The following is a 72,089-nucleotide window of genomic DNA, read 5'->3' on the forward strand; positions in this document are numbered from 1 at the left end:
GCAGAAAACCAAACACCACATGCTTTCTCTCATAAGTGGGGGTTGAACAATGAGAACACATGGACACAGGGAGGGGAACATCACATACCGGGGCCTGTCGGGGGATGGGGGGCTAGGGGAAGGATAGCATTAGGAGAAATACCTAATGTAGATGATGGGTTGATGGGTGCCGCAAACCACCATGGCACGTGTATACCTATGTAACAAACCTGCACATATATCCCAGAACTTAAAGTATAATAAAAAAAAGAAAGAGTATTCTTCTCCTCCTATACATTCTATTAAGTACTCCTGTACACTAAGCGTTACCAATACTCCTGTACACTGAGTGCTGCCAAACACCAGGGGTTGGTCTAGGTCCTGCTCTTTGCCACACAAAAAAACAATCACTGAGAGAATGACAGGGAAGAAGGCTTTACTCGGGTGCTACAGCCAAGGAGAACAGGAAATAAAGTCTCAAATTTCCAACCAACTAGAATTGGAGGTTTAAATAGCAAGAAAGGCAGGAAAATAGGAATTAGGGAGGGCTAAGGAAGCAGCCATGATGAATGAGGGGTCTGGCATCTTATTGTCTGGATGTGGTGATCTGGTGAGTTTCAGTTCCTTGCCTGAGGGTCAGTTTCCTGAGGAAGTCTGTTAGTCCGTTTTCACATTGATATAAAGATACTGTCTGAGACTGGGTAATTTATAAAGGAAAGAGGTTTCATTGACTCACAGTTCCACATGGCTGGGGAGGCGGCATGAAACTTACAATTGGCAGAAGGCAAAGGGGAAGCAAGCACCTTCTTCACAAGGTAGCAGGAGAGAGAGAGAGTGAGGGGGGAAATGCCAAATGCTTTTAAACCATCAGATCTCGTGAGAACTCCCTCATTATCACAAGAAAAGCATGGGGGAAACTCCTCCTGTGATCCAATCACCTCCCACCAGGTCCTTCCCTCAACATGCAGGGATTACAATTCGAGATGAGACTTGGGTGGGGACACAGAGCCAACCCATATCAGGAAGGAACTCAGATGAGACAGATGTAAGTTCCAAGTTTTAAGACTGGGAAGGTCAACTTCTATGTTTATTCAAAAAACTTGTAAATGTCAGTTATATGGGACAATTGAACCAGTTTTGTGAGTACACTCCTGTCCTTTCTACTGAGTACTCTTGTATACTACTGAGGAATAGGAGTACTCTCCTGGAGTTTGGGTAGGGATAGGATGGCAGGACTGTGAAAATGCTTCGGGTAAAACAACCTGAATGAAAGTCCATAGCAAGAAGTTGGCAGAAAATTATTATTCACTGTTGAACACCAAATCCCAGGGCAGACCCATTTTGCTTGGTAGCTCCTCACTCTTTTCCACTTTATCCCATTTTTCCCTACTTTCTTGGGGCTAGGACTTCAAGATCTGATGAGCAAAAGGAAGGGACTAGGCATATTAAGAGTGCAGGGAAAGTGAGCCTTTCAGGGGAAATATGCCTAACTCTAATAATAAGAGAAGGAAGATGAGAGAAAAAGTTACTCCTGCCTCGCTGGGTGGGATGGCTCACATCTGTAATCCCAGCACTTTGGGAGGCCGAGGCGGGTGGATCATAAGGTCAGCGTTCGAGACCAGCCTGGCCAACATGATGAAACCCCGTCTCTACTAAAAATACAAAAATTAGCCAGGCATGGTGGTGGGCACCTGTAATCCCAGCTACTCGGGAGGCTGAGGCAAGAGAATCACTTGAAACTAAGAGGCGGAGGTTGTAGGGAGCCGAGATTGTGCCACTGCCCTCCACCCTGGGCGACACAGTGAGACTCCGTCTCAAAAAAAAAAAAAAAAAAAAAAAAGTGACTCCTGCCTAAAGCCCAACATCCAGGAGTAGACTGATGATGTCTGTACCACATGGGCAAAGGGGAGCAACTGGAGCTGAAACACTAGGTCCCCTGGAAAAAGGAAACATTTGGGAACTGAGGGGCTGGATGAAGGGCATTTCCTGACATCTGCTAGTGAAATGGGAAAAATTCCCTTGTCCCCCTCACAGGGCATGTGATGGGGATGTGGCTCTCTTCTCCAGTGCCTTGCGGCTCAAACCTCTAGGAGGAGTATGCAGACTGGCAGGTTGTGGGGCTCCGACTCCACAACAGCGTCTGGGGTGAATGTTTACAGCAGAAGCCCCAGTGAGTGTGTGCTACAGGGTGCTCTTTCAGTTTAGCCGTCTGTAGGCAACTTGTGTTTAAACAGCTCAATTAGATCCCCTGCCTTATCTCAAGGACAGAGGGCTTTCGGTATCCCAGGGTTTCTTGCCTTGGTGTACCGGAAGAATCAGATCACACTGGGCTTGGAAAATGAGTGCAAGGTTTTATTAAATGGAAGTAGCTCTCAGAAGACGGGAGAGCCAGAAGGGAGATGGAGTGGGAAGATGTTTTTTTCCTGGAGTCAGACTGCTCAGCAGCTGGACTCTCCTCCGACTGCCCAGGCCAAACTCCACATCGTTCTGCAGGTTGATGGCCTGCCGGCGTGCACCGGCGTGCCCCAGCGTGCCGTTGTCTGCTGGTGCCTGTCAGTGTGCTCTTCCGCCAGTGTGTTCCTCTTGACATCCAGCCACCTGTGAGTTCCTCCACCAATGTGTTCCTCTCGACGTCCAGCGGCTTGTGTCTCTGCCTGCGAGGGTCTCAGAGTTTTTATAGGCACAGTATGGGGGCATGATGGGCCAGGGTGGTCTTGAGAAATGCAACATTTGAGCAGGAAACCAGAAATGCCTGTCCTCACCTAGGTCCGTTGGGCACAGGTCCGGGGGTGGAACCCTAGCTAGGGACCATGCCCTTCCCTTCCCGGCACTTCCCTACCCCCCTCCCATATCACTAGCAAGGATTAGTTTTGTTTTTCTCTTCTTTTCTCTTCCCCTCCCCAACCCTGACTTTTTTTTTCCAGATAAAGAAAGGGACGAGAAAGGAAATATAGTGACCCCCAGAGGAAAAAAGCCAAGATATCTCCCCTCCCCTTAGCTCCCTCCATGGCTCACACTTTAAAGCCATAGTTTTCAAAATCACCTGCAGAGCATGTCAAAACTCGCTAGGCCCCAGTCCCCAGGGCTTCTGATTCTGTGGGGCTGGAGTGGAGCCCAGTAATTTGCATTTCTAACAAGTCCCTAGCTGCTGCTGCTGCTGCTCTAAGCCAAGCTTTAAAGAACAGCTACTCTAAAAGGGAGCTGGTGAAAACCACACCAAAGGTCCCCAGCACCAGAACGCGAGGATGGGAGGTCTTGAGCTTGGGTGAGTGAACCAGCACCCAGTGAAGTAAAGGAGAATTTGGCTGGATTTCAGCTTTCCTATATCATCACAAAGTAAATGTTTTAAATTGATGGATTGGATTTCTTTTTAGTTGAAGATGATAAACATTTCTTGAGCATCTGCTAAGTGTCAGTCACTGTTCTAAGTTCTCTATCTTAGTTCTTTTTTGTTTGTTTGTTTGTTTGTTTTGAGACAGAGTTTCACTCTTGTTGCCCAGGCTGGAGTGCAATGGTACAATCTGGGCTCACTCCAACCTCCACCTCCGAGGCTCAAGCGATTCTCCTGCCTCAGCCTCCCAGGTAGCTGGGATTACAGATGTGCACCACCATGCCCGGCTAATTTTGTAGTTTTAGTAGAGACAGGATTTCACGATGTTGGCCAGGCTGGTCTCAAACTCCTGACCTCAAGTGATCCACCCACCTCAGCCTCCCAAAGTGCTGGGATTACAGGAGTGAGCCACCAAGCCTGGCCTAATCTAATCTTAATTCTTATAGCAACAACTTTGTAAGGAAGTATTATTACCAGTTTTACAGAAGAAGAAATAGTTTAATTAACTGAGTTTTTTTTCTTCTTTTTTTTGAGACGGAGCCTCATTCTGTTGCCCAGGCTGGAGTGCGGTGACATGATCTCAGCTCACTGCAACCTCCACCTCCCAGGTTCGGGCGATTCTCCTGCCTCAGCCTCCCAAGTAGCTGGGACTACAGGCGCGTACCACCACACCAGGCTAATTTTTGTATTTTCAATAGAGATGGGGATTCACCATATTGGCCAGGCCGGTCTTGAACTCCTGACCTCGTGATCCACCCGCCTTGGCCTCCCAAAGTGCTGGGATTACAGGCATGAGCCACCCCACCTGGCCAACTAATTGAGATATTAATTAAACTAATTTACATTTACTAACAACAAACTACTACAACAAATCTTACTATTACTAACCATGTGATAAGAATCCTTACAGAAGATAAGTAGAGAATATTGGGTTACCCAGTATAGGGAACTTTAATTTTTTTAACTTTAAGTTTAAACATTAAAGTTTAATTTTTCCCCTGAAGTCTTGACAGTTTGAGTCTGTGAAACAAATTGATAACAGATTAACAAGGGGAAAGGCATACAAATCTTATTAATGTGCATATGGGCATAGGAGTCATACGAAATATAAAAACTCAGCCAGGTGTGATGGCTCATGCCTGTAATCCCAGTGCTTTGGGAGGCCAAAGTGGGAGCATTGCTTGAGCCCAGGAGTTAAACCAGCCTGGGCAACATAGCAAGACCCCCATCTCTACAAAAAAATTTAAAATTAGCTAGGTGTGGTGGCAGGCACTTGTAGTCCCAGCTACTCTGGATGCTGAGGTGGGAGGATTGCTCGAGGCCAGGAGTTCGAGGCTTCATTGAGCTATGATCTCACCACCATACTCCAGTCTGGGCAACACAGCGAGACCCTGTCTCAAAACAAACAAACAACAAAAAAACCCTCAAAGAAATGGCCAGATGGTGACACTTTTATACCATCTTGAGGTTACAGAAAGAACAGAGGCTTGGAAGGTGGGAAAACAGGTTATAGTGGCAAGACAGGTTACAGGAGGGAGAGAAGAGGATAGGCTTGGCTAACAAAGGCGGTCTTTTTTTTCCAGCATCCATTAACTAAAGCTCAGAGCAAAGACAGTCTTGATATGCAGATAAAACCTCAGAGGTAGCAACCCTCAGGAAGAATAGATGGGTGTCAGGCTCAGTTAATCTTTCCTGGACCCAAACAAGGGGGGGCTTCAGAGAAAGCCTGTTTGCATCTGTTGATTACCTCACTTTATTTCCTCTACAGATGTAAATCTCCCCAACAAAAGGCAGCTTTGCAGGGCTACTTGTGTTCACGGGTCCTCTGAACAGTCATCTCAAAGTACGTCAAGGAAGTATATTTTGGGGTGAAATATTTTTGTTTCCTTCACTAGCATAGTGAGCTATTTCCAGTGTGTTCTGTGGGGCTGGGTTCAAGTAAACTTTCTACAACAGAACCAAGTTTTCTACAACAGAACCAAGACCAGGATCACTAATGTGGCACCGGATGTCTTGCAGTTTGCATAACAAAGAGCCACAACCAGAGAAAGGTCAGTCTTCTGGGACATTGCAGAGAAGCTCTTGGGTACAGAGGCCGATGGCACCACTACCCAAGAACTGAATGCCTTCTCTGATTTCTATTTGGTGCAAATTTCATGAGGACGCAAGGAAAAGAGGGTCTTTCCTTAGTAGCATGTTGTTTGCTGAAAAAGATACACAATCCAAAGAATTCCATCCATCAGTGGCCTTTAGCTAAATCAATCCCAATAACATACCACGTGGCCTGTGCTGTGACAAACATGTGCATAAATTACAACTTTACCATGATCCTAAGGAAAAAAAGCAAAAGTCAACCATTCAAACTGTGATCTTCATTTTCCTGGTTATTCACTGACATGAATCAACTTAGAACTCAATCCTTAACAGATTAAAAGGTTACATTTGTTTCCCAACCAGCTAGTTTCTACATGCTCTATCAGAGCTGTTGAGTTTTTGTTTGGTTTGGTTTGGTTTCGTTACTGCTTTGATTTAAGTCATGCAATAACCATGCTCAGCCTAAGAGAAGGATGTGAGGAAATGCAAACCTTTCTAGACTGGGAAAGCACTGCCATAAAGAACATGAGAGGGGGGAATAAAAGAAAGAAATCAAAGCTTAGCATTTGCCCAAGCGAAGGAAATACTACAGGTTGAAAGTGCTCCTTAGTGTGTGCATATGGGCAATGTTTTGTAACTCTGATGAAGACACGGTTGTTTTGCATTTTTCAACCACAACAACCTGCTTTGACTTCATAGGGTTTTGTGAATCATTAGCGAAGCTGATGTTCCTCAGAGCCTGGCATATTTCCTCCCAACTCCAACCAGCATCTGCTTCTCAGGCTGAGGCTGGAGTCTAGGCATCTGCACGCAGGCTGCAGTGCCCACACCTGGGAACAGTGCTGGGGGCTGCTTTCCTCCAGCTTCACTGCCTCTCTTCCAAGAAGTAATGCTGTCTCCAGTTCTTATTCACTGTGATGTTCCTCTGTTTCTCAAAAGAAACTCTCTAACTAGATTAGGTGGAACCATCAGCCATTTCACATGGTTCAACCTAATAAAATGAAACAATCTGACACCAGTTTTATAAAGGATGGGCTTTTGAGAGGAGACAGCTGAAATAGGGGGGCAGATATTTAAATAAGAGGACTTTAGGGGATTTGGGGTTGGGAAGAAAGGCTTCACATCACTAATCACACTAGCCTAGAGCAATTTTGTCTTAAAGACAGAGGAAGTTTCCTGACTCAGCCATTTTACAGTTGCAGTTGCCCCTGTCCAAAAAGTAACTGCGACACCAAGGGTAAAATTCCTTTTAGTTTTTCTTTCTGTGGGTGGAGTGAGCAGCAGCAACCAACTGCTACAAAAATTCTTGAGCTGTCACATGCATTTTGGTCTCTGGCTTCTAGGAAGAAATGCAGTGAAGGCCCTGATGCTGTGTGTCTGCTGAGCCTGGAAATCAGTCTATAAAATGGTCACAGCCACAAGGAAAGAGTTACATCTTCCTGAAGGCTCTTCCACATCATCCCTTGGTAGTAGGACAAGTGTGGGGTTAAGGAGAATAGATAAAGGTAGCATCATGTCAGGGCTTTGACACCCAATCCACAATGATTAGACTGGTGTTGAGTGTTCGCCCCTGCACTCCTCCACGTGTCTAGTTTAGGCCTGCCTGGCTGAGACTCAATTCTTCTAGCTAACACTTTTTTCAAAAAGCTAGAAATTATAAAAGAAAACGCTCCAGCATAGTTCCAGGCTTCTAGCTTTAACATTTAAAAAGAAAGAAAGAAAAAACTGCAGTCTCAAAAATACATTGCTGCTCCACCACCAAGAAGTAAGTTTAAATAGCAGAAGATTCCACCCCGAGGATGCACGTACCTCTTGCAAGAAGCCAGTTTGTGACCCGAGCAGCACACTTTCAGGAAGTTGCTCTAGCAATTCTGGGAGGGGGAAGAAGGGGAGATGCTCAAGCCCTAACCCCATTACCACCCAAAGCCTCTGGATAAAATGACCAAGCCGTGGACTGACATGTGAGAAATGGTGCTGCTTCATAGCCTTAGAGCCACAAAATCATTGTGTCCTCAATATCAGAGCAGGCCCAGCAAACCCCATAGTCTCCCCTACATCCCCAGGTTTTTTTATATTGGAGACTTGAGTTAACTTGGCTACCTTTTCTGAGGTTGACTTTTTTCAAATTATTATTGTTATTATTATTACTATTTTTTTTTTTTTTTTAGTAGAGATGGGGTTTCACCGTGCTAGCCAGGATGGTCTCAATCTCCTGACCTTGTGATCCACCCGCCTCGGCCTCCCAAAGTGCTGGGATTACAGACATGAGCCACAGCGCCCAGCCTATTATTGTTATTATTAAGAGACAGGGTCTCTGTTGCCCAGGCTGGAGGCAGTGGCGCAATTATAGCTCACTGCAGGCTCCATTCAAGTGAGTTCAAGTGATCCTCCCACCTCAGCCACCCGAGTAGCTGGGACTACAAGCAGGCGTCACCACATCTGGCTAATTTTTTAATTTTTGTAGAGACAGGATCTCCACTTGTTGCACAGGATGGTCTCAAACTCCTGACTCAAGGGATCTTCCCACTTTGGCCTCTTAAAGGACTGGGAGTACAGGCCTGAGCCACTGTGCCCAGCCTTTTCAAATTATTATTCTGTTAGCAAACATAGTTTGGCAAATGTTTATTGAGAGGTTACTTACACTCTCTGAGCCTCAGTTTCCTCATCTGCAAAATGGAGATAATAATATTACACACCTTATAGGGTTGTTATAAAGATTAAGTGAGTTAATGAATATAAAGTGTTTAAAATAGTTCCTGGGCAATAGTTAGCACTTAATTTTAGATATTATTATTATTATACTTTAGTTATTACTATTATAAATACAATAGTCCTCCTTTAGCCACAGTTTTGCTTTCCAAGGTTTCAGCTACCCACAGTCAACATGGTCTGAAAATATTAAATGGAAAATTCCAGAAATAAATAATTCAGAAGTTTTAAGTTGGGTCCTATTCTGAGTAGTGTGATGAAATCTCATGCTGTTCCACTGGGTCCCACCTAGGACGTGAATCGTCCCTTTGTCCAGTGGATCCACGCTGTCTATTCGACAGCCTGATAGTCACTTAGTAGCCATCTTAATTATCAGACTGTTTTTGTATCACTGTGCTTGTGTTCAAGGAACACCTATTTTACTTAGTAATGGCCCCAAAACACAAGAGTGATGATGCTGGCAATTCAAATATGCAAAAGAGAAGCCACAGAGTGCTTCAAGTGAAAAGGAAAGAATAAGACTGAATTACTGGGATTGTAACATATATTGACATGTTATATATGACAGTAGAAGCCACAAAAGTTAGCCAACTATACAATTAGAGGGAGCAGTCCACAGAAGACTGCTCTGACTTCTGACATCAACTGCAAGTTTGAGAGTTTGCTAAAACCACCCCAAGGTTTGAAATTCACTAGAAGGACTCACTAAAGCTGTTCTACTTATGGTTACTGTTTATTACAAGGGAAAGGATACAGATCAAAATCAGCCATGGGAAGAAGCAAATGGGACAGAATCCAGGAAAAGTTCCAAATGCAGAGCTTCTGTGGTCTTCTCCCTGTAGAGTCATGGACCATGTTACTTTCCCTTCACTAATGTATGACAACACACACAAAGTATTACCAACGAGGGGAGCTCACCTGAGCCTTGGTGCCTGGAGTCCATCTTGGGACTCCATCACATAGGCACCATTGACTGTCCACATAGCTAATCTCAGTTTCCAGTACCTCAGGAGGTCTAGGTGATACTGCATGACCCAAAGCCCCCACCCTAAATCACATTGTTAGACTTTCTGGAATGGCCAGCCCCACCCTAAACAAAAAATAACCTCTCAAGCATGACATGCCAAGGGCTTAGAAATTACCTCCTAGAAGTCAAGGGCAAAGGCCAGACATTCTCTTTGGGCAAGGTTAAATTCTTTGCTACACAATAATACAAAGGAAGAGGAAAGGAGCTCCCTTGTAGAAAAATTATATATTTACTGGAATTTAGTATAAATCTGAAGTGCATTCTAATACATTAAGATGTATTCTAATCCCTAGACTAACCACTAAATTTTTTTAAAAACCCCAATGTAGCTTAAAAACCAGTAGAAGAATTAAAATGGTACATTAGAAAATATCCACTTACTACTAAAGAAGGCAGGAGAGAAAGAACAGAGGAATAAAAAACACATGAGACTTCCTGCTTCGTGAGTGGGCTTTTGAACAGGAAGATAAGCACTCTTTCTTCCAACATTGGGCCTTTTTGAGTATGCATGAACATTTTTTTTCTTTTTTTGAGATGGGGTTTCACTCTTGTTGCCCAGGCTGGAGTGCAATGGCATGATCTCAGCTCACCGCAACCTCCATCTCCCGGGTTCAAGTGATTCTCCTGCCTCAGCCTTCTGAGTAGCTGGGATTACAGGCATGCGCCACCACGCCCAGCTAATTTTGTATTTTTAGTAGAGATGGGGTTTCTCCATGTTGGTCAGGCTCATCTCGAACTCCCAACCTCAGGAGATCTGCCCACCTCGGCCTCCCAAAGTGCTGGGATTACAGGCATGAGCCGCTGCGCCTGGCCGCATGAACATTCTTGAACACATGACAGGTTTATATTCCTCTGAGGTCTTTTGCCTGCTCTGATTGCCTTCTAACACCGCTTACCCCAGAAATGTGTAGAGGCCCAGAGACCTTCCAGGTCCCCTGCCAGTCCAATCCTTGGCCTAAGCCTTCATAACTGGAAGATAAATTACATGCTCAGTTCTTAGCCAGTGGATCTCAGCATATTCTGTAGAAGTGCCCCCGTGAGTTATTAATTGAAGCCCAAGCAAAGAAAATAATGCATTAAAAAATTGTCTGCTATGTAGGCTGGCTACCATGGTAACCACCAATTTCTTCCAGATCTGGGCAATTTTAAATGCAAAGTGGGTTGAAAAAATCCATTTGTATTTACAGGACTCAAAGCTTCATGAAGGGTCATATGTGGTAGGTGCTACAGATGAACCACACAGCTAACACCGATGTCTCCATTTGTGAAACACCCTGCTCAATTGACTCCATCGTTCTTGGTATATCAGGCAGCCCTTGGTTCTTGCTCTTTCTGTAGACAATGGAGGCTGTTTCTCCACAAAAGCCTTTGTTCACATTCCAGGGCTCTGCCCCGTGCCAGACTCAGCTGTGTAGGCTCTGGCATGGGATTTGATGTCATCAACAAGTTGATGAACCTCATGAAAATGCTCCCTTATCAGGCTAATATCCTGCTACACCTTGGGAAGGGAAGGGGTACAAGAACAGGTCCTTTCAAACGTATTTGTATTTTTCTAAAGTACTTGTTATAAATGCACCAAAATTTCAGTGAATATAGCTGTCATAAAATATTCTTAAGACTCAGAGTAATAAATCATGGATATGTAGAAACAGAAGAAGTGCCTGTATAGGATCTTCAAATAATCAAGGCCAAAATCACATGTTTCCTTAAATACCACACACTTGATGTTTTACTTAGTTATTGGAACGGTACAAAGATTCTGGAGTCAGACTACCTAGTTCAGTCTACAGCTCTTCTGCAACTGCTTATGTGACCTTGGACAAGCTTCTTGGCTTTTTAGCTTTTTTTTTTGGAAACAGGGTCTTGCTCTGTCACCCAGGCTGGAGTGCAGTGGCTCAATCACAGCTCACTGCGGCCTCAAATTCCTAGGCTCAAGTTATCCTATCAACTCAGCCTCCTGAATAGCTTGGAACTACAGGCATATGGAACCATACTCGGCTAATTTTTTCAACTTTTTTTGTAGAAACACAGTCTCACTATGTTGTCCAGGTTGGCCTCAGACTACTGGGCTCTAGCCATCCTCCCGCCTCAGCCTCCCAAACTGCTGGGATTACAGGCATAAACCACTGCACCTGGCCCTTTTTCAGCTTCAGTCTCCTCATCTGCACTTACTTCATAGGGTTGTGAGGATTAAGCAGGGTTAAGCGCACAGCACCTGGCATATAGAGTAAGATGCAATACAATGTATCTTGGTAAATAAATATAAAGCCAGAGGGCTGTGAGAGCAAAGAGGAGTCTCAGACACTTCTGAAAGGTTTCCTACAAGACTTGCTGGAATCTCCGCGGTGGGGGGAAAAGAGAAACCTGGGACCAGAAGGGACCAATAAAAGAAAGGTACAGAGACAGCTAGGAAAAACATTATGGAAGCAGTTTCTCACTAGACGGTGAGCATCAGGAAGGTGGTGAGCATGAGGAAGGTGGTAAGCAGGCATGATTTATGTCTGTATCTCCTGAGCCCATCTGAGTGCCTAAGTACAGTGAAATTAAGTAGAAATCTATTGAACTAAAAGGATCTGGAAGCCTCCCAGAACTGGAATCAATGCAAAGGAAAACAGAACAATTCTCTTCCTGATCACCAGACTGAGGCTGGGAACAGTTAGTCACAATCACAGGTATTGTTAGGGTCATTTATGAGGTGAGTCATAAGTAATTTGTTAATAATAACAAAGCGTGGAAGTGTCTGAATGATGTGCTCCTTCACAGATTAGAGCAGATTCAAGGTGATCACTATAGCAATGATGTAGCCCAATATGCTTTGTTGAGTGAGTTTGCTCGTGAGAGTGTGTTGCACAGATTTGCATACTGATTGCGATGTAGATCAAGGCAAACAAGAAAAAATAAAAACAAATGAGAGTCAACTGATTCAGGCTAGAGAAGTATTGGACCTCTTCTGATTTTCACTGTGAGCGAGAAGTCAGTTCACTGGCTCCATCTTTCCTCCCATGACCCACAGTAGGAACAGATAGGGGGAGGAGGTCAATGCTGCTCTTATTTATAGGAAGCAGCAGAGAAATCATTTTTAAATGATTTATTTTAATAATGTAAAAAGTGAAACCATATAATTTGTATTTTCTTAGCACTTTGTGGATTATAAATATTCTCATATGCCTTATCACTTAGATGATCAATTTGGCTTACGTGAAAGACCTGCAGCTGAAGGCTCACTTAGCAAGGATGTCATCTAAATGGGATCTGAGAGTTGGAGTCTTTATCCATGAAATACAAACCAGCCTGTGTTAGGAATTATGTAATCCATACTTTCCCAAAAGCACACCTCACACCCAACGCATCTTTAAAAAGAAAAAGGTTGGAAGTGAAGGGGATCAGGATATGCCACCATAAAATACGCTATTTCAGCATAAGGATTATTTTGAGCTGAAAGCAATTGAGAATCAACTGGTGCTGCAAAAGTTCTCTGCCTCCCTTTTGTCTTCATAAAAGTAGGGCATAAATTTATCATGAAAAACGTGCCCTCCCTTTATCAGGAAGAGAAGCATAACTCTTATCACTGAAGATGGGGAATTGATGCTGAGATCAGTCTGCATAAACAGAATTTACTAAAATAATCCTTCTCTTCTATTAGTTCCCCCCATATATTTCCTAGTGACTTTCCCACAATTTATCACCCCTAGAAGCTCCAACTCTCTTTGCTTTTTCTAGCCACTTTTTCACAATTTATTGCCCTTCATAAAAATGATATATAAGCCCTCATTATAACCACTTCTTTGAGACTTACTTCTTTTCTGCGAACAGTCATCTACATAAAAATACTAAATAAAAACTGTACCTTTTCTCCCTCTAATTTGTCTTTTGTCAGTTTAATTTGCAAGTCCCAGGTATTGAACCTAAGAGGATAAAGGAAACGTTTTTTCTTCCACAACAGAAGGAAGGGATGGAGGAAGGAAAGGACTGAGGGAGAGAGGGAGGGAGCAAAGGAGGAAGGGAGCGAGGGAGGGAGGGAGAGAGGAAGGAAGGAAGGAAGGAAGGAAGGAAGGAAGGAAGGAAGGAAGGAAGGAAGGAAGGGAAGGAAGGAAGGAAGGAAAATGTTTTTCTTTTATTTGTCTGACACTCAAGCAACTTTGGGATTGTATCTCTTGGCTTCCAGTTTGTCCTCCAGTCTCACAAGGCAAGTAATAGCAGGAAGGCCTAGATGCTGACCATGGAAACCTGAAATACATAGTTGAGGGCATATCACTTTCTCTCCAGAACCAAAGCCTTTACCCTGTTCTCCCACAAAGCCTCCTAGAGTCCACATCAGCCCCACATCAGCACTCAGTAGAGACTGGCTCTAAGTCTCTCATCACCGTGGGTTGTCACACCTAGATAAGTCCTGTGATTTAAACAGTGACCTTTTCAAATGGCTTTGCCACTTAATTACACAGACTGTACACTTATGAGTAAAAAGAAACACACCTCTGCATACAATCACTGAGACAGACAAGGTAGAATTCTTTATTTATTATTATTTCAGGATTTTAATGTGATTGTTTGGTATCTGCTAGACTCAGTGGACATGTAACTTCACAACTGAAGACTTCTTTTACTTCATTTCCACACCCCGCAACATGCCAGTTATTTTTCTAAAATACAAATCTTTTTATGTCATTCACCAACTCAAAATTCTTCAGTGGTTAATTCCCCATTGTCTATAGAGAAAAATTATGATTCTTTAGCTTGACATATAAATCCCTTTCAATATTTGAATCCTGCCGAATTTGTAGCCACAACTACCAATATTCTACTCCTCCCCATCCCCCACGATAACATATTAACTCCAGTCATATCATATTAGTTCTGATTCCCTGAAAAACACCATGATTTTAAGGTAGAAGTCTTTATTCCCATTTTAGTGAATGTGATTCACTCCAATACCTTCATCCCCTAACAGGACTGTAAACATCTTGAGGCCATTGATCATGTCTTTTTACATTCTTTGCAATGCCTTGGCTAGAGCTAGACACATAATGACAAATGTTAAATGGTTATCTATAGAAACATTGGCCTCCTTTGGTTTTATTAAATTCTTGCTACCAAGTTTTTGGTGCTGTTATTGTTTTTTTGGGCTATTTCTCTGCCTGAGTGCTATCCTTCTATGAGGACACCCCAAATGGAAGTATACTATGGGTAGCTATTTTAAAAATAAACAAATCAGCAAAGTAAAACCCAGGCAGGCTGAAGCCAAATGTATCACTTCTTGCACATGCTAATGGGTGGCATGGGGCACTGTTTGCAAGAGACAGTTACAAAGTTCTAACTCACTTATCTAGTAATGTATTTACAATGAATCCTTTGTAGCAACAGATCAAAGAACAGCATTTATTAACCTATATCTGTATTTGATTGTACAGCAAATTAGCACAAACACACACCCAGAGATCAGCTTCAATTTCCTCATGCAACACTGGCTCTCTAAAGAGAAACAAATTTTCTGACCCAAAACAAAGTTTTGGAAAGACAAATTTTTGAAAAACAAGCATTTATAACGGCATTTATAATGTTAATGGGGTTCAACTTGAAAAATTACCCAATTGGCTCATGAGAAAACATACTTCTTTAATAAACTGCTATGAGTGGGAGTGGGCAGGAGTTGGGGAGAGAAACAGTGGAAGTAGTGAGAGCATGATGAGTGAAGCAAAGAAGAAGACGTGTGTGTGTGTGTGTGTAGACCTGTACACAAAACCTCCATTATTTTTATGCTTTCATTTCTACACAGCCAGATAATGTCAGGTAAAAGTATAACTTATGACTCAGTCAGAGCAATGCTTTTGCTTTGATATATCGTTGTTGGCTGAGTCAAGTAAGGGTGGAGATGGCAAGAGAAAGATAATAAGTAGCAAATATATGTGTTCAGCGGAAAGACAAAGCTCTCACTTTGAAGAGCTGAGTTCAGAGGTTTCAAAGGGCACACAGGAAATGCTCCAACAGCATAAACTGGGCCCCAAGCGCCATTCCAGCCAACTTTCAGCCCTCCGCATGGCTTTATCTGATCTCATGATTCTCTGTCTCCAGAACCAAAGTACCCACAAAGAAGAATGGCTTTGTGATAAAATCAGATCAGGGCTTCGATCACTTTTATGATCACTAGAGACCTGGAGGTATAGAGATGAGAAGGTAAAAAGCAGATAGTCAGACTATGGTGGGTTCCCCTGAGTTATGGGGAAAGTTATAAATTATTTACTTATGCACACACAGTGCCTGTTTTTATGACGAATATAATAGCCTGAATACCAAAAGAAAAACTAAATCGAGCTCTGAATCAGGTCTGAAAAACATTACAAACCCATCTCTATCTTTCAAAAAACTATATACAAGACAGCATTTTGGTAATTTGATGTGTGTAAACTGAGCCTCAGTTACCCACTTGGGCCAAAAAAAGAGAAAAACAGGCATTTAGGGCTTGCCATTTTCCTCTTTGAGGTTAAAAAAAAGTCACCAATATGAAGTAGTTATAAATTAAGTCCAGGAGACCAAATTATGAGTTCTACTATTTTCCCAACATAAAATGCCATCCACAGAGCAGAAAGATGAAATTTCATAGAAAGTCTTCAAAGAGGAAAAGCAATGGTCTTTTCCCTCTGCTACTCTGTAGTTTGTCCTCATCTTGTGGGAATTGGGGCCCATGGTTAGGAGAAAAGAGTGTGTACTTTCAGTATAATAGCAAAACAGTTACAGTCAAAGACATTGTGTGGGAGAAGAGTATATGCTAGATTTATATCAGATTTGAGAATCAGGTACCACTGGTTAACATGGAAGGTTTCACAGAAAATTGTTTATGTCAGAGGAGATGATGCCCAAGATTTCAAACATCTGGCTATATAAACATCCATGGAGAATCAGTATAGACATCACAGATAATTCATGGGAGGTAGTTTGTACTCATAATTGGATATTTTCACAAATGTTTTCTTAAGAAAAACCATAGAAAATGAAGCTGGCCTTAGAATAACTGAACACTCTGATAAGCAATATACCCCCAGAAATGTTCCAGAGTTTTGCCACTTTACTCCTATCTCTTTAACAAGTGGAAAAACTCTTCTTCTTTACAACCTATGTCTGTATCTGGTACTGCAAAACTCAAAATATCCACTTTATTGAGAGGCTACTGATCATAAAGAAAGAAATAAAAGGTAGATAGCAATGCTGTGGTTTATCACATGCTGCACAGAACCAATGTGAACTTCCCTTTTTTGATTCATAGAATCAAATTACCAACATAAAATTCAAACAAATATGGCTCCTCTAATGATTTCTGTCTCTGCTTGATTTCACTGGGAGACTAGCCTAGTTCCTCCCTCTGATAGCTCAGGAGCCCCTGGGACTCTGTTATCAGCCTTTGGACTTGGATTAGAGAAGTTATTTTCTTTAATTGATCATGAATTTATAGTCAGTGGTATATAGTCACTCTGTCTAAGCAGTTCTGTGCATGGAGGGCAGGAAAAATAAATTTTCAGAATAATGGGAATGTCTGAATCCAGGAAATTTTCCTGGACTGCTGGGACTCAGTAAGGCAGCAATGTAAAGGTAAAAAGCAGTGGCCCTCAAGGCAGCAAATCTTGGATGCATGGCCATGAGGGTCTTACCTGCTATCTCTCAGAAGAAGCAACATGCTAGAGGGGCCTCTAAGAAGAGCTCAAATCTCTGCTCTTCTAGCACAATGCTAAATCATGTGTTTCATAGAAATGGGGATGGGAGTGGGTGAGTGGGTGCAAATCCACTAACTTTTCTTGAGCAGTCAAAGTCAAGCAAGCACTGCTAACGGTGGTGATTGCATCTGGATCAACGTAGGGGAGGAAAAATATCCTTTTCTCTACCTATCCTAGGTTTATGGCCTGTAACAAAAAGCAGGTTAATCAGAAAACCATACAGGTTTATTTCAAATAAGTTTTCCGTGACATGAGAGCCTTCATAAGGAGATGAGGACCAAAGAAACAGGTAAATTTGAGTGTTTTTATTCTAGGTTTGATGAAGAATGAACAGTCATGGAGAAATATGATAGGACAAAGAATATTATCTAATGGTAATAAACGGGGCAGGGACTTAACAAGGCCTGTTTGTTTGAATTTTTCTCTGTGTTCCTCCATTTTCAGAGATAAGGATGCTTTTTCCTTCCCTGTAGGTCTAAGGAGGGCATCTCTCAGATGAGGGTCATATAACCTACTTTAGGGGAAGGTCAGTGTATTAGTTGGTTTTCATGCTCCTGATAAAGGCATACCTGGACTGGGCAATTTACAAAAGAAAGAGGTTTAATGGACTTACAGTTCCATGTGGCTGGGGAGGCCTCACAATCATGTTGGAAAACAAGGAGGAGCAAGTCACATCCTACGTGGATGGTGGCAGGCAAAGAGAGAGAATGAGAGCCAAGCAAAACGGGCTTCCCCTTATCAAACCATCAGATCTCATGAGACTCATTCACTATCACAAGAACAGTGCAGGAAAGACTCGCCCCCATAATTCAATCACCTCCCACCGGGTTCCTCCCATGACACGTGGGAATTGTGGGAGTTACAATTCGAGATGAGATTTGAGTGGAGACACAGCCAAACCATATCAGTCAGAGAGTCCTTCCTAGGTTTTATAATCCACTTCAGGGGAGAAGTATGGTGAAAGGTAAGACCAATGGCCCAGTTTCTGCTATTTTCTTCAATATGACAAGATGCCATCTTTTGGGGTAGTGTGTCCTGAACCCCATCGCCTATGTGGCAACAGATTTCATCTTTCCTTTGCAGAGGATACAGAACAACAGGACACAGAAACTATCAAGAAACTCCCAGGAACTCGAGGCACAGGGGCAGGTTCATGTCACAATACTCTTTTTCTCTATCTTTTCCTCTCCTTCAGCCATTTTTCGGGACCTAAGATGCTAAACTTAGGGTCCTTCTTTCTCAGGCCTTTCCAGGAGTTTTTCCTCATCCTTGGCTCCCATCTCCCCTTCTGACTCCTCTGGGCCCCTGAGTCCTCTACTCAGATGGGGGAAGTTGGCTTCATCTGCCATGGCCTCTGCATCTCTAGGCCATGCTTGAAGCCTACTATATAACCACCCAATAGGTTCTTCTTGCCTGCTTCCCAGATGAAGCTAATTTATCAAGACTGGGTTATTGCAATAGAAAAAGAGTTTAATACAAGAAGAGCCAGCTAAATGGGAGACCAGAGTTTTATTATTACTCAAACGAGCCTCTCTGAAAATGTGGAGGCTAGGTTTTTGTTTTTTTTTTTTTTCTTGAGACAGAGTCTTGCTCTGTCACCCAGGCTGGAGTGCAGTGGAGTGATCTCGGCCCACTGTAACCTCCGCCTCTGGGTTCAAGCAATTCTATGCCTCAACCTCCCAAGTAGCTGGGATTACAGGTGCCTGCCACCATGCCAGGCTAATTTTTTTTTGTGTTTTTAGTAGAGATAGAGTTTCACCATCTTAGCCAGGCTGGTCTTGAACTCCTGACCTCGTGATCCATCTGCCTCAGACTCCCAAAGTGCTGGGATTGCAGGCGTGAGCCACTGCGCCCAGCCAGGTTTTTTAAAAGATAGTTTGGTGGGCAAGGGGTTAGGAAAGGGTCCTGCTGATTGGTTGGGGATGCTATCATAGGAGTGTGGAAAATGGTCCTCATGCACTGAGTCCACTTCTGGGTGGAGGCCACAAGGCCAGCTGAGTCATGAGTTGGTGTCTCCAGTCTGGATGGGGCCATTGGATCATCAGAAATGCAAAAATCTGAAAAGACATCTCAAAAGGCCAGTGTTAGGTTCTACAATAGTGATGTTATTTACAGGAGTAATTGCGGAAGTTGCAAACCTTGTGGCCTCCAGAATAATGGCCGGTAATCATTTATGCCTACATCTTAATGGAATTCAGGCCCCAATCATCCTCCCAACCTGGTGTCCTTTCATTAGTTTTACAAAGACAGTTTAGTTTTGGGAAGGGCTATTATCATTTAAATTATAAATTTCTCCCAAAGTTAGCTTGGCCCATGCCTTGATCAAGGGCAGTTTGGAGGTTAAAGGCAAGATAGAGTTGGTTGGATCAGATCTCTTTCACTGTCATAATTTTCTCACTGTTATAATTTTTGCAAAGGCAGTTTCAACTTCAGTTGCTGAAGCTTGCAAATAAAACTGATAAAAGGCAGATTAACAGAAAAAAAAACAGATTTAAGTATGTGCATACGCACAGGAGTTCACAAAGAAATGTGACTCAAGGAAGCAGTTAGAATTTGGGCTTATATACTATCTTAGGCTAGACAAAAGCAAAGCGATCTGGGGCTTCTGGGGAGGAGATAAATTATAGGAAGGTGAATAGGAAATGTACAGGAAATAAGGGTCATTTAGTAAGGTTTGTTATGTGGATAAGGGACATCCTGGGTGCTAGGAGTTGCCTCCAGAGTAGTTTTCTTGCTGGTACAGGAGAGGGAGACAACTTTACAAATGGAAATTTGTAAATTTTCAAAGAGAAATTTATGTCCTACTTTTAGACAGAAAAGGGGAAGGCAGAGAGCTAATTGCTTTCAAATCAAAACAATCCTTATGCCAAAGTGGTATATTTTGGGGTGGCAGATTCTGGTCCCCTTCACTATCTCACTGTCTGTCTGGTGGATAAATATGTGTTGAGTGGCAGACTAACAGAAGAGTCTACATGTACCACAACCCCTCATAGGTAAGAGCTTTCAGCTCAGTGGCAGCTGTGCCATGTCCATTTAACCAAGCTTGGCAGCAAGTCTTAAGGACTAGTCACAAAAAGAAAGTGCAAAGGGGCACAGCTTCTCTTTGGAGAGTGCCAAGATACCATCAATCTCTGCCCCAGGCCAGGGAAGGCTGGAAAAAGTGCCTCAAGCACTAAGGGGGCGGGGAGCAGGGGCAAAGTGGGTAATGAGTCAGAAAGGAATGTCTGTGAACCCACACCCGCATACCTGAGTGCCAATGTGAAGAAAACCCGGAGTAAATTCCTTTACACAGACTAGGGTCTCACATGCACTTCTGAGGGTAGTTTTTCCGTATAAGAATCTGCCCTGTGCTTTACAGAACAGTGAGTCACTTACTTGCTTTTGGATGGAACGCTGCAGAGTGTGCTGTCATTGTGGTATCTTTTTTTCCCTCACGCATTCTCAGCATCGCCAGCCTTGGCTTTGTTCATTAGATAAATAATAGAGTAAAATTCATGCAGTGACCCCACAACCACTACTCCAGGGAAAAAATGGAGGCAGGGAGGGGAGATGGCGGTCCATAAAGACCTGGGCTAGTGAATTTGTTGTTTTTGTTTGTTGGTCTTTAAATAAATGAACTTAAAACAAGATTTTCCAAATTTGAAAATAGATGCTTTATAGAGTAGATTTCTTATGCAACAATATAAAAATAAGAAATTAAATCTGGGAATGAGACTTAATTCTCCAACATGATTTTGTTTTGAAGTTCAGCCTCTTCAATTAGATGCAGATATGGGGGAAGAGCTCCATCTAAAGAGCCCAAATTCCTATCTGTTACTTCAGATATCAGGTCAGATTAGTACTTTCAGAAAATTTAACAGACCCCTTTGATGCAACAGGAAAGAAAAACAAGCTCTCTAAGCAGGAAAATTCAGGACATCCTTTTTCTTAGTTTTACATGATGCAGTGAGTCACTTAGAGACTCTCAGGAAAATAAGCCCAGGATGGCCATCAAGATTAGGGAACATACTGGCCCAAACAGCTGCAGAGCAAGTAGCTTCTCTGTCCCCGGTTCCCATCCTCCTAGTGTTTTCTCTTTAGGGCCAAGTGCTGTAAGAGAGAAAGAACAAGATGACAAGGTCAAGACAGCCTGTTTGTAATCCTTCTCAAATCACCAAGAAACAAATCAACCACGATTGCATGCATTTTGATGTGACAGGGAAATAAAGTAAGGTAGAATATTGTGGAGGTTTGGGAGGCAACTTTGACCAAAGATTCTCAAGTTTATCTCACCCTCTTGTGTTAAAAAAGTATGTGTATGTTGGGGTTGGGGGTAAGAAGTGGGGGAATGGAGGGACACTTCCCTTAAGAAAGTATTTGGGGCCGGGCGCAGTGGCTCACGCCTATAATCCCAATACTTTGGGAGGCCGGCGGATCACCTGAAGCCAGAAGTTCGAGACCAGTCTGACCAACATGGAGAAACCCCATCTCTACTAAAAATACAAAAATTAGCCGGGCGTGGTGGCACAAGTCTGTAACCCCAGCTACTTGGGTGGCCAAGGCAAGAGAATTGCTTGAACCCGGGAGGCAGAGGTTGCAGTGAGCCGAGATCGCGCCACTGCACTCCAGCCTAGGTGACAGAGTGAAACACCGTCTCAAAAAAAAAAAAAATTCAGAAAGCAAAATTTCTTGCCCCTGTAAATTCACACTTCAATAGAAAACTATTGCCTGTAGTACATGCTTTCAGGCGTTATCTGATTCTGATTCTACTGGAGCTATTTGCCACTCCCTAAGTTGTAGGTCACTGATAGATATGCAAATCCTGTCCTGTCTGGTTCAATTGACTTCCTTCCCCCTGTGTGTGTGGTGGCGGGGGCGGGGTTGGGGGGCAATAAACAGTTTGCCTCCATTTGCAATTCATCTCTAAATTCCTTTACTCCATATAAATTGGGGCTGTTTCTTTTTTAAACCAGTTATAACATCTGCCTGGCTCCCTCAGTTATATAAGTAAACTAAAGTCTTTAACACATGTTCGTTTTTATATCTGTATAACGGTCACGATTTTACCTCTTTCTGGAAATTATCTTTTAACACCCTTGTGAGATTTCTTTCTTAGGTAGCAGCAGCAGGAGACCTGGTGGAGGACCTTCAGTCTAGAGAAGACCAGTACCAGGCCATTCGGTCTATAGGTAAAGATGCCTCCCACAGAGCTGTGCTCCACAGAAGAAACAAAGGGGCTCTTCGAAAGGGACATGTCCCTTCTCCCACCTGCCTCCCTTCCAACCTCCCAAATTAACACCACCATCTAAAACAAGAATTTGGTCACCTTTCGGAAGGCATCTTTCCCGTTTTAGAAGGGGTTACTTCTGGATCCTCTCTCAACTTGCTAGTTTCCCACGCTCTCGACTTGCAGTTTCACCCAGTGGGCAGGGCTGGGTTTCTGTTAGCCTGGCTGCAACCTCCTGCGCCCTGCCAACACACAATGATCAGTGGCATTCCTGGAATTCCTGACATAGCAGAGAAGCCAGGCTTGGCCCTGCAAATGCCCTTGAACTGCAGTTCTGACCCCAGTGGGGCATTTTATCTTTTATTCACAGCCAGAGGTTAGGACCTATTTATGTAAATCCTCTGCCAAGGGTCGATTCATCTTGACCCCCTGGTTTTCATTTCTCTAATTGTCCCAGGTATTTTTTAGACCCCTTGGAAACTCTTCATTCAGTGAAAAACTTTGGGGTCAGTAAGAATTCAGTAACAAAGGAAAGGGGGTGGGGGCCTGGAAGAGTTGAGGAGCTTCCTTTGAAGTGTTCTAAAGAAGCTTTCAGAGGCCACCCAGTTTACAAAGTAAAAACAGCAATGACCTCATGCACCCCATTTTATTCACGGAAAATAAGCTTTCTTGAAATGGTATCTTCACCTAAGAAGTTTCTTAGAGCATGCATTGTTCAATTTTGTTTCCTAAAGCACACATTGTCCAATCTCAGTGGTGGTAAGGGGTTGGGGAAGGAGCTGTTAGAATTGCGGGCCTTTGGGCAGGTGGTGGCTCCTCAGACAATTGTTCCCACTTAATGGGCCCAGGATCCCTCCCAGATTTGCATTTTAAAAGGGGGCACTGCCTCCCCAATAGTGAGAAAATACTTGATCCCTAAGAATTGACCCAGGTGACAGAAATTTCAGGCCACATGGAAAGCCAGCAGGGGAGATACTTGGAGGTCAGCAGGGCTTTTGGAGGCCTTCAAATAATTCTTGATTGAGGGCCTTGTGCTCTAACCTCCAACTCACAGTAATAAAGGGAAGGAATTGCTTGGAAAGCAGCCCAACTGTTTTACAACCCTAACAGCAAATTTTTCTTTTTCGCTAACTGAATTTTCATGTACGTTTTAAGCCAGTTGGATTTTTTTAATGCTCTATTTTCAATAGAAAGATGGGGGGAAAAATCTTCTCTTAAAAAACTATTTTTCTTCATTTTCTGTCAACTTTTTATTATGAAAAACTTCAAACATACAGAAAAGTTGAGAGAATAGCACAGTGAAAACCTCTATATCCACCATTGAAATTTGACAAATGTTAACGTTCTGGTATATTTGCTTTGTCTATATACACAGCTATATATACAGATTCGCTTCATGAATATATACTTTTTTTTTGTTGATCTATTTAAAAGTAAATTAAATTAAAAGTGACATCATGACACTTCATCCCAAATACTTCAGCTTGCATCATTCTAATATAAGTTAATTCTCTTATATAACTATTGTACAATGATTACCTCTAAGAAAATCAACAGTAATTGCCTAATACCACCTAACTCTCAGAATACCCAGTCCACATTCAAATCTCCTCAACCTGTACTATGTCTTATAGCAGTTTCTGAATTAAACCAAAATCCAATCACAATTCATGCATTTGGTTTTCTTAGTCTTTTTGGAATAGTCCCTCTACTTTTTAAAAATGACATTGTGTTTTTGAAGAGACTTTGTAGAAAGCCCAACATTCTAGATTTGTCTGATCAATTGTGTGTGGTGGTGTTCTTGTTCTTCCCCGCCAGATTTCCTGCAATGAGTTGAATTGTGTTTGTCCCCCAAAATTCATATGTTGAAGCCCTAACCGCCAGTACCTCAGAATGTGACCTTATTTGGAAATAGTCACTGTAGACATAATTGATTGAGGTGAGGTCATACCGGAGTAGGGTAATAGGGTGGGTCCCTAATCCAATATGACTGGTGTCCTTATAAAAAGGGGAAATTTGGAGATAGACATGCACACATAAGGGGAATGTCTTGTGAACATGAAGGAAGGGATCAGAGTGACACTTCTACATGCCAAGGAATGTGAAAGATTGCTAGCAAACTACCAGAAACTAGAAGCAAGTGAAGGGGGCCAGAATATGCCACCCCCAAACATGTCACTCAAAAAGGATGGTTTTGAGCTGAAGGCAATTAGCTCTCTGCCCTTCCTGCTTCTGACTAAAAGCAGGACATAAATTTCCAGTTGTAAGGTGTCTCCCTCTCCTGTACTAGGAAAACTCTTGGCACCTGAGATGTCTCCTATCTAAATAGCAAGACAATCCTTATTTACCATACATTTCCCATAACTTACCACCCTCCAAAAAGCCCAAAACCCCCTTTCCTTTTGTCTAGTTTAGGATGGTATGTAAGCCCCAAATTCTAACTGCCTCCTTGAGTCACCCTCATTTGTTAACTTCTGTGTGTATGTATATAATTAAATCTATCTTTTTCTCATGGTAACCTGTCTTCTTTTTTTTATTAAAAAAAAGTTTATATAGATGGGGTCTTGCTATTTTGCCTAGCCTGAGTAACCACCCAACTTTTTCATCTTGCCTGCTGCCCAGATGCAGTTGATTTATCAAGACAAGGGAATTGCAATAGAGAAAGAGTTTAATAGTTTAATACACAGAGAGCTGGCTAAACACGAGAGTAGAGTTTAATTATTACTCAAATCAGCCTCCCCGAAAACTCAGAGGCTAGGCTTTTTTAAAGATAGTTTGGCGGGCAAAAGGCTTGGAAATGGAGAATGCTGATTGGTCGGCTCATGGATGAAATCACAGGGAGTTGGAGCTTGTATTCTTGCACTGAGTCAGTTCCTGGGTGTGAGCCACAAGAGCAGAGGACCCAGTTTACCAGTCCGGGTGGCACCAGCTAATCCATCAGAATGCAGGGTCTGAAAAATACCTCAAACACCAATCTTCGGTTTTACAGTAGTGATGTTATCCATAGGAGCAATTGGGAAAGTTAGGAATCTTGTGGTCTCTGGCTACATGACTCTTGAGCCATAATTTCTAATCTTGTGGCTAAATTGTTAGTTTTATAAACATGATCTGGTCCCCAAGCAAGGAGGGAGTTTATTTCAGGGAGGGACTGTTATCATCTTTGTTTCAAAGTTAAACTATAAACTAAATTCCTCCCAAAGTTAGTTTGACTTATGCCCAGGAAGGAACAAGGACAGCTTGGAGGTTAAAGGGAAAATGGAGTCAGTTTGGTCAGATCTCTTTTACTGTCTCACTTTATAATCTTTGCAAAGGCAGTTTCAGCTGGTCTCGAACTGCTGAACTCCCGCCCCAGCCTCCCAAGTAGCTGGGATTACAGGTGCATACCACTACACATACCCGGCTCAGTAATCTGTTTTTTGTCACTTTAATTCACAGGGCTACGAGCCATTGAGCCACTCTCCAAGAAGAGGTCTACAAGAGTTCATTCTCTCACAGGCTTCAAAAGGAATCAACCCCACCAACACCTTAATCTCAGACTTCCACCTCTAGAACTGTGAGACAATAAATTTCTCCTGTTTATTCCACACAGTTTGTGGTACTTTGCTTCAGCAGTCCTGGCAAGCTGAGACACCTGTAAACTGGATGTTAGGTCTAGAGGCATAATTAGGTTCAGGTTAAACATTTTTGGCGAGAATACTATGTAGGTTATGTTGTGTAGTTCATATTGCATCACCTCAGGAGGCACATAACACCAGGCTGTCTCACTATAAGTGATGTCAAGTGTAATCACTGGGTTAAGGTAATGAGAACCAAGCTAAATTCTTCCCTTTGCAATTAAAAAGTAACATGAGGCCACATGTGGTGGCTCATGCCTGTAATCCCAGCACTTTGGGGGATGGAGGCAGGAGGATCCATTGAGGCCATGAGTTCAAGACCAACCTGGGTATCATGTGAGAGACCCTGTCTCTACAAAAATTTTAAAAATTAGAAAAAGAGTAACTTGAGGGGTGGTACATTGGTACTACATAAGTATGCTGCCTCCACCAATCTGTCCTCCAATTATGTTAGCAGTCATTGATGATCCTTGCCTGAATTGATTCTTTTATTGGAAAATGGGAAAATGATGATATTGTATAAATTTGTTCATAATTGTTACCCGACAGTCCTCTATAAAGAAGAATCAAACAGGGATTAACTAAAAACTCAGGGTAAATGCCTAAATCTTTCCCTTAGTTACAAAATTTCAGGAAAAAAAGTTGATATAATTGTCATCATTGATCACTAGTGAGTTTTCACTTGTTTGTCATAATATATTCATGGTTTAAATTTACTCAGTGATTATAAGCAATTATGATCATTATTCTTCTTGATGCTCAATTGTCCCAAATTTGGCCAAGGAGAGAGCCCCTTTAACCTGACTCCTGAGTCCTTTTGACACAATCCCATTGGTCTTTTGGTGCTTTCCTATATCCTGGCACAAGAAGTCCCAGCCTCACCTTGTACTTTGCCTGTGCCAAGACGGGAATCCACCATTTTTCCAAGAAGCACTGCTTTTTTTTTTCACTGGGAAATGGTATTTAGAAACCAAGATCTGGTTTCAAGGTATGCTTATTGCTACTGGGATATCATTGCTTCTAGGCCACAGCAGTGCACAGCACTAGGAAATATGAAGGACTAGCTTTATTGGTGTATTTGTATACTCCTGCTCAGAAGGGCCTGGTGCTTGGGGTTTAATGCTCTGTAATCACTGTCTTGAAACTCTATGCAATTTTATTTTTATATTTGTGCTTTGTAAGTAGAGTCCAATAGATAAGGAAGCACACACCAGGGGCTTGGAACCTTGGCTCATATGTGGCTCCCTAACCTCCCCAGGGTGGGTTCTCAGGAGCTGCTCCCCAACTCCCTGGCACCCTGGGCACTGCCTGGTCTCTCCATTTCCTCCATCTCCAACCCTTCCCAGCAACCACTGTTGCCCTCTGTCTCCAACTGGTGTGAGTGCAGGGAAGGTCAGGTTAAGTGTGTTTGCCCTGCAGTATCTTGGAAAAAGGAATGGCGGTAGCATTTCCAATCTGGGTTGGCAGTGCCACATCGCATTCATTAGGTGACTAGGCAGGGGTAACCTATTACCCACCACCATCCGGTTACCTAGTGCATCCTAGCATGGAGGCTGCAATATGTTTGGAAGCTTCCCATTTGCAATGGGTTGGGGCAGCAGGACCATGGGAGGGAAAAATGCCTGGCTTGACCTCCCTGCTTTCAGCTGGGGCACATTATATCAGCCTAGACACCAGAAGGAGAGGGAACCTGGCAACTATCAAGCTCAACGGATCACACATGCCCCATGACATAGGGCAGGCCTCCTGAGTGCCTGTGAGCATCTGCACTTCTCCCTCAAGTATCCCATGCAAGGGACGTAGAGTAAGTCTTCACTTAACATCATCGATAGGTTCTTGGAAATTGCAAATTTAAGTGAAATGACTTGTAACAAAACTAGTTTTACCATAGGCTAACTGATATAACAAGAGTTAAGTTCCTAGGGCACATTTGTGGTCAGAAAAACATCACCAAACTTCTAAAATAAAGACCCAAACATTTCTAATATTAAACATTGAAATAAATGTGAACTATGATCATCATGACAGATGGGAGGCAGGACTAGACTAGAGCTCCAGACTGAGCAGCATGTGGAGGCTCGCACTGTGAATTTAAGCTCCAGATCAACTGCAAGAACAAACCAGCAATCCCAAGAGGACGCACAGACCCTCTAAAGGAAGCAGACTGCTTTTGCAGGACCTGGGAGACACCCCAAATACTGTGAGTGTCCCAACTGCGGAAGTGGGAAAGGGATACCCTCCTCTCCCGAACACTCACCCCCACTGGAGAAACTGAAGGTCTGTTTGTGGGAGAAGTTTCCGACCTTACTTGGAGCTGAGTCAATTTAGAGAGCCAAGTGAAATACAGGGGTAGAGGATACAGAAGAAAGGTCTGGGAGCTCAGTGGGTCCCCAAGCAGCCATTACTGCATGGCACCACAAGGATCCATCAGGAGGGTGGCCAGAGGAGCAAGAGGTAAAACTCCACAGGGAGAAGGAAATCTCTAGCTGAACTTTGTAACAATTTGAACAGGGTGAGAAGCCTCCTGGCCAGAACCTGGGGGAGGGCACAAATTCACTGTGCAGACTCCACAGGTGGGGGAAGAACCAAGCCCTTTTCTTTTCCCTACCTGCAGCTGGGAAGTAGGTAGCCTGGGGCAAGGTTTCAAGCGCATCTCACCCACCACCAGGAAACAGACTGGGAGCTGTTTGTGGGAGCACGGTGGGAGTGAGACCGGCCCTTCGGTATGTGTGGGAGCTGGGTGAGGCTTGTGACTGCCAGATTTCCCCCACTTCCCTGAAAACCTTCATGACTCAGCAGAGACAGCATTATCCTAGGTACACAACTCCAGTGACCTGGGAATCTGTCCCCCATCCCCCACAGCAGCCTCAGCAAGACCCGCCCAAAGAGAGTCTGAGCTCAGACATGCCTAGCCTGGTGTTTCTGAGGAAGAAGACAATTCCAAAAGCTTGGAAAACATATTTGGGGGAATAATTGAGGAAAACTTCCCCAGCCTTGCTAGAGACCTAGACATCCAAATACGAGAAGCACAAAGAATGCTTGGGAAATTCATCACAAAAAGATCATCGCCTAGACACATTGTCATCAAGTTATCCAAAGCTAAAACAAAGTAAAGAATCTTAAGAACGGTGAGACAGAAGCACCAGGTAACCTATAAAGGAAAACCTATCAGATTAACAGCAGATTTCTCAGCAGAAACCCTACAAGCTAGAAGGGATGGGGCCCTATCTTCAGCCTCCTCAAACAAAACAATGATCAGCCAAGAATTTTGTATCTAGCAAAACTAAGCATCATATATGAAGGGAAGATATAGTCTTTTTCAGAAAAACAAATTCTGAGAGAATTCGCCATTAACAAGCCGCCACTAAAGGAACTGCTAAAAGGAGTTCTAAATCTTGAAACAAATCCTGGAAACCCATCAAAACAGAACCTCTTTAAAGCATAAATCACACAGGACCTGTAAAACAAAAATACAAGTTAAAAAGCAAAAACAAAAAAACCAAAGTACACAGGCAACAAAGAGCACAATGAATGCAACGATATCTCCCATTTCAATACTAACATTGAATGTAAATGGCCTAAATGCTCCACTTAAAAGATACAGAACCACAGAATGGATAAGAACTCAACAACCAACTATCTGATGCCTTCAGGAGACTCACCTAACAAATAAGGGGACTCACATAAACTTAAAGGAAAGGGGTGGAAAAAGCATTTCATGCAAATGCACACCAAAAGCAAGCAGGGGTAGCTGTTCTTATATCAGACAAAACAAACTTTAAAGCGACAGCGGTTAAAAGAGACAAAGAGGGACAGTATATAAAGGTAAAAGGCCTTGTGCAACAGGAAAACATCACAATCCTAAACATATATGCACCTAACACTGGAGTTCCCAAATTTATAAAACAATTACTAATAGATCTAACAAATGAGATAGACAGCAACACAATAATAGTGGGGGACTTCAATACTCCACTGACAACATTAGACAGGTCATCAAGACAGAAAGTAAACAAAGAAACAGTGAATTTACACTATATCCTGGAACAAATGGAATTAACAGATATATACAGAATATTGCATCCAACAACCGCAGAATACACATTCTATTTAACAATGCATGGAACTTTCTCCAAGACAGACCATGTGATAGGCCATAAAATTAGCCTCAATGAATTTAAGAAAATTGAAATTATATCAAGCACTCTCTCAGACCACATTGGAATAGAACTGGAAATCAACTCCAAAAGGAACCTTCAAAACCATGCAAATACATGGAAATTAAATAAATTGCTCCTGAATAAGCATCGAGTCAAAAACAAAATCAAGATGGAAATTAAAAAATTCTTCAAACTGAATGACAATAATGACACAACCTACCAAAACCTCTGGGATACAGCAAAGGCGGTGCTAAGAGGAAAGTTCATAGCCCTAAATGCCTACATCAAAAAGACTGAAAGAGCACAAACTGACATTCTAAGGTCACACCTCAAGGAAGTAGAGAAACAAGAACAAACCAAACCCAAACCCAGCAGAAGAAAGGAAATAACGAAGAGCAGAGCAAAAGTAAAGGAAATTGTTTGTTTGTTTGATTTTTTAAGATGGAGTCTCACTCTATTGCCCAGGCTGGAGTGCAGTGGCACGATCTCAGCTCACTGCAACCTCCACCTCCTGGGTTCAAGTGAATCTCCTGCCTCAGCCTTCCGAGTAGCTGGGACTACAGGCATGAACCACCATGCCCAGCTAATTTTTTTTGTATTTTTAGTAGAGATGGGGTTTCACCATGTTGGTCAGGCTGGCCTCAAACTCCTGACCTCAAATGATCTGCCCACCTCGGCCTCCCAAAGTGTTGGGATTACAGGAGTGAGCCACCACACCCAGCAGGACATTGAAACAAACACACACACAAACACACACACACACGCAAGATAAATGAAACAAAAAGCTGTTCATTGAAAAGATAAATAAAATTGATAGACCATTAGCAAGATTAACCAAAGAAAACAAGACAGAAAATCCAAATAACCTCACTAAGAAATGAAGCAGGAGATATTACAACTGACATCACTGAAATACAAAAGATCATTCAAGGCTACTGTAAACACCTTTACGCACATAAACCAGAAAACCTAGAAGAGATGGATAAACTCCTGGAAAAATACAACCCTTCTGGCTTAAATCAGGAAGAATTAGATACTCTGAACAGAAATAGCAAGCAGTGAGAGTGAAATGGTAATTTAAAAATTACCAACAAAAAAAATCCAGGACCGGACAGATTCACAGCAGAATACTACCAGACATTCAAAGAAGAATTGGTACCAATCCTTTTGACACTATTCCACAAGATAGAGAAAGAATGAACCCCTCTTAATTCATTCTGTGAAGCCAGCATCACTGTAATACCAAAACAAAGGAAGGACATAACCAAAAAAGGAAACTACAGACTGATATCCTTGATGACCATAGATGCTAAAATCCTTAACAAAATACTAGCTAACTGAATCCAATAGCATATCAAAAAGATAATCCACCATGATTAAAGGGGTTTCATACCAGGGATGCAGAGACAGTTTAACATATGCATGTCAATAAATGTGATACACCACATAAACAGAATTAAAAACAAAAATCCCATGATCATCTCAATAGATGCAGAAAAAGTATTCAACAAAATCCAGCATCCCTTTATGATTAAAATTCTCAGCAAAATTGGCATACAAGGGACATACCTTAATGTAATAAAAGCCATCTATGACAAACCCACAGCCAACATAATACTGAATGGAGCAAAGTTGAAAGCATTCCCTCTGGGAACTGGAACAAGACAAGGATGCCCACTCTCACCACTCCTCTTCAACATAGTACTGGAAGTCCTAGCCAGAACAATCAGACAAGAGAAAGAAATAAAGGGCATCCAAATCAGTAAAGAGGAAGTCAAACTGTCACTGTTTGCTGATGATGTGATCGTTTACCTTGAAAACCCTAAAGACTCCTCCAGAAAGCTTCTAGAACTGATAAAAGCATTCAGCAAAGTTTTCAGATACAAAATTAATGTACACAAATAGGTAGCTCTTCTATACACCGACAGCGACCAAGCAGAGAATCAAATCAAGAATTCAACCCCTTCTACAATAGCTGGAAAAAAAATAGTTAGGAATATACCTAACCTAGGAGTCAAAAGACCTCTACAAGGAAAACTACAAAACACTGCTGAAAAAAATCATAGACGACACTAACAAATGGAAACACATCCCATGCTCATGGATGGGTAGAATCAATATCGTGAAAATGACTGCCAAGGACAATCTACAAATTCAATGCAATCCCCATCAAAATAACACCATTATTCTTCACAGAATTAGAGAAAACAATTCTAAAATTCATATGGAACCAAAAAAGAGCCTGCATAGCCAAAGCAATACTAAGCAAAAAAAAAATCTGGAGGCATCACACTACCTGATTTCAAACTATACTGTAAGGCCATCATCACTAAAACAGCATGGTACTGGTATAAAAATAGGCACATAAACCAATGGAACAGAATAGAGAACCCAGAAATAAACCCAAATACTTACAGCCAACTGATCTTCGACAAAGCAAACAAAAACATAAAGTGGGGAAAGGACATCCTTTTCAACAAATGGTGCTGGGATAACTGGCTGGCCATATGTAGGAGAATGAAACTGGATCCTCATCTCTCACCTTATGCAAAAATCAACTCAAGATGGATTGAGGACTTAAACCTAAGACCTGAAACTGTAAAAATTCTAGAAGACAACATTGGAAAAACCCTTCTAGACATTGGCTTAGGCAAGGATTTCATGACCAAGAACCCAAAAGCAAATGCAATAAAAACAAAGATAAATAGCTGGGACCTAATTAAACTAAAGAGCTTTTGCATGGCAAAGTGAACAGTCAGCAGAGTAAACAGACAACTCACAGAGTGGGAGAAAATCTTCACAATCTATACATCTGACAAAAAACTAATATCCAGAATCTACAATGAACTCAAACAAATCAGTAAGAACAAAACAAACATGGCTGGGTGTGGTGGCTCACACCTGTAATCCCAGTACTTTGGGAGGCCAAGGCAGGTGGATCCTGAGGTCAAGAGATCGAGACCATCCTGGCCAACAAGGCAAAACCCCATCTCTACTAAAAATACAAAAATTAGCTGGGCGTGGTGGCATGCTCCTGTAGTCCCAGCTACTCAGGAGGCTGAGGCAGAAGAATCACTTAAACCCAGGAGGCAGAGGTTGCAGTGAGCCAAGATCACACCACTGCACTCCAACCTGGTGACAGAGCAAGACTCCATCTAAAAAAAAAAGAAAGAAAGAAAGAAAAAAAAATCCCATCAAAAAGTGGGCTAAGGACATCAATAGACGATTCTCAAAAGAAGATATACAAATGGGCCAGGCGTGGTGGCTCACGCCTGTAGTCCCAGCACTTTGGGACGCTGAGGCGGGTGGATCACGAGGTCAGGAGATTGAGACCATCCTGGTTAACACGGTGAAACCCTGTCTCTACTAAAAATACAAAAAATTAGCTGGGCGTGGTGGCGGGGGCCTGTAGTCCCAGCTACTTGGGAGGCTGAGGCAGGAGAATGGCGTGAACCCAGGAGGTGGAGCTTGCAGTGAACCCATATCGCGCCACGGCACTCCAGCTTGGGCAACAGAGCGAGACTCTGTCTCAAAAAAAAAAAAAAAAAAAAAAGAAGATATACAAATGGCCAACAAACATGAAAAAATTCTCAGCATCACTAATGACCAGGGAAATGCAAATCAAAACCACAGTGCAATACCACCTTACTCCTGCAAGAATGGCCATAATAAAAAAAAAATCAAAAAACAGTAGATGCTGGTGTGGATGCAGTGATCAGGGAACACTTCTACACTGCTGATGACTGCTGATGGGAATGTTAACTAGTACAGCCACTATGGAAAACAGTGTGGAGATTCTTTAAAGAACTAAAAGAACTACCATTTGATCCAGCAATCCCACTACTGGGTATCTACTCAGAGGAAAAGAAGTCATTATTTGAAAAAAATACTTGTGCACACGCATTTATAGCAGCGCAATTCACAATTGCAAAATCATGGAACCAACCCAAATGCCCATCAATCAATGAGTGGAAAAAGAAACTGTGGTGTATATATATATATATTATATATATAGTACATATATATTACATATAGTACATATATTATATATATTATATATTATATACACTATATATAGTGTATATACTATATATAGTATATATACTATATATACTATATATATATAATATATATATGATGGAATACTACTCAACCATAAAAAGGAATGAATTAAGAGCATTTGCAGTGACCTGGATGAGATTGGAGACTAATATTCTAAGTGAAGTAACTCAGGAATGATTAAACCAAACATCGTATGTTCTCATTGATAGATGGGAGCTAAGCTATGAGGACGCAAAGGCATAAGAACAATACAATGGACTTTGGGAACTTGGGGGGAAGAGTGAGATGGGGGCGAGGGATAAAAGGCTACAAATATGTTGCAGTGTATACTGCTCGGGTGATAGGTGCACCAAAATGTCACAAATCACCACTAAAGAACTTAGGTAACCAAATATCACCTGTACCCCAATAACTTATGGAAAAAAATAATTAAAAAAAAAAAAAAAGAAATGCGAGCTATGCATACATTTAAGAAAGATGGAAAAAAGTTAGTAAGATAATTATTTCCTCCATTTTTGGTGAATCACTGAGTGATAGCTTTGGTTGTGGTGGTGGTGGGTTAAATCAGAGAATAGATGTTTGCATAATGAACATTGCAAGGAGTGTAATCACCTGGCAGGTTCTTTCTGCCTGCTGCACAAACAAAATCAATTCAGTGAGACCACGGTATTGCAGGAAAGAAAGAGTTTAATTAACACAAGGCTTCTGAGTGAAATGACTGGAGTTATCACTCAAATCTGTCTTTCCAAAAGCTCGGAGGTTAGGGTTTTTCAAGGATAGTTTGATGGACAGGGGACTAGAGATTAGGTGCTGATGATTGATTGGAGATGCCATCACAAGGGTGTGGAAAACAGCCATCATGCACTGAGTCCACCTTTGGTTTGGGGGCCACCAGGCCAGTTGAGTCATGAGTCACAAATCCCAATGGGATCAGCCACTTGCTGTTATTTGAAAGTCTGAAAAACATCTCAATAGACCAATGTTAGGTTCTACAATAGTGATGTTATCTACAGGAGCAACTGGAGAAGTCACAAATCTTGTGAACTCAGGCCACATAACTCCTGAGCAGTAAGGGATTATAGAAATTATGCTTACATTTAGGCCGGGTGAGATGGCTCATGCCTGTAATCCCAGCACTTTGGGAGGCTGAGGCGGGTGTGTCACGAGGTCAGGAGTTCGAGACCAGCCTGACCAACATGGTGAAACCCCATCTCTACTGAAAATACAAAAATTAGCCGGGCATGGTGGCGGGTGCCTGTAATCCCAGCTACTCAGGAGGCTGAGACAGGAGAATCGCTTGAACCTGGGAGGCAGAGGTTGCAGTGAGCCAAGATAGTGCCATTGCACTCCAGCGTGGGCCACAGAACAAGACTCCCTCTCAAAAAAAAAAAAAAAAAAAAAGAAAAGAAATTATGCCTACATTTTAGCAGAATTCAGGCCCTTTCCAGAATCCTAATCTTAAGGCCTTTAATGAGTCTTACAAAGGCAGTTTCAGCCTTGAACAAGGAGGTGATCAGTTTTAGGGAGGGACTATTATCATCCTTTCTTCAAAGTTAAACTATAAATGAAGTCCTCCCATGGCTAGCTTGGCCTACATCCAGGAATGAGTAAAGACAACCAGCTTGTGAGGCTAAAAGCAAGATGGACTCAGCCATGTTAGACTTCTCTTGCAATCATAATCTTTGCAAAGGCAGTTTCCGAAGCACCTCCTCCCACCACCACACAGTTCAAAACCAGTCACAAATAGGGTGGGCTCACTGAGTGCTTTTGTGCTGTGTCATGTATTGTCATGCATTTGTATGATTATCGTAGACTTTTTGAATTTTTATTTGACAATCATTTGTATTCATTCTTTCATTCATTTTTCAACTTGCTTATTCCAATTCAGGGTCATAGGTGGCTGGAGCCCATCCCAGCAGTTTGAAGCATCAGGAGGGAATGTGCTCTGGACAGGATGTCATCCCATGGCAGGGCTCACCCACACATATACCCACACTCGCTCACACTGGGACCATGTAGACATGCCAGTTGACTAAAGGTGCACAGTTTTGGAATGTGAGAGAAAATCAGAGTCCCTGGAGAAAACCCACACACATGCGGAGAATGTGCAAATTCCACAGAGAGTAGCCCCTGCCCAGAATCTATTATTTTTCTCATTGACATGTATCTGTAATAGGTTCATTGCCTCATGCACACAGCAAGTCAATATGCGGAGACACCAGGTTGCAGTAGAGAAAGAGGTTTAATTGTAGGGTCAATGAACAAGGAGATGAGAGAAAATCTCAAATCCGTCTCCCTAAGGAATTTGTGTTTAGTGTTTTTAAGGGTTTTGGAGTGGGCTGAAGGGTGGAGATCCTTGATTTGTGAAGCGATCGGGTGAAGTGATGGGGCAGGGAGATGAAGAAGCTGTATTCTCATGTTGATCCTCTTTCTCTGCGGGGGTCTTCAAACTGGTTGCTGGAATTTGGTGTCAGAAAAACGTCTGAAGTGATCCTTAAACAAAAGCCTTATGATTCCAATGTCAGAGATCTTGTCTATAGGAACAATGGGGATACAAATCAATTCTTAAACAGTCAATGTCAGAAAGCCAATGGAAATGCAAATGGTCACTATCTAGTGTTACCTGACTTTTAGGAACAAGGAAGTGGACCAAAGTGCAGTCTGATTAATGCTTAATTGTAACTATATTTCTGTCCAGAACCTGCCATGCAATTCTTATCGACACTGTGGGGACGGTTTCAAACATTATAAGGAAACAACACTGAATGAAACAATGTTATCTCAGGACTTGCTGTATCCTGTGCCTAGAGAGACCCTTTCTTCCTCCTTCCAACCTTCCTGAATCTGGTTTGTGTTAGTCTCTTCTGGCCAGCTCCAGGCAGTCTCTGGGACAAGTCACAAAATATAGATTGTGAAATTTCAGTTATTCCACATAGGACTTAAAGGTTCTTACATTTGCTTTAAAAACAAATATTGCACAATATAAAGATAAAAGGTAAAATTAATGCAAAAAATTTAAATTTGTAGTATTCTTCAGAACGACACTAAATAGCAATAAAAACACCATTACAAGTTGAGAGAGTAAGAGGCTATGGAAGGGAAAGACTTTGTATTTTAATACCTTTAAGGGCATTATTATTTAGAGCATTTATTAATGCTTTTTGAATAAGTGACCACATATTTTTATTTTGTGCCAATTACGTTGTCAGTCTTGGAAATGTGTGTGTGGATAGATAGATTGATGTAGGTAGACATAGATATTTTTCATTCAAATTCGCTTTATCTGTAATCCATACATACACATATAAAGGTTTCAAAATTTTAATAACAGTGTTACTACTCACAGAAAACTACCAAGTGATATTCAAGATTTCGTTTGACTTCTTTTTGACTTTGGTACAGTCTGTGCACTGTATTCATAAATTATTTGAAATAATTCTTGCCTCTGTATGATTCCATTATCTTTGATATACAGTTAGGTCCATTTGATTGTTTTCAGTTATAGACTGGTTTGTCTTCTTTTTTAATTTTGTTTTTTGGATGTTAAACATTTATATATTAAGTCAAAATTATATTAACAGGCATACTCAGAAATCTCTTTTCAATTCTTATCCTCTCCTCCTTAGCCCCCCTCCAAGCCCTCTGTAGGTAATGATTTCCATTAGTTTCTGATTATTCTTCCAGTAATTTCTGGGAAAAAATTTTAGCAAATACATATGATATTATTTTCCTCCTTTCACATAGAAAAGATAAAACACTATATACATGTTCTGCACCTTGTTTTTTAAAAAATAACCCTCATATCAGAACATAGACACCTTGTCATTCTTGTTGTACACCTGTCTAGTACTTCATTATGAGATGATAACTTAGTTTATTCAATAAGTCCTTTATTGGCGGATATGTCAGATGCTTCTAGTCTTTACTATTAAAAAAATGCCAGAAAAATAATCTTGTACATGTATTATTTCATAATTATGGAAGCATGCCTTCAGGGTAAATTTCTAGATGTGGGATTGCTAGGTCAAGGGGCAAACGTAATTTCATTATATATTGCCAAATTCACCTCCTTGGGACTTGTACCATGTTACACTTTCACCAGCAATGTATAAAAGTGCTTATTTCTCCACAGGTCTGTCTGTCAACAGTGTGTTTTGTAAAACTTTGGAGTTTTGGCCAGTCTGATTTGTGTAAAATGGTAACAATACAGTTTTAATTGGCATTTCTGTTTTTGTGAGTAATAATGAGCACCTTTTCAAATGTTCATTTGCATTTCTCTGTGAACTCTCTGTGCCTTTTGCCTTTTTTTTTTTGCCTTTTTTTTCTATCAAGGTTTTAGTCTTTTTCTTCTTAATTATTAAGATCACTTTATTTATTAGGGAGATTAATCTTTTGTCTGATATATATATATAAAATAGTTCCTCTATGTTTACCATTTTATATTTTATTATGATTATGTGTATTTAATGTAGGTAAATTCATTAATCTTTTATTTATTGATTCTGAATTTTGAGACATAGTCTGAAAAGCTTTTCCTGCTCTCATGTTAAAAAGAAAAACAGGGAACTTCTGCATCTGATCAAGATGGAATGTCCCCTTCCTCCCAGGGTCTTCTCCTAAGAAACCCTGTGCATAACACAGCAAACAAGAATGGGAAGACTCTGAAAGGTTGAAAGGAGAAAGCAGAATTCTTAGGGACCTTAGTTTGACTGAGGAACAACACAACACTGAATTTCCTGGGTTTCCTTATCACCTCCCTTACATCCCAGACAGGGCACTGTGCAGAAGCCTTCAACTCTCCAACCCAGAACTGCCAAGTACAGATTAAAAAAAAAAAAAAAAACAACTCCATGAAAAGCCTGATAGCTCTAGCTGTCAGGCATAACAACAGAAAACTTTTTTTGGCAATACCTGCCCTACTCCAACCAAACACCAGTAGAAAATCTGTATACCCTTCCCTGCTGTGGGATCTTCCAATGCCCACCAGGCAAAAGCAACTGGTGCTCTAATTCCCATGCAGAGGTACTGGTAAAGCTGAGCGGAAAGCTGAACTTCTACTCCCTGCCAAACAGAAGCAGGCAGTTTGCTGATTGCTCCACAGTGTAGTGTCAGTGGGGTCCAACAGCAAACTGAGCCTCCATCCTCACCAGGTAGTAATGAGACTTAAAGAGGCAGAAAGATAGGGCTAGTTCATACCCTGATCACCCCCCATCCCAAGTGTTAGCAGAGCCCAGCAGCAGGGAGCTAAGTATCCAGCCCCACATGGCAAAAATAGGCCTGAACAAGGCAATGCCAGTCAGATCTAATCAGCACTCCACCGTCCACTATCCCCCTGCCACTAGTGTCAGCAGGGCTCAGTAGGGAGCTGAGCCTCCGACTCTACCCGACATTAACAAGGCAGAATGAGGTGACATGAGGTGGGTTTAGTGTAGTCTTTGCTTTCTCCCACTCCTAGTATTAGTGGGGCCCAGCTGGGAGATGAATCCTTCCACACCAGGCATTGATGGGACGGAAGGAGGTGGTGAGTGGTGGGGTTTGTTGGCATTCCACTTTTCCTTTTCACTCCCTTGGTGTCTGCAGGGCTCAGCACAAAGCTGAGCTACTGCCTCCACTGTAACAAAAAAGCAGAGTGAGTCAACCCTTGGCTTCCCCGCGCCCTCACTAGTGTCAACGGGAACCAATAGGGAGGCAGGCTTACATTCCCATTAGGAGGCAGTGTGGTGGCAAACGTCAGTGCCCCATTTTCACTGGGAAGGTGTTGATGGGGCCAGTGTGGGAACTGAATTTCTACCCCACACATCTACAACAAGACAACGGGAGTCAGTGCCTACTTTTGCCAGAGTAGTATCATTGGGCACCAGAGAGCAGCTGAACATGCACACCCACTCAGCCTTCATGCTGTACCTCAACCAGGGGACAACCTGTTAAAAAAAGAAAAAGAAGAATTAGTAGAATCCATAGTCTAATAATATAATATCCAAATGTTCAGGATATAGTCAAAAGTCACTCATCATATCAAAAACCAGGAAAATCACATGAATGAGAAAAGATAATCAACAGACACCAACAAGGAGATGAATCTGATGATGGAATTATCTGACAAAGATTTAAAATCAGCCATCATAAAATGCTTTAACAGATAATTACAAATTATCTTCAAACAAATGAAAAAATATAGAAAATCTCAGCAAAGAAATAGAAGTTATTTAAAAAGAACCAAATGGAGATTATAGAACTGAAAAACACAATAACCAAAAGAGTAGATTTGACAGAAGATAAAATCAGTGAAGTCAAGGACACATCAATAGAATTTTCCCAATCTGAGCAAGAGAAAAAATAGACTGAAAATAATAGGCATTCTTCACATTTTCGTATTACAGATGAGGATAAAGAGGTCCAGGCAGGGCTCAGCAGGTGACAGAGCTGGTATCTGAATCAAAATAAACGTCCCTGTCATTATATCTCATGTCTGAGGCAATTCAGTGTATTTAAGGAAAAGTGCCTTGCAATTAAGGTTGTTAAATAGTAAAATGGATTGGTAATGGGGTTGGTAACTAGTACTTTAACGTGTATTGTATGTTAACATTGTTGATGTGTATTTGTTTGAAATAGCTTAGGCAGACTGCTGCCTAAAGAATGAAATATAGACAATGTAGCCTTTACTACAAGCTAGGATCCCTGTTATGAGAAGATTTTGAAATTAATAAATAGTTTGCATTTTCAAAGGAAAAAAATAGACTGAAAAAAATGAACAATCTCAGGAACTGGTGAGATGATAAAATAGATAACATTTGTCTCATGGAATACTAGAAAGAAGAGACAGAGGGCCGAAAAAGTATTTGTAGGATTGAAAAAGTATTTGAAGAATAATGGCTGAACACTTTCCAAATTTAGTGAGAGACAGAAGCCTAGAGATTGATTCAAGAAGTGGAGTGAATCCCAAACAGGATAAATCTAAAGAAGTACATGCCAAGACACATAACTTCTGAAAAGTTCTGAAAATGAAAGACACAAAACAGAAGAAAAGAAACCATGAAATCCAAAGAGAAATAATGCATTATTTGTGGTGGAACACCAATTTGAATCACAGGGTATTTCTCTTGTGAAACCATGAAGGCCAGAAGGAAATAACACATTTTTCAAGTATTGGAAGTAAAGACCTGTCAATTGCAAATTCTATATCAAGCAAAAATCGTGTTCAGTAATAAAGAAGAAGTAAAGATATTCTTGGAATAAGGAAAACTAAGAATTTGTTGCTAGTAAATCTATCCTTAAAGAATTGCTAAAAGAGACTTTCTAAAACAAAGTGGAAATGATAACAGAAGAAGGCGTGGAACTTCAAAAAGGAAAGAAGAACATCAGAATAAGTAAAAACAAGAAACTAGAAAGAGAAGCGCAAAATAAACTGAAAAGAAGAGGAAGGGAAATAATAAAAAGCAGAAATCAGTGATATTAAAAACAGGAACACAATATAGAAAATCAATGAAGCAAAACTAAATTGTTTTAAAAATCAATGAAATCAATAAACCTTTAGCAAGCCTGGCAAAGATAAAAAAGAGAGAAGACACAAATTACCAATCTCAAAAATAAAGCATAGGATATCACTACAGATCCTGCAGCCATTAAAGGAATATAAAGGAATACTATGAGCAACTGTGTGTTCACAAATTCAAAAACTTAGGAGTGGAACAATTCCTCAAAATCCACAGACTACCATACTCAATCGCAATAAAATAGACAACCTGAATAGTCCTATAACCACTGAGTGAAAAATGATTTTGTAATTAAAGGGCTCCTGAATGATTTCACTGGAAAATTCTATCAAACATTTTAAAAAGAATTAACACCAATTTTACACAATATCTTCCAAAAAACAGCAGAGGTGGAAACACTTGCCAACTCATTTTATGAGACTACTATTACCCAGACACCAATAACCATACAAAGACAGTACCAAAGAAAAGAAAGAACAAAAAAACTACAGAATATCTCTCATAAACAAAAAAAATCCTCAATAAAATATTGACAAATCCAGGAATATACTATAAAAAGAATTATACATCAAGACCAAATGGGGTTTATTTTAGGTATGCAAGGCTGGTTAAACATTTGAAAATAAATCATTGTAATAGACCCTATCAACAGGCTAAGGAAGGAGAATCATACAATCATATTAATTGACATAGAAAAAGCATTTGACAAAACCCAACACCTAGTCATGATAAAAACTCTCAGGAATAAATAGGAACCACCTCAACTTGATGAACATCACAAAAAACCTATGGCTAACATCATACTTTTTTTTTTGAGACAAGTTCTCACTCTGTTGCCCATGCTGGAGTACAGTGGTGCAATCTTGGCTCACTACAGGCTTGACCTCCCAGTGTCAAGTGATCCTTCTGCCTCAGCCCCCTGAGTAGCTGGGACTGTAGGTGTGTGCCACCACACCCAGCTAATTTTCATATTTTTGTAGAGACAGTGTTTCACCATGTTGCCCAGGCTGGTCTTGAACTCCTGAGCTCAAGGGATCTGTCTGCCTCAGACTCTCAAAATGCTGGGATTACAGGCATGGGCCACCTCATCTGGCTTTAACATCATACTTTATGGTACAAGACTAAATGTTTTCTTCCTAAGTCTTGGAACAAAGCAAGAATGTCCACTCTCAGCATTTATTTGACATAGTGCAAGAAATTTTAGCCACCATAAAAGGTATATAGATTGGAAAGGAAGAAATGAAACTATCTCTATTTGCAAATGACACAATTATGTATATAGAAAATTCCAAGAAATCTACCAGAAACTCCTAGAAATAATAAGTGAGTTCAGCAAGGTAGCAGGATACAAAAATCAACACACAAAATTAATCGTATTTCTATATACTACAATAAACATGTGGAAACCAACTTTCAAAACAATACCACTGCATTCTCCACAAAGAAAATGAAATACTTACTTATAAACTTAAGAAAGCATGCACAAGATCTATATGGTGAAAATTACATACTGATGGAAGAAGTGAAAGAATAAACAAATGGAGAATCAGTGTTCATTGATTAGAATACCCAACAAGGTAAAGATGTGAGTTTTCCCCCAAATTACTGTATAGGCTTAATGCAATTCCTATCAAATGCCAACAAGGTTTTTTGTAGACACAGACAAGCTCATTCTAAAATTTATTTGAAAAGGCATAAGCCCTAAAATAACTAAAACAATATTGAAAAAGAAGAATAAAGTGGGAGGGATCATTCTCCCCAACATTAAGACCTACTATATATCTACAGTAATCAAAACAGTATCATATTGGTGGTGGAATAGACACATAGATAAATGAAACAGAGTAGAGAACCTGGGCTCTCTAGACTCATATAAATATGCTCAACTGATTTTTGACAAAGATGCAAAAGAAATTCAATGAAGGAAGGGCAGCCTTTTCAACAAATGGTGCTGGGGAAATTGGGCATCCATAGGTTAAAAAACAGAACAAAAACCTTTACTAAATCTCACACCTCAAGTAAAAAATTAACTCAAAATGGATCACAGACATAAATATAAAATGTAAAACTATAAAACTTTTAGAAAAAACATTATAGGAGAAAATTTTCATGATCTAGGACTAGGCAAAGAGTTCTTAGACTTGACCCCAAAAGCATGATCCAGGAAAACTGATAAATCAGACCTCATCAAAATTTAAAACTTTGATCTTTGAAAGACCCTGTTGAAAACATGGAAAAACAAGCAACAGACTGGGAGAAAATATTTGCAAACTACATAGCTGACAAAGGAATAATATCTAGAATATATAAAGAACCCTAAAAAACCCAAAATTAAAAAAAAAAAATCCGTGAGAAAATAGGCAAAAGACCTCAACAGACATTTCACCAAAGAGGATATTCAAATGGCAAATAAATACATGAAAATATGTTAAATATCATCAGCCATCAGGAAAATGCAAATTTAAACTACAATGAGATAGTACACACCTATCAGAATGACTACAATAAAAAATAGTGAGCTGGGCACTGTGGCTCACCCCTCTAATCCCAGAACTTTGGGAGGCCGAGGCGAGTGGATCACCTGAGGTTGGGGGTTCAAAACCATCCTGGCCAACATGGTGAAACCCCGTCTCTATTTAAAATAATACAAAATTAGCCAGGCATGGTGGCACATGCCTGTAATCCCAGCTACTTGGGAGGCTGAGGCAGGAGAATCGCTTGAACCTGGGAGGCAGAGGTTGCAGTGAGCCAAAATTGCGCCATTGCACTCCAGCCTGGGCAACAAAAGCGAAACTCCATCTCAAAAAAAAAAAAGTGAAAATGCCAAATGCTTGCAAAGATGTAGAGAAATGGAATCACTTATAAATTGCTAGTGGTAATGGGAAAATGGTACAGCTACTCTGGAAAAGAGTGTAAAACTTTCTTAGAAAACTAAACATGGCTTACCATACAACCCAGCAATTGCACTTACTTACATCCCTGTCTTAGTTCATTTTTGCTGCTATAACAGAATACCATAGACTAGGGGGCTTATAAACAACAGAAATTTATTTCTCATGGTTCTGAAGGCTGGGAAGTCCAAGATCAAGGCACCAGCAGATATGGTACCCAATGAGGGCCCATTTCCTGAATCACAGATGGCCATCTTTTCACTGTATCCTCACAGAGCAAAAGGGGCAAAAGAAGTCTCTGAGATCTCTTTTATGAGGGCACTAGTCCAATCACGAGGGCCCCATCCTCATGACCTAATCACCTCCCAAAGGCCCCAATCTCCAAATACCATCACCTTAGGGATTAGGATTTCAACATATGACTTTGGGGGTACACAAACATTCAGTATATTGCATTCTGTCCCTGGTCCCCCAAAATTCATGACCTTCTCACATGTGAAATATATTCATTCCATTCCAATAAACCCAAGAGTCTTAACTCATTTCAGTATCAACTTTAAAATCTAAGTCCAAAGTCTCATCCAAATATTATCTAAATCAGATATGGATGATATTCAAGATAGGATTCATCCTAAGGCAAATTCCTTTCAACTGTGAACCTGTGAAACCAAACATGTTATGTGCTTCCACAATTCAATGGTGGGACAGGTATAGATAGACATTCCCATTCCAAAAGAGAGAAAGAAGAAAGAAGAAAAAGGGGACAGGTCTCAAGTAAGTTTAAAACCTAACAGGGCAAATTCCATTAGACCTTAAGGCTTGAGAATAATTTCTTTGACTTGATGCTCTGACATCCAGGCCCACTGGGTGAAAATGTTGAGTGGCAATGTCACTTTCACAGCTTTATGGTATGACTCCATGGCAGGATCTGTGCCCCCATGCCACAGATCTTCCAGGCTGTCACTGTGTGCCTGCAGCCATGGGCTGTTTCAGCCTTTGAAACCTAGGTGCAAGCAGCCATGCCCCCACCTCAGCCTATGCATTCTGCATACCAGAGAAGACAGTACCACATGGACACCACCAAAGTTTGCTATCTGCACCCTCCAGAGGGGCAGCCACCACAGTCCATGCTGCACCAGGACCCATGGGAGCTGCACCTGGGGTGACAAAGGAGTACAGTGAGTGGAGACCACAAAGTGAGCTGGCAATGAGCAGGGTGCACTGAAGTTCCACAGGCACTGGCAGTCTCGGATAGAATGGCTAGCCTGATGATCTCTGAATTGCCTTCGGGGTAATTCTTCCATTGTCTGGAAGAATAACACCTAGTTTCTGTTGAGATGGCTGATCTACACTAATCTCCTTATCAAACAGTCATTTGGCCACATCTTTAATGTCTTCATTTTTTGCAATATGTATGGGCTAAGAATTTTCCTAAGAATCTTTCATTTCTGCTTCCTTTTGCTTAACAATTCCAACTTTAAGTCACTTCTCTCTTCTCACATTTTGCTATAAGTAGTTAGAAGAAGCCAAGCTGCACCTTCAACACATTGCTTAGATATTTCCTGAAATAAATATCCAGTTTCATCACTCACAAGTTCTACCTTCCACAAAACACTAGAGCATATGCACAAGTCAGCCAAGTTCTTTGCCACTTTATAACAATGATCATCTTTTCTCTGTTGTCCAATAGCATGTTCCTCATTTCTGTCTAAGACCTCATCAGAATGGCCTTTACCACCCATATTTCTCCAACATTGTATTCAGGATCGCTTAGGTATTCTCAGAAAACTGAGGCTTTCTCTACAGCCCTATTCTTTTCTTTCTAAGCTCTCACCAGAATCACCCTTAGTGGTCTCTTTATAGCAACATAGACTTTTTCCATCATGCACCTCAAAACTCTTCCTACCTTTACCTGCTATCCAGTTCTAAAGCCACTTTCACATTTTTAGGTATTGCTTCCACCCCACTCTCAGTACCAAAGTCTGTGTTAGTCATGGTGCTATAGAGAAACAGGCCAATAGGATATATACAGAGAGAGAGAGTTTTTTTTAGACGGTCTCATCACCCAGGCTGGAGTGCAGTGGCTCAATCTTGGCTCACTGCAGGCTCAACCTTCTGGGCTCAAGCGATCCTCCCACCTCAGCCTCCTGAGTAAATGGGACTACAAGTGTGCACCACCACACTCGGCTAATTTTCATATTTTTTGTAGACATGGGGTTTCATCATGTTTCCTAGGCTTGTCTCTAACTCCTAAGACCAAAGGATCCACCCGCCTTGGCCTCCCAAAGTGCTGGGATTACAGGCATGAGCCACCGTACCCAGCCGGAAAGAGATTTTTTATGGAGGGTGGGCTCATGCAATTATAGAAGCTAAGAAGTCCCACAATTTGCTGTCTGCAACTTGGAGATCAAGGAAAAACAGTGGTGTACTTCTAGTCCAAGCCTGAAGGCCTGAGAATCAGGGGAGCCAATAGTGTAACTCTCAGTCTGAGTCCAAAGGTCTAAGAACCAGGGAGCCAGAAGTGTAAGTCCCAGTCTGAATCCAAATGCCCAAGAACCAGGAACTCTGATATCTGAGGGCAGGAAAATATGGATTTCTCAGCTCAAGCAGAGAGAGCAAATTTGCTCTTCATTTGCCTTTTTGTTCTATTTAGGCCCCTCAATGTATTAGATGATGGCCACTCACATTGGTGAGTGTGATTTTCTTTACCATGTTTACTGATTCAAAGGTTAATCTATTCCAGAAACACTCTCACAGACATACTCAAAAATAATGTTTTACCAGCTATCTGGGCATCCCTTAGACCACTCAAGTTGACATATAAAATTAACTATCACAAGTTCATCTTTGTCAACTTGGCACCCATAGGCATCTCCTTAAACCATACTTAATCTCCAAGTGAAGACAATAACAAGGTCATAATTCCACCTAACATGATATAACTATTCTATATACAACTGAAAATGCACTAATCCCTTCCCCAGAAGAGGAAAGTCCTTGAGTGATGTTTACTATTCTCCTGATATCCCATAACTTAAATACTATGATATAAAGTTAACAATACTTAAATACTGATATAAAGTCAATACACATTATGTTATATGATAAGAGATAAGATGAAAGAAAGCAAAGATATTTGCTACACACAGACACACGAGTATATTCACAACAAAATAAGGTGGAAATACTCATGATAATTACAGTCTTCTTTTCTGGTCATGTGGATTGTAGTTGGCATTTATAACTACCTTCATCCACTACCTATTCCATATTCTCTTTGCATTCAGTAAGCACCTCAGCTGGTTGTGGTTCTTTAGCTGGTGGAGTGACCCAAATCTTTATTCCTGAGGAGTCTTGGCCATTAATTGTCCTGCCTGGATTGAGTTGTTACAGTTTTCCATTGACCTTAATCACAGGGAATGATAAAACTAGAGACATCCTAAGGGGTCCCTGTATTCCCAACATACTCTTTCTTACCTCCATGGTGGAGTAGTAGTTCAATTCCCTCTTGGTAGTCTGGATTAATCACCCCAGACAACACTATAACTCTCTTCTTGGCCTTGACTCAGGGGCATGAGAGCCCAAAGTGGCTGGGTGACAGTCTTAACTTCCAGTTCAATGGAATTATTGTTGTGACTCCTGGTGAAAGCATTCCTCCCTCTGCAACTAAGCTCGCTAGCCAGCGAAGCATAAAATCACAGGAACGGGAAGCAAAAATTTTACTAGTGGGTCACTAGGGGCAATAGTGAGTGGAGCCACTCCCATTTCCATTGCTTGATTCTTGGATCCATGAATCTTGGCTATCAGATAAACAGCACCATATATTGGACATTTATTCAGAGAATATACAACCTTCTGAAGAATCTTGCCCCCAGCCCTGCAAGGTATTACCACCTAGCTGATGCTGTAACTGAGTCTTCAAAAGGCCTTTCCACTGTACTATCAAGTCAGCTGCTTCAGGATTGTGGAGAACATGATAAGACTAATGAATTCTATGAATCTGGCCCATTGCCAGATTCACACTTCTTTTGCTATGAAGTGAGTTCCTTGATCAGGAGCAACACTGTATGGAATACCATGACAATGGATAAGGCATTCTATAAGTCCATGGATGGTAGTTTTTAGCAGAAGCATTGCATGCAGGAAGGGAAAATCTGTATTTAGAATAAGTGTCTATTTCAGTAAGGACAAAATGCCACCACTCCCATGATGGAAGCAATCCAATGTAATCAACTTGCCACCAGATAGCTGGCTGATCACTCCAGGGAATGGTCCTATATTGGGGGCTCAGTGTTGGTCTCTGCTGCTGACAGATTGGGCACTCAGTGGTGGCCATAGTCAGGTTGGCCTTGGTCAATTCTGAGCCCATGCATAAACTCCATCTCTGGAGCCTGGCCACTTACTTCATTAGCCCATTGAACAGTGACAAGGGTGGCTAGGGAAAGAGGCTGATTGGTCTCCAGAGAATGGTCATTCTATCCACTTGATTATTAAAATCTTCCTCTGCTGAGGTAAACCTTTGGTGAGCACTCACATGAGATGCAAATACCTTCACATTCTTTGCCCATTCAAAGCAGTCTATCCACAGACCTCTTCCACAAATATATTTGTCACCAATTTTCCAATTATGTTCTTTTCAAGTCCTTGACTATCCAGCCAAATCATGGGCTACAGCCCATGAATTTGTATATAATTGCATATCTGGTCATTTCTCTTTCTGAGCGAAGTGCATAGCCAGGTGTGCTGCTCAAAGTTTTGCCAACTGAAAGGATTTCCCTTCACCACTCTTTCATGGGTGTCCCAGAGAGGGGCTGTAGTGCTGCAGGTGTTGAAAATCTATACATAAATGCTCATATAAGCTTTATTAATAATAATCACAATGGGTGAATAGTTTAAAAACTGTGTTACATCTATACCAATGGAATGCCACTTAACAATGAAAAGTAAAAAACTATTCATACAGCAGCAACTTGGATGGATCTCAAGGGAACTAAGATGACTAAAAAAGAAACATTATAGAAATGGAGAACAGGTTAGTAGTTACCAGGGGTCAAGGATGAGGGCTGCAGGGAAGAAGAAGGGAGCATGATGTGGTTACAAAAGGGCAACCTGATGGATCCCTGTGGTGATACAACTATTCTGTATCTTAATGGTATTAATGTCAGTATTACAGTTGTGATATTGTACTATGGGTTTGTGTTAGTCAGCTCAGGATGCTAAAACAAAATACCATAGTCTGAAGAGCTTCAGCAACAGATGTTTATTTCTCACAGTTATGGAGGCTGGGAAGTATAAGATTATGGTGCCAACATATTCAGTTAATACAGAGGACTCTTGTCCTGACTTGCAGACTGTCACCTTCTTGCTGTATTCTCACATGGTGAAGAAAGAAAAAACTGGTCTCTCTTTCCCTTTGTATAAGAACACTAATTTAATCATGAAGTCCCCACCCTCATGACCTCATCTAAATCAAATTACCTCCAAAATGCCCCACCTCCAAATACCATCCCACTGGGGGTTAGAAATTCAACTTACGAGTTTTGGGGGTACACAAACATTTAGTCTCTAAGAAGGTTTTTAAAAATTATTTTAGTAAAATACAAAACATGAAGGTTAGCATTGTGACCATTTTTTAAGTGCACAATTCAGTGGCATTAAGTATATTCACAATGATGTGTAGCCATCACTACTATCTCTTTTTTTTTTTTTTTTTTTTTTTTGAGATGGAGTTTTGATCTTGTTGCCCAGGCTGGAATGCAATGGCACGATCTTGGCTCACCGCAACCTCCACCTGCCGGGTTCAAGCAATTCTCCTGCCTCAGCCTCCTGAGTAGCTGGGATTACAGGCATGTGCCATCATGCCCGGCTAATTTTGTATTTTTAGTAGAGACAGGGTTTCTCCATGTTGGTCAGGCTGGTCTCCAACTCCCTACCTCAGGTGATCCACACACCTCAGCCTCCCAAAGTGCTGGGATTACAGGCATGAGCCATCGCACTCAGCTGACCACTATCTATTTCTAAAACTTTTCCATTATGCAGAAAAATCCCCCTATAACCATTAGGTAATAATCCCCATTGCTCCTTCCACTCACTACTGATAGCCTTATTCTACTCCCTGTCTCTATGGTTTTCTTATTTGTAGCATACTTTTGCAAAATGTTATCATTGGATGAAACTGGGCAAAGAATACACAGAATCTCTCCATATTATTTCTTAAAACTGCAAGTGACTCTGGAATTATCTTAAAATTTAAAAGTTATTTATGTTTTCTTATATTATTTACGTGGTTATTTTTATTATTATTACAAGCATATCTTGGAGATAGTGCAGGTTCAGTTCCAGACCACTGCAATAAAGTGACTATAACAATAAAGTGAGTCACACAAATTTTTTTGTCTCCCAGTGCACATAAAAGTTACATTTACAGTGGCTGGGCATGGTGGCTATAATCCCACACTTTGGGAAGTGAGAGGATCACTTCAGCCCAGCAGTTCAAGACCAGCCTGGATGACATAATGAGATACTATCTCTATTTTTTTAAAAAGCTATATTTATGTTATAATATAGTCTATTAAGTGTGCAATAGCATTATATCTAAAAAGACAATGTACATATCTTAATTTAAACATACTTTATTTCTAAAAACTGCTAACAATTATCTGAGCCTTCAGTAAGTTGTAATCTTTTTGATGGTGGAGGGTCTTGATTCCTTGTTGATGGCTGCTGGCTAATCAAGGTGGTGGTTACTGAAAGGTGAGGTAGCTGTGGCAATTTCTTAAAATAAACAACAATGAAATTTGCTGCATTGATTGACTCTTCCTTTCATGAAAGACTTCTCTATAGAATGCAATGCTGTTTGATAGCATATTAGCCACAGCAGACCTTCTTTTAAAAATTAAAGTCAATCCGCTGAAACCCGCCCCCTTTGTCAACTAAGTTTACAGCGTATTCTAAATCCTTTGTTGCCATTTCAACAATATTCACTGCATATTCAACAGAAGTAGATTCTGGCTCAAGAAACCACCTTCTTTGCTCATCCATAAGAAGCAACTTCTCTTCCATTCAGGTTTTATCATGAGATGGCAGCAATTCAGTCACATCTTCAGGCTCTATTTTTTATGAAAATTTTTGTGGGTACATAGTAGGTGTATATATTTATGGGGTATATGGGATGTTTTGATACAGGTATACAATGTGTGATAATCACATCAGGGCAAATGGGGTATCCATCACCTCTGGCATTTATCCTTCGTGTTACAAATAATCCAGTTACACTCCTTTAGTTATTCTTAATTTTAAATGTACAATTCAATTATTATTGACTATAGTCACCCTGTTCTATCAAATACTAGATCTTTTCATGTTTTCTAACTATTTTTTGGTACCAATTAACCATTCCCATTTCTTCCCCCACTCTATCCCCTCCACTACCCCTCCCAGCCTCTGTAACCATCCTTCTACTCTCTATCTCCATGAGTTCAATTGTTTTAATTCTTGCCTCCCACAAATACGTGAGAACATGAAAAGTTTGTCTTTCTGTGTCTAGCTTATTTCACTTGATGCCTTCCAGTTCCATCCATGTTGTTGCAGATGGCAGTATATCATTCTTTTTCATAGCTGAATAGTATTCCCTTATGTATATGTACCACATATTTTTAACCATTTGTCTGTTGACAAAAACTTGGGTTACTTCCAAATCTTGTATATTGTGAACAGTGCTGCAACAAACATGGGAATGCAGTTATCTCTTCAATATACTGATTTCCTTTCTTTTGAGTATATAGCTAGCAGTGAGATTGCTGGACCATATGGTAGCTCTACTTTCAGTTTTTTGAGGAACCTCCAAACTGTTCTCCATAGTGGTCATAATAATTTACATTCCCACCAACACTGTATGAGGGCTCCCTTTTCTCCACATCCTTGCCAGCATTTGTTACTGCCTGTCTTTTGGATACAAGCCATTTTAACTAGGGTGTGATGATATCTCACTATGGGTTTGATTTACATTTCTCTGATGATCAGTGATGCTGAGCACCTTTTCATATATCTGTTTGCAATTTGCATGTCTTTTCAGAAATGTCTATTCAGATCTTTTACCCATTTTGAATTGGATTATTAGATTTTTTCCTATAGAGTTGTTTGAGCTCCTTATATATTCTGGTTGTTAATCCTTTGTCAAGTGGATAGTTTGCAAATATTTTTTTCCCATTCTGTGGGTTGTCTCTTTGCTTTGTTGATTGTTTCCTTTGTGGTGCAGAAGTTTTTTAATTTGATGTGATCCCCTTTGTCCATTTTTACTTTGGTTGCCTGTGCTTCTGGGGTACTACTTAAGAAATCTTTGCCTACTGCAATGTCCTGGAGATTTTCCCTAAGGTTTCTTATAGTAGTTTCATAGTTTGAGGTCTTAGATTTAAGTCTTTAACCCACTTCTATTTGATTTTTGTGTATGGTGAGAGATAGGGATCTAGTTTCATTGTTCTGCCTATGGATATCCAATTTTACCAGCACCATTTATTGAAGAGACTGTCTTTCCCCCAGTGTATGTTCTTGGCACCTTTGTTGAAAATCAGTTCACTGTAAATATATGAATTTGTTTCTGGGTTCTCTATCCTGTTCCATTGGTCTAGGTGTCTGTTTTTATGCAAGTACCATGCTGTTTTGATTATCATAGCTCTGTAGTATAATTTGAAGTCAGTTAATGTGATTCTTCCAGTGTTGCTCTTTTTGTTCAGAATAGCTTTAGCTATTCTGGGTCTTTTGTGGTTCTATATAAATTTTAGGATTTTTTTTTAATTTCTATGAAGAACTTCATTGGTATTTTGATAGGGATTACACTGAATCTGCAGATTGCTTTGGGTAGTATGGACATTTTAACAATATTGATTCTTCCATTATAAATATGAAATGTCTTTCTATTTTTTTGGTGTTCTATTCAATGTCTTTCATCAGTATTATATAGTTTTTATTATGGAGATCTTTCACTTCTTTGACTTCTTTGGTTAATTCCTAGATATTTAATTATACTTGTGGCTGTTGTAAATGGGATTTTAAAAAATTAATTTTTCACATTGTTCGCTGTTGGCATATAGAAATGGTATAGTTTTTTTGTTTTTTTTTTTTTTTTTTTGAGATAGCATCTTGCTCTGTCACCAGGCTGTAGTGCGGTGGCATGATCTTAGCTCTGCCTCCTCTGCCTCCTCTGCCTGCAACCTCTGCCTCCTTGGATCAAGCGATCCTCCCACCTCAGCCTCCTCAGCAGCTGGGACCACAGGCATGTGCCACCACACCTAGCTAATTTTTGTATTTTTTGGTAGAGATGGGTTTTCACCATGTTGCCCAAGCAGGTCTGGAACTCCTGAGCTCAAGTGATCCACCTGCCTTGGCTTTCCAAAGTGCTGGGATTACAGATGTGACCCATTGCACCCAGTCACATTTTTGTATGTTGATTTTGTATCTTGAAACTTTACTGAATTTGTTTATCAGTTCTAATAGTTTTTTTGTGTGTGAAGTCTTTAGGTTTTTTCAAATCTAACATATCATCTGCAAACAAGGATAATATGACTTCTTCCTTTCCAGTTCAGGTGTCCTTTATTTCTTTCTCTTGTCTGATTGCTCTAGCTAGGACTTCCAGTATTTTGCTAGATAACAGTGGTGAAAGTGAGCATTCTTCTCGTGTTCCAAATCTTAAAGGAAGGGCTTTCAGTTTTTCCCCATTTCTTTGTTGATTTTCTGTCTAGATGATCTGTCCAATGCTGAAAGAGGAGTGTTGAAGTCTCCAGCTATTATTGTATTGGGGTCTTTCTATGTCTTTAGTTCTAATAATATTTGCTTTACATATCTAGGTGCTCTGGTCTTGGGTGCATATATATATTTAGAATTGTTATATCCCCTTGCTGAATTGACCCCTTTATCATTATATAATGACCTTCTGTGTTGCTTTCAATAGTTTTTATCTTGAAATCTATTTTGTCTTATATAACCACATCTATTCCTCCTCTTTTTTGGTTTTCATTTGGATGGAATATCTTTTTCTATTCCTTTATTTTCAACCTGTGCATGTCTTTATAGGTGAAGTTTGTTTCTTGTAGGTAACAAATCAATGGATCTTGCTTGCTTAATCCATTCAGCTACTTTGTCTTTTGATTAGAGAGTTTAGTCCATTTACATGTGTTATATGTAAAAATGTTTATTTAGAAATAGAATGCTTGTTCCCCAGTGCCACAAAGAAATAGCACTTGAACATAAATTTAATTCTCTCAGCAAGGCCATTTTTACTTTCTGCAGAAAGGGTACACTTACCAGCAGTTTTGCCATGAGAGTACACTGAACAAAGAAGACAGGGTCATTTATAACCTGATGTGTCCACCCTACTGCTGTGTCCGGTTTCCATTGGCTGGAATGGGACCTCACATTCTGTATTTGTCCTGATTGGCTAGCAACTTAGAACTTTCCAAAGGAGGCAAAGGCAGAGGAGAACAAAGGAAGGAGGAAGTAACTTTTGCAATGCTGAGAAAGGTAAAAACACCTCCAAATAAGGAAGATGAACAGGCTATGACCTAATGCTTGCTTGGACCAGTATAAGCACACCAGGGCAAATATTTAGGCTAAATTGTGGGAGCTAAGAACACAAAGTACATTGATTTCTTTATTATGGCTAGTAGATATTTCAGAATGTTAGCACAGATATTTAAGAATGTTAGCACAGGTCTTTGAATAAATTTTGCTTCTAATAGAAGTTACTATTTATTCCTAAGTAGACAGGGAGGAAAGTCTCTTTGAAGAGGAAACTCTACTGCACTTTTTACACATGAAACATTATTATGGACAAGTAAAGACTTACTCTTGCCATTTTTTAATTTGTTTTCTAGTTGTTTTGTGGTCTTCTATCCTTTCTTTCTTTCCTTCTTGTCTTCCTTTTAGTGAAGTTGATTTTCTCTGATGATAAGATTTAATTTCTTCCTTTGTATTTTTTGTGTATCTGTTGTATATTTCTAGAGTTGAGGCTATCATGAGTGTTGCAAACAATATCTTATAACCCATTATTTGAAGCTGATGGCAACATAACACTGATTGCATAAACAAACAAGCAAAAAGAAACCTAATAAAAACTTTATATTTTAACATTTTCTCCCCACATTTTACCTTTTTGTTGTTTCTGTTTATATCTCATTGTACTGTCTATGTCTTGAAATGTTGTTGTAGTTATTACCTTTTTTTTTTTTGAGATGGAGTCTTGCATTGTTGCCTGGGCTGGAGTGCAGTGGTGCGATCTTGGCTCACTGCAACCTCTGCCTCCCAGGTTCAAGCAATTCTCCTGCCTCAGCCTCCCGAGTAGCTAGGATTACAGGTGCCCGCCACCATGCCCAGCTAATTTTTTGTATTTTTAGTAGAGACGGGGTTTCACCATCTTGGCCAGGCTGGTCTCAAACTCCTGACCTCATGATTCCCCTGCCTCAGCCTCCCAAAGTGCTGGGATTACAGGCATGAGCCACCACGCCCAGCCAGTTATTATTTTTGATCAGCTCATTTTTTCCATCTTTCAACTAATGATGTGAGTAGTTTACACACCACAATTATAGTGTTATAATGTTCTGTGTACTTACTTTTACAAATGAGTTTTGTACCTTCAGATGATTTCTTATTGCTCATTAAGGTCCTTTTCTTTCAGATTGAAGAGCTCCCTCTAGTTTTTCTTGTAGGACAGGTCTGGTGTTGAGGAAATCCCTCAGCTTTTGTTTGTCTGGAAGGTCTTTATTTCTCCTTCATGTTTGAAGGATATTTTCTTTCCTTTCTTTCTTTCTTTTTTTGAGACAGAGTCTCACCCTATCCCCCAGGCTGGAGTGGAGTGATCTGCAATCTCCACCTCCCAGGTTCAAGCAATTCTCCTGCCTCAGCCTCCCAAGTAGCTGGGATTACAGGTGACTGCCACCATGCCCAGCTAATTTTTGTATTTTTAGTAGAGATGGGTTTTTGCCATGTTGGCCAGACTGGTCTCGAACCCCTGACCTCAGGTGATCCACCCACCTCAGCCTCCCAATGTGCTGGGATTACAGGCGAGAGCCACCATGCCCAGCCCTGAAGGATATTTTCACCAGATATACTATTCTAGGGTAAAGATTCAGCACTTTAAATTTGTCATGCCACTCTCTCCTGACCTGTAAGGTTTCCACTGGAAGGTCTGCTGTCAAATATATTGGAGCTCTATTATATGTTTTTATTTTTGTTTTTGTTTCGAGACAGAGTCTGGCTTTGTCACCGAGGCTGGAGTGCAGTGGCGCTATCTCGGCTCACAGCAACCTCCCCTTCCTGGGCTCAAGCCATCTTCTGACCTCAGCCTCCCAAGTAGCTGGGACTACAATCACATGCCACCACGACCAGCAATTTTTGTATTTTTTGTAGAGATGGGGTTTTACCATGTTGCCCAGGCTGGTCTCAAACTCCTGACCTCAAGTGATCCACCCACCTAGGCCTCTCAATAATAATTTCTTTTTTTTTGAGACGGAGTTTTGCTCTTTTTGCCCAGGCTGGAGTGCAATGGCATGATCTTGGCTCATCGCAACCTCTGCCTCCTGGGTTCAAGTGATTCTCCTGCCTCAGCCTCCCAAGTAGCTGGGATTATAGGCACCTGCCACCAAGCCCGGCTAATTTTTGTATTTTTAGTAGAGATGGGGTGTCATCACATTGGCCAGGCTGGTCTTGAACTCCTGACCTCAGATCATCTGCCTTCCTCAGCCTCCCAAAGTGCTGGGATTACAGGCATGAACCACCTCGCCAGGCCCCAATAATAATTTATATTGATCTATCTTCAAGTGCACTGGCTCTTCACTCTGTCATCTCTATTCTGCTGTTGTGCCTACCCAGTGATTTGCTGTAAACAGATGTGTTGTCATCCAGGCTTTGTTGTTCCATTTGTAGAGCACAGGCAGAGTAGATTTAGCATAATTCTTAGTGGTCCTAGGATTTTCAGAATGGTAAATAAGCATTGGCTTCAACTTAAATTCACCAGCTGCATTAGCCCCTAACAAGACAGCCAGGCTGTGTTTTGAAGCTTTGAAGCCAGACATTTCTTTCTTTCTAGCTATGAAAATTTTAGGCTGGCGTGGTGGCTCATGCCTGTAATCCCAGCATTTTGGGAGGTCGAGGCTGGCAGACCACCTGAGGTCGGGAGATCAAGACCATCCTGGCTAACACGGTGAAAGCCCGTCTCTACTAAAAATACAAAAAATTAGCTGGGTGTGGTGGCACATCCCTGTAATCCCAGCTACTTGGGAGGCTGAGGCAGGAGAATCGCTTGAACCTGGGAGACGGAGGTTGCGGTGTGTCAAGATCGCGCCATTCCACTCCAGCCTGGACAACAAGAGCAAAACTCCATCTCAAAAGAAAAAAAAAAGAAAAGAAAAGGAAATTTAGATAACATCTTCTGCCAATAGAAGGCTGTTTTGTCTACATTGAAAATCTGTTGTTATTGTAGCCACCTTCATCAATGATCTTAGCTAGATCTTCTGGATAACTTGCTGTAGCTTCTTCTCCATCAGCATTTGCTGCTTCACTTTGCACTTTTATGTCATGGAGATGGCTTATTTTCTTAAATCTCATGACCCAATCTCTGCCAGCTTCAAGCTTTTCTTCTGCAGCTTCCTCGCATCTCTCTCAGCCTTCATAGAATTGAAGACAGTTAGAGCTTTGCTCTGGATTAGGCTTTGGCTTAGGGGAGTGTTGTGGCTGGTTTGATCTTCTTATCCAGACCACCTAAACTTTCTCCATATCACCAATAAGGCTACTTTTCTTTCTTGTCATTCATGTGTTAACTATAGAAGCACCTTTAATTTCCTTCCAGAACTTTCCCTTTGTATTCATAACTGGGCTAACTAGTGCAAGAAGCCTAACTTTTGGCCTAAGTTTTCAACCTGCCTGTCTCTATAAGCTTAATTTTTATTAAAAAAAAAATTTGTGAAAAATACAATATCTGCAAAGCACAACACAGTAAAATGCAGTAAAACAAGTTATGACTGTAGATAGTGAGTACTGTTTTTCAAAAAGATGTTTAAATTGCTGCATTAACATTTTAAATGTAATCAGCTTATTAATTAATTAATTTATTTATTTATTTATTTATTTATTTATTATTGAGACAGAGTCTCACTCTGTCGTCCAGGCTGGAGTACAGTGGTACAATCTCGGCTCACTGCAACCTCTGCCACCCGGGTTCAAGCAATTCTCCTGTCTCAGCATCCCAAGTAGCTGGGACTACAGGCATCTCCCACCACGCCTGTCTAATTTTTGTATTTTTAGTAGAGATGGGGTTTCACCATATTGGTCAGGCTGGTCTCGAACTCCTGACCTCAAGTGATCCACCCACCTTGGCTTCCCAAAGTGCTGGGATTATAGGCGTGAGCCACCGCGCCCAGCCTTAAGTGTAATCAGCTTCTGATTTAAAGTAAGAGACTTGTGACTTTCTCACTTGAACACTTACTTAGAGGCCATGGTGAGGTTATTAGTTGGCCTAATTTCAATATTGTATCTCAGGAAATAGGGAGGCTCTAGGAGAGGGCTAGGGATAGGGAAATGGACAATCAATGGAACAGTCAGAATACATACATTTATCCATTAAGTGTGCTGCGTTACATGGCCGAGGTTTGTGGCACCCAAAAACAATTACAATAGTAATATCAAAGATCACTAATCACAGATCAGCATAACAGATATAATCATAATGAAAAAGTTTGAAATATTGCTAGAAATACCAAAATGGGACATAGAGATACAAAGTAAGCACATGCTATTGGAAAAATAGTACTGATAGACTTGCTTGAAGAAAGGTTGCTACAAACATTCAATTTGTAAAAAACACAATATTTGCAAAGCACAACAAAGCAAAGTGCAGTTAAAGAAGGTATGCCTGCAGATATTGAGTATTCAGTTTTTCTAAAAGATGTTTAAATTGCTCCATTAACGTTTTAAGTTTAATCTTTCAAACTGCGCTATCCAATAATGGTAGCCACTAGCTACATGTAGCTTTTTGAATTCCCATCAACTAAAATTAAATAAAATTTAAAATTCAGTTATTTAGTCACACTAGTCACCTTACAAGTGCTCAGTAGCCACATGTGGTTACTGGCTATTAAATTGGGCGGTGCAGATGTAGAATATTTCCATAATTGCAGAAAGTTCTATTGAAAAGTGCTGTTCCAGCCCGCCGCGGTGGCTCCCACCTGTAATCCCAGCACTTTGGGAGGCTGAGGCGGGTGGATCATGAGATCAGGAGTTCAAGACCAGCCTGGCCAAGATGGTGAAACCCCGTCTCTACTAAAAATACAAAAATTAGCCAGGTGTGGTGGCGGGCACCTGTAATCCCAGCTACTTGGGAGGCTAAGCCAGAGAATTGCTTGAACCCAGGAGGCGGAGGTTGCAGTGAGCCAAGATCATGCCACTGCACTCCAGCCTGGGCGACTGAGCAAGACTCTGTCTCAAAAAAAAAAAAAAAAAAAAAAAAAAGAAGAAGAAGAAAAAAATAAAAGTGCTGTTCCAGAATCTGGAACTGAATGCAAAATTTCTAAAGCACCAAAAGGAAAAAAGAAAACAAAAGTAACCTAATAAATGCAGGAAATAACATGAAAGGAAAAGAAAAAAATAGTAAGGTATTATAGTAAACAGAAAAAGCAAAATAAGATGCTAAAGAAAAGTCCAAATGTATCAGAAATTATAATAAAAGTGAAGAGCTTAAATTTCTCTAACAGAAAGAAGCACGGGTCTCTTTTGTATCTTAAAGGGCAAAATGTCAGAAATATCAACATTAAATGAATGACCAAAGATATATCATAAAAATTTTAGGCAAGGCGCGGTGGCTAATGCCTGTAATCCCAGCACTTTGGGAGGCTGAGGTGGGCTGATCACGAGGTCAGGAGTTCAAGACCAGCTGGCCAACACAGTGAAACCCTGTCTTTACTAAAAATATAAAAATTAGCCGGTTGTCATGGCACACGCCTGTAGTCCCAGCTACTCAGGAGGCTGAGGCAGGACAATCGCTTGAACCTGGGAGGCGGAGGTTGCAGTGAGCCGAGATTGCGCCATTGTACTCTAGCCTGGACGACGGAGTGAGACTCTGTCTCAAAAAAAAAAAAAAAAAAAAAAAAAACAATTAAAACCTAAGCAATAGTATTATTTATCAGATAAAATTAAATTAGAGTTAAAAATTAGACATAGAAGCATATTTTAGATTGATAAAAATAAAGTGTGCAGAGAAGGTATATGTCTTGAATCTGTATGCAGAGATTTAAAAAATAACTTTTTTTTATACGGAGTCTCACTCTGTCGCCCAGGCTGGAGTGCAATGGTGCGGTGTCGGCTCACTGCAACCTCCACCTCCCTCGTTTAATCAATTCCCCTGCCTCAGCCTCCCGAGTAGCTGGGATTACAGGCACCCGCCACTGGGCCTGGCTAATTTTTTTGTATTTTTAGTAGAGACGGGGTTTCACCATGTTGGCCAGACTGGTTTCAAACTCCTGACCTCAGGCAATCTGCCCACCTCGGCCTCCCAAAGTGCTGAGATTACAGGTGTGAGCCACCACGCTCTGCCTAAAAAAATAACTTTTTAAGAGTACTGAGTAAGTACTGAACTACATAAAGTAAAAACTGACTAAGGGAAAAAGTTGGCAAAAGCAGAAATCTAAAGCTTTACTATGATCTTATTTTGACCTTCAGGGCCTTGGACTACCTCTCCCTCACCATGGATCCTATAGCTCTCTGTCTCACTCTGCCATTTCACAAGCACACTCTAACTTCAGCCTTTGCACATTCTATTTCCTCTGCTTACAACATATTTCCTCCAAATAATCACATGCCCTGCCCTCTCCTTTCATTTAGGTCTCTGCTCTAGTGCAGGACACCTGAGAACAGGTTTAAGGTTCTGCATAAACAGATGAGGTAAAAGTATTTACATAGGATTTTTATTGGTATTTGACATAATTGGCTCTAGGATCCCTTTCTGGAACCCCGAGTCCCAGCTATCTGTGGTGGATTCCCCATCTTTCTTGCCCATCTGCTCAAGTGTTACCTTATCAGAAAGGCCTGCTCTCACACTCTACCTAAAAGAGCACCCATCCCCCAGCCCATCATCCTGATCATTCTCTGTCCCTTTATCTGCTCTGTTTTTCTTCTTGCTACTTCTTACCACCTGAAGCATTTGTTAAATAAAGATTATAGGAAGTTATTGTTTTGGATTAAGCTCCTGCACTAGGCCCCAATAGATCAGACTAGAAAGCAAATGGAGTCACTCATGCTAAAGTTTCACATCGCCAAATCCAAACTAATTTATCATCTGAACTTCTGAGAAATTAGGAGAGAGCCAATTTCCCAAAGAGGCCTGTTTAAATCTTCAGTTGGCATGATAATGAAGTTCTCTCGGTTTTAAATCCTTTCACAAAAGAAGTAGCCTGAAGTAACCTGTCATTAACTAATCTATTATCTTTCTATTGTTCTGTCTCCCTGCCCCCCTCTCACAAGAAAAGTAGCTTTGAACCCCTTAGTATGCTTTGTTCTTTGTTTCTGCTTTCTCCAGCCCTTCTCTGTCTATAAAGCCAGTCTCTTCTGCTCAGCTCATGGGAACACTTAATTCTATTTTATGGAATAAAGTGTTGCCTGATTCTAGAATTCCAATAAAGCCAATTGAGATCTTTAAACTAAATTTGTTATAATTTTGTGTGTCGACACATGCATTATAGATATTTTTATTTATTTACTTATTGTCTGTCTCCTCCAATCACAAGGTAAGTTTCATGAAAGCACACTCTTTGTTTCACTCATTGTTAAATCCCAGCACCTAAAACAGGGCCTGGTACATGGTAGGTCCTTGACAAATATTTGTTGTATAACGAGTGAATTCCAGTGAGTAATGTACACCCTCGCTCATGTATTAACAGATTCAGTGACCTAAGATACATTAGAATATGGAAGAACTGAACCCAATTACAAATTTGTCTTGGCAAACCTATACAGAATATTGAATCCAACAAACAGAATTCCTGACCTCAAGTGATCTGCCCTCAAGTGCTTCATTCAATTAATGAAGCAGTTACTAAAACAGACCATGCATTATGGCTCAAAGAAAATCTCAATAAATTCCAAAAGGCCAATATTATAAAGGCCCACTATTTCGCAACATGCAGTAACATTATACATTAACAACAAAAGAATATCCAAAAAAAGAAGCTATGTGCTTAGAAATTATAAACAATTTTTTGAAACTCTTCTAAGTAACTCAAAGAGGAAATAAAAACTGAGATTATGAAATATTTGTGAATGAAGACCAAAGAAAACATTATATGTCAAAATTTGTAAGATGCACGTCTCCACTCTCCCTTTCCTTTGTGCCCAGAGAAAAATCCTAATTGTGAATTTGGTAAAATGCCTTCCAACTGTCACTGGAAAGGGGGCCTGGATCCAGGCTCCAAGAGAAGGTTCTAGGATTTTGCACAAGAAATAATTTAGCTAGGAGCAGTGGCTCATGCCTGTAATCCCAGCACTTTGGGAGGCCGAGGCAGGCGGATTACTTGAGGTCAGGAGTTCGAGACCAGCCAACATAGTGAAACACTGTCTCTACTAAAAATACAAAAATCAGCCGGGTGTGGTGGCTCGCGCCTATGATCCCAGCTACTCGGGAGGCTGAGGCAGGAAATTCACTTGAACCCAGGAGGCGGAGGTTGCAGTGAGCTGAGACCACGCCACTGCACTCCAGCCTGGGTGACAGAGCAAGACTGTCTCAAAAAATAAAAATAAAATAAAATAAAAAAGAAAGAAAGAATTCAAGGCGAATTCATACAGAGTAAGTGAAAGCAAGTCTATTAGGAAAGTAAAGGAATAAAAGAATGGCTACTCCATAGACAGAGCAGGCCTGAGAGCTGCTGGTTGCCCATTTTTATGGTTATTTCTTGATTAGATGTTAAACAAGGGGTGGATTATTCATGCTTTCCCTTTTCAGACCGTATAGGGTAACTTCCTGACACTGTCATGGTATTTGTAAACTGTCATGGTGCTGGTGGGAATGTAGTAGTGAGGATCACCAGAGGTCACTCTCGTCGCCATCTTGGTTTTGGTGGGTTTTAGCCAGCTTCTTTACTGCAACCTGTTTTATCAGCAAGGTCTCTATGACTTATATCTTGTGCCTACCTCCTATCTCACCCTGTGACTTAGAATGCCTAACCATCCAGGAATGCAGCCCAGTAGGTTTCAGCCTCATTTTACCCAGCCCCTATTCAAAATGGAGTTGCTCTGGTTCAAACACCTCTGACACAACCTCTAATCAATATTTGAATAAAGATAAGAAAGGTTAGAACAAACTGATAACACCAGATTAAACAAAATAATCACTGGATACATTCTTTATATATTCTGGCTACTAATCTTTTTTCTGTTATATGTGCTTACAAATATCCTCTCCCATTCAAATTACAAATATTGCCTGAAAATAAGACAAAGTACCAGAGTTTTCTAAAGATGAAGGAAATTTTGAAGTTACTAAAAACTCTACCTTTCCCAAAACAATGACACCAGACAAAAATAACTTGAGATGAAAGTTCTATCAAAACTTCAAGGATACTTACCTAAAGGTTCCAATTTAAATCTGGAAGGAAAGACACTAAAAGTTGCAGAACTCATTCTATGTGACTAGCATAACCCTCACATCAAAACCAGAAAAGGTGAACACACCCACGCACGCACACACACACGCAAAAATTACATACTAATTTCACTAATGAATATAAAAAACAATGGAGCTACATTAGCAAATATATTCCAGAATTAATCCATTTTGACCAAAAAAGGTTTATCCTATAAAAGCAGGAGTGTTTCAGCATTTAAAAAACATTTAAAGTTAATCTTATACTGCATATAAATAGATTAGATGAGAATAAAATCTTAGGTCAGCATTAAAAGTCACCAAAAACCCAGGCGTGGTGGCTCACGCCTGTAATATCAGCACTTTAGGAGGCCGAGGTGGGTGGATCACTTGAGTCCAGGAGTTGGAGACCAGCCTGGCCAACATGGTGAAACCCCATCTCTACTAAAAATACAGAAAATTAGCCAGTGTGGTGGCACTCACCTGTAATCCCAGTTACTCAGGAGGCTGAGGCAGAATTGCTTGAACCCGGGAGGCAGAGGTTGCAGTGAGCTGAGATCACTCCACTGCACCCCAGCCTGGGCAAGAGAGCAAGACTCTGTCTCATATGGTAAAATTTAACACTCATTCCTGCTAAACTTCTTAGCAAACAAATAATAAAAATAAACTTTCTTTGAATAATAAAATGAAACCTATAAAATAAAAGGTTTCTATAAGAAAGCATCAGAAAGTATTGCACATATTAGTGAAAGAAATGTTATAAGGATTCCTATTAATGTCAAGATTTTTAAAAAGATGATCGTTGTGACTGCTATGATTTCATTTTGCCCTTGAGAACATAGCCAATGCAATAAAAAAGGAACTATATTATTGTCTCAAACTCCAAGGTAGACCTAGTAAGACAGTTGAATAACTGTCTCAAACAAGATATACAAAATAAACATCAAAAAAGCAATAGCTTTCATACATCAATTACCGTCATGCCTCATTTAACAATGGAACTTCAGGCCGGGTGCAGTGGCTCACGCCTGTAATCCCAGCACTTTGGGAGGCTGAGGCCGGTGGATCATGAAGTCAGGAGTTCGAGAGCAGCCTGTCCAATATGGTGAAACCCTGTCTCTACTAAATATACAAAAATTAGCTGAGCGTGTTGGCGCATGCCTGTAGTCCCAGCTGCTTGGGAGGCTGAGACAGGAGAATCGCTTGAACCCAGGAGGCGGAGGTTTCAGTGAGCCGAGATTGTACCATTGCACTCCAGCCTGGGCGACAGAGCGAGACTCCATCTCACACACACACACACACACACACACACACACACACACACACAAAGGAACTTCATTCTGAGAAATGTGACATTAGGCAGTTTTCATTTTTGTGAGAACATGGTGGAGTATACTTACATAAACCTAGTTGGTAAAGCCTACTGCACACCTAGGCTGTATAGTATAGACCATTGTTCCTAGGCTACAAACCTGTACAGCATATTACTGTACTGAATACTGTAGGCAATTATAACAAAATGGTATTTGTGTATTAAGCATATCTGACCAGAAAAGACACAGTAAAAATATGATGTAAAATATAAAAAATAGTACACCTATATGGGGCACTTATAAATGGAGCTTGCAGGACTGGAAGTTGCTCTGGCTGAATCAGGTGAGTGGTGAGTGAATGGGAAGGCCTGGGACATTACTGTACACTACTGCAGACTTCATAAACACTGTATACTTATGCTGCACTAATTTAAAGTTTTTTCTTTCTCCCAGGCACAGTGGCTCACACCTGTAATCCCTGTGCTTCAGAAGGCTGAGGCAGGAGAATTACTTGAACCCAGGAGTTTCAGACCAGCCTGGGCAATATAGTAAGACCACATCACTACGAAAAATAAAATTACCCAGGTGCGATTGTGTATGCCTGTAGTCCTAGCTACTCAGGAGGCTGAGGTGAGAGAATCCCTTGAGCTCAGGAGTTTGAGGCTATAGTCAGCTATGATCACACCACTGCACTCTAGCCAGCCTGGGAAACAGACAGAGACCCTATCTCTTAAAAAAAAAAGGCCAGGCACCGTGGCTCATGCCTGTAATCCCAGCACTTTGGGAGGCCGAGGGGGGCGGATCACAAGGTTAGGAGTTAGAGACCAGCCTGGCCATCATGGTGAAACTCCGTCTCTACTAAAAATACAAAAATTGGCCGGGCATGGTGGCAGGCGCCTGTAGTCCCAGCTACTTGGGAGGCTGAGGCAGGAGAATCTCTTGAACCCGGGAGGCGTAGGTTGCAGTGAGCCGAGATGGCACAACAGCACTCCAGCCTGGGCAACAGAGCGAGGCTCCATCTCAAAAAAAAAAAAAAAAAAAAAGTCACTAATAACCTTAGCTTACTGTAACTTTTTTACTTTATAAACTTTTCCATTTTTAAGACTCTTTTGTATTAACATTTAGCTTAAAATATAAATACATTGTACAGCTATACAAAAATATTTTCTTTATATCCTCATTCTCTAAGCTTTTTAATGTTTAGATTTTTTTTTATTTTTAGTTCTTTTTTTTTTTTTTTTACTTTTTTTTATTATTATACTTTAGGTTTTATGGTACATGTGCACAATGTGCAGGTTAGTTACATATGTATACATGTGCCATGCTGGTGCGCTGCACCCACCAACTCGTCATCCAGCATTAGGTATATCTCCCAATGCTATCCCTCCCCCCTCCCCCCACCCCACAACAGTCCCCGAAGTGTGATGTTCCCCTTCCTGTGTTCATGTGTTCCCATTGTTCAATTCCCACCTATGAGTGAGAATATGCGGTGTTTGGTTTTTTGTTCTTGCAATAGTTTACTGAGAATGATGATTTCCAATTTCATCCATGTCCCTACAAAGGACATGAACTCATCATTTTTTATGGCTGCATAGATTTTTTATTTTTTGTTTTTTGAACTTTTTTGTTACAAACTAAGACAGAAACACACATATTAACCTAGGCTTACACAGGGTCAGGATCAGGATCATCAATATCACTGCCTTCCATCTCCGCATCTTGTCCCAGTGGAAGGTCTTCAGGGACAATAATATACATGGAGCTTTCATCTCCTATGATAACAATGCCTTCTTCTGGAATACTTCCTGAAGGATCTGCCTGAGGATGTTTTACAGTTAACTTTTTTTTTCACAAGTACAAAGAATACACTCTAAAATAATGATAAAAGGTATAGTATAGTAAATATATAAACCAGTAACATAGTTGTTTGTTATCATCATCAATTAGTGGATTTGCTTCAAGGAAGAGATAAGGTATGTTTGTAAATTGCACAACCCTAATGACAGGCAATTAAAGATTTTGATATCTTTGTATTCTCTTAAGTATTCAACCTCTCATTCTTGAGTATCATAAAATTTTTATTGGTAGTGTCTGACTAAATAAAATTTTATTCTACGTGGATTAAGTCCATAATTATTTACTTTCATATTTTTCCAAGACGAATGAATTCATAGCTGAATTCATGTTGGCAAATCTATGCAGTTATCTCCTTAACTTAGTAAGTAGACAATTGTTGATTCATAATTCCTTTAATTCTGAAATCCCATAACCTCTCCTAATCCTACATTACCTGATTATCAACTTGTCTGTTCTAAACAGCCCATAGGCATTCTTCATCATGATGCTCATAGCAGGCGGAAAGAAAAACTTCATGCTCTCCTTTAATATCAAGAAAACCATCATTTCTCCCATAGAAGTAGATAGGAATGCTTGATTATTGGTCAATAATTGATTCTGTGTTCTGTATGCCCTCAACTACGGCTTGGCACCTCTTCTAGGACATGTCAAAGGACTTTTCATCTTCATGAGAGGGTCATTTCTAGTTTTATCGGTAATGAAATGGGAGAACTTTGAATCGCTTGCCTAATAGTCTAATTGAATAATCCTTTAAATCAGAGCAGGGTAAAAAAAAAAAAGAGATAGAATAAAGATATATACTAGGAAAGTGATATATAGTAAAGCCTATCTTATAAGAGATGCAGCCAATGAGAAATAGATGCATGAGACATCACTTGTTCTGCATCACTTTCCAGGGTTAAATACTGTGCTTCAGGAGGCTTATATACCAGTGTGATCCATAAACCATCCGTCTTCTTGGCAGACTTTAACAGTTTTGAGACTATTCATTTCTGTTTGATGCACTCTGAATCCTCATTTCACTCATACTTGTCTGCACCACTCAACATTCCTTTGAAATACCATCTCTACCTTCTTTTCTTACCTAAAGCTTACCTACCCTTCTAAGTACAGATCAAGTCTCACCTCTTTGACCCCTTCTTTGACCTTACCCCCAGGGATCACTGTCTTCTCTGAACTCCCAAGTCACTTCTCAGGGAGCAATGCACAGCAAGGAATTCAGTGTGAGGAACACAAAATATATTGTTCCTGCCTCTCACTTCATGTCCACTCTCCTCAAGGGGTTGCCTATCCATTTAGACAAACAAAACAAAACAAAAATATACCACTGTAAAAAAAAGTCACCAGTAATTAATTAATTGCATGAGAATGTACAGAAGGGAAAAAAATCACTGAGCCCTAAAGTAGTTTGGAAAAGTTTTGCCAAGAGACACTTGATTAGGTATAACAGAATGAGTAGATTTAGATAAATGGAAAAGAGAACATTATAGGTGGACAGGACAGAAGTCAATGAAAAATTGAGATAGAAAAAAACTAGATGTGTTCTAGGAATAGGAAAATCTTCTCTGAACTGTGTTCTTCAATGTGCCCAGTCCTGTACCTCACTATAGTAGGCGCTCAGAAAGCATCATTGATTGATTGAACTGAAGAAGCAATAATATTTTTTGCTAGGTAATAATCAGCCATTTGGTCAATACATGAACAGAAAATGGCTTCATTTTCAGGAAGTATAACAGCATTAATTTCCCACATAATATGAAATAGTAGCTTACCATATCTTACTGATGGACACTTTTAATAAGACAAACTAAAAAAACTCATCTTTTAAAATTAGTTGAAATTAATAATAGAAATAGAATCCCAATCAGTAGCATTGCTAAAGGTTGTTCTCTATTTATATTCAGTGGTCCAAAATGTCACTATTTAAGTCAAATATCTATAAAAATATGTGGAGTAAATTTCAGCATACTTCCCTCTTATTACAAGTGCTGACCTTTTTCATTTTGAAAATGCCTGTTTTGAGATAATGCTTCACAATGTCTTCTACAAATACTTAGGTACTTAATTAACCATTGGATTTATGGTTTACGTGAGAGAAATAAATGACTACGAGAAGAGCATGTCTATTTCTGGTTCCCAGAATCATCGTTCTGCAATTGCTTGAGGCATTATCACAGCATCCTTGAGTAAAGGCTTTTCTCGTGCTGAAGTGTGTGACCTGTGTCAGCGAGACTCAGGATGGCTGCTGTGGATTCGCGGGACCCCCTCTCCCTCATACCTGGCTTTGAGCAACAAACTGATCACATAACAGCCTTATTACCCTCTAAGTCTCAGACAACCTGCCTCAACTTTGAAAAACCTAACTGTCCAGTTACTTAATTTCATTAACTGAATAAACTGATTTGTGTTGTGTGGGTATGTATGCACATGTATACATGAGCTGAGAGGGATGTTTACAGACTGTAAAAATACGAGCTTGAAAAGAAAGCTAGATCTCAGGAAACATAAACCAACATGTCAAAACCATGAATGCCTGTGGGGAAGATTTCACATTTTCCCCCACTTAAGACACCTTTAACAAGATCAGTTTCTTCACTCCCAAGAACAACTTTTTGTGAGTCATTAATTAGGCTCTTACACAATAAACAAAGAAATTAATAAGAAAGTTCAATATTAAATCAAAAAAATGGGAGAAGAGTTATTTCTTGAAAAGAAAGAGCAAAGTTATTTTCAAATACTTAAGCAAGTGAACTGAAGTGGGGTTTTTTTCTTGAGTTAGACACAGGTTTAGTTAATTCTCACAAACATATCTGGGAAGATAAGGAGTTTTCAGTAGAAATGTTATCCTCAAAGAATACTCATGAGGGAGAAAAAGTGCGAGTGAAATCAAGTTGGAAGAGAAAATTAATACATACAGTTGCTATGAAAGACCAGCTAATGTTGGTCTCAAAACTCAGTTATGAGAACTATATGAAAGCTGAACACACTTTAATACACGTGAAAGTGAGCAGAATCACTTTCTGCTTCCACTTGTACCAAGAACTAGTAAAAAGCATGTGGAAAATAGTACAGAAATGAGATGGGCAGAGCACAAAGTTTACAAATTTCATCTCACAGCTAACCATCTTCAAACACATTGTACTCTGAATTTAAGCTAGGCATAGTACATAAAAATTCTTCTAGATCACATCTAGATACATCTCTTTTCTCTCTTTATCACAGAGGGCAGTGCTCCCCAGATTGGTAGAATTTGCCAGTTTTCTGAAAAGGTGATGGGAAGAGCACAACAGTAACAACTTTGCTTTGACAGGCAACTGACACCCATATGATTGATCATGCCAATTATTTCTCAAATTGTGGAATGAGGATCGATATTTAATTGAAGATGGAATTCTAGCATTCGGAGATCTTTTTTTCCTTTCTTTTTTTTTTTGCTTGAACCAGAGCTATCCAGTTTTTGAAATGGCATGGCCTTCAGGGCCCATAGCCCTTTCTTGGACCTCCCACACTCTCCATATCACAAGGCCAAGAAAATAAGTACCTGCCCATAGCAAATAGCTATGGGCTATTTTTTCCTAAACAGCTATGGGCATGTTTGCTCACCATTTCCTAAATCCCATGGAAACTGGGACAAAAGGACCCAAGAAACTTGAAGGGAGCACATTTTAAAACAACCCTACAAAACAGGCACTTTTTCTTGTATATTTTACCACCACTTTGCTTGTGCTGGTGAAAGTGGAGGGGAGATGAGAAAAGGCCTCATTTTGTATGTTAGCTCTTAGCTATTTGGTTTAAGGGATCTTTTTTTTCTTATAAAACATACAACTGAAACTGGAAAGTCCTTCAGCTAGATGGTCAATATTTTCGTGGAATGTGAAAAGGATGGCTTTTTATATCACTGGGTAATTTACATACGCTTGGTAGGTTACTCCCAGATTTCCAAGGTAGAAAGTGACAGTGGGAGACGATGATTCAAATTGTTCAAATATCCATAGGGAAGACATATAAACTCACCACAGACTTTGATAACGTATTAGTCATTAGATATCTCATCCTGACCCCAGCCTCAGATTCACCTGCTGAATACCTGAGCTTAAGTAAGCCATACTTGGAAATGTGGAAACAGAACCCTACCGAGAAAAAAAAAAACTTATCAAGAAAAGATAATTGTGCCTAAACAATTTCCCCCCTAAAGAGCCAGAAGCTAACACAATATTCCCCCCTAAAGAGCCAGAAGCTAACACAGTAATACAGGAAAAAATGAGAATACAAAAGGTAACATCTCTAAAAGGAACTTCAGCTTTCACACCGTGACTCCACATCACTACATTGATGACATGCAGAAAGCAATCAGATGCAGGAATACTCTGGGTTGACTGAGCAGAGGCACAGAGTAACAGCCCGGGTAAGCAGCAGCCCTGCTCCTGGGCCAACAGCTGAGCACACCCAACAGAAATAGAATGGTCACTGACGCTGACCACAAGGCAGGCCCCACACAAGTAAGTGCTTTACCTGCCTTTTATCATGTAACTCTCATGGCAACCATCTGAAATAGGCATTTTTAATTTCCATCTTAAAGATGAGGAGACAGAGGCACCGAGGGGCTAAATAGCTTGTCAAGCTATTCGTATAGAGATTAACACAACTGGCAAGAAGCAGAGTCAGGAGCCCGGGTCTTTCTGTTTCTTTAAGCAACATTGCCTCCCTGTGTTCAGGGCTGACTATTCTCTCTCAGGTCTTCAGAGCCATTTACACAGATGTTCGAAGAACAATGCCATGGTTCACTCATACAACATGGAAAAACATCATCATAAAACTCACAGAGTATCTCTCTAGTCTATAGAAGCCAAAATATCAGTGTGAAAAATAAAATCCACAGTCAATCTTACATTAATTCACTATGTCTTCTGAATCCATTTTTTATTTGCTAATATATACCATTCCTAACAGTGTTTTACAGATGCGATTTTTATTTTAAATTAAAATGGAAAAATAAAGGTTTCAAAACTGTTAAAGATATCATGACAGTGCTTAA

Source organism: Pongo pygmaeus, chromosome X (genome assembly GCF_028885625.2).
Source record: "Pongo pygmaeus isolate AG05252 chromosome X, NHGRI_mPonPyg2-v2.0_pri, whole genome shotgun sequence".
In the NCBI taxonomy this organism is placed as follows: domain Eukaryota; kingdom Metazoa; phylum Chordata; class Mammalia; order Primates; family Hominidae; genus Pongo; species Pongo pygmaeus.